Below are 72089 nucleotides of genomic sequence, written 5' to 3'. Positions count from 1 at the left end.
CTTGATGATAAAGAGGCCCTCCCAGGGTGAGGAAAGCTTGTGCTTCCCATCAGTCTTCAGCTTCTTGTGGAGCACTAAGTCTCCCACCATGAAAAATTGATCATTGACATTGCGGTTATAGTATCTTCTCATGCTGTCTAGGTACTTTGTCGTCTGAACACATGAAACCAGGCGCTCCTCTTCTAAGCTATCCACTTCAACAAGCCAAGCTTGGTCGGAGTTCTCATTGTAGTTCTCCACTCCAAGTGCTCAGAAGGCAATGTCAGCAAGTAGAACAGCCTTGGTGCTGAAAGCCATGAAGTACAGAGAGACACCGGTGTTGTGACTAGGCTGGGACCTTAGTCCCTAGACCACAGCTGGTAGTTCCTTGAGCCATTTGCCCAGGTGTTTCTGCTCCCTCTCGTAGAGCCTCTTTTCAAAGCGTTTAAGATCATGCCATTGGTGTGCTCAACCTGGCCATTAGTCCTGGGGTGTGCCACCGAGATGTACTTGACCAAGATGCACCGTTCATCATAGAAGTCCTAGAAATCGACACTAGTTAACATAGACCCCAGGTCAGTGATGATGTTGTTCGAAAGGCCAAACTGATGAATGATGTCATCGAGTAGCTCGACTGCCTTCTTCGCTGTAGCTTGGACCAGGGGTTTGTAGTCGATCCACTTGGAAAATTTGTCGATGCAGACATAGACCTAGCAAAATCCTCCTAGGGCAGGCTTAAAGGGCCTAATCATATCTAGTCTCTAGCATGCGAAGGGCCAAGATGCAAGAATCGTTTGAAGGGCCTGGGCAGGGACATGGATTTGCTTAGCAAAATACTAACAGTTCACACAACGACGAATGAGTGCCTCTGCATCAGCGACCACTAAAGGCTAATAGAAACCAGCTCGGGAAGCTTTATCGACTAGAGTTCTAGAGGCTGCGTGGTTGCCGCAAGTGCTAGCATGGATCTCCTTAAGGATCTTCTTGCCCTCTTCCATGGAAATGCACTTCTAGAGTAGCTCCTCCTTGGCATTCTTGTGATATGACTTTCCTTCAACTAGGACATAATGCTTGCTACAACGGGTGAGGCGTTCTCTCTTGGTGTTGTCAGCCAGGATGTCTATAGTGGTGAGGTACTATTGACAGAATATCATCGGCAGTCCTCCAAGGGGTATCCCACGAATGTAGATTGATCAGTAGAGGAGTGTGAGATCAAGAACAAGAAGGCAACAGAGACACACAAGTTAGACAGGTTTAGGCCATCAGTATGACATAATACCCTACTCCTGTGGTCTATTGGTTTGTATTAGCTATCATATGATATTGCGTGAGTTTGGAGGGGGTCCCTGCCCGCCTTATATAGTCTAGGGAGCAGGGTTACAAGTCAGTTAGATCTGAGAGATAACCAAAAAGTAATAACTGATTATAGAAATCTTGGGATCATATATATCCTAACAGATCTCGTAGTATCTTTAGGATATCAGATGTCCTACGAAAGGCGCCAACCAGAGTCATGCCCCGCAAGGCTTCATCTTGTGGGCTAGGCCACCCCTAAGGGCGTAGCCCATATGGTCTATCGTGGGTATCCAGGGTCATATCCCCCACAGCTAGTCCCTGAGCACCTTGTACCCATAGTGCAATGCTGTCTTGAGCTTGTCTGGGCAGGTGCGAACGAAGCCGAGCAGTCAAACTCATGGTTCGACCACCATTATGAGTTGTTGAGTAGTTATGAGCAGTTGCCAAGTAGCGTGTACTGTCACTGAGCAGCTTGAACTATAGCCGAGCAGCATAACCCAAGCACGGCTTGCCATAAGGGTGTAAGGAGCTCAAGTTCAGAACCGAAAAGTTCTTCATAGTGGAACAAGTGTGCCCACTTAGAGTCCGACCGCGAGAAAAGGAGATAGTCTACTTCAACTTCAAGAGGTGTGGAGTCTTTTGGAATAAAGCAAGCACATTCACCACAAGGTGAAGTGTGCCCACTTAGTCCCTAAGCCTAACAGTAGATGACATAGTCATGTGGTGCTAGGGTCTAAAGTAGAAGAATAGTAAAAGACCAGCAAAGCAGGCAGCCAGTCCTCGAGTGAAGCCCTAAAATGAGAGAGAGCACATTCACTGCAAGGTGAAGTGTGCCCACTTAGTCCCCGAGCCTGATAGTAGGTGACACAGTCACGTGGTGCTAAGGTCAGAAACATAAAAATAATAAAAAGACCAGCCAAGCAGGCAGCCAGTCCCCGAGCCATTTACGAAGATATCTAAAAATCCCAACCATAGAGAAAAAACTAGAGTAATGGCTATACAGTAACTATTACCGAGCCTCAATAAATGGCAGAGAAGTTAGCGATTATTTGGCTAGTGATAACTAACGGTAGCAATAAATGAGCGACGTGGACTGTGGTTGCGTGAAAGCCTAGGTTACGGCCCATTAAGCCGCGTCGAAGAATTCAGAGGGGTGTAAATTGTGGGAACGGTTCCCCAAAAACCCTCGAAAGCAAACGGGTGGGGAAAGTGCTTTATAATTGCGTCATCGCATCCTTCGCTCCCACCTTTGCCACTTTGCCATTCCGTTTAGATCCTCAATCCTTGCGTTTCTAGATTCACATCCACATTAGCTTCCGCCGCCAAACCCCAATCACATCTAAGAGATGGCGCCGAAGAAGGGAGCTGCCAAATCAAAGAAAACAAGCCCTAAGAAGGCGAGTGTCGGCGCCCGACATGATGAAGAGTGGGTGCCATCGTGAACGGGACAGGCGGAGCTTAACAGATTGGTGGAGGCTGATGTTCTTCCTAACCATGCTATAGCCGGATGGCAGCCAGCCCTCGGTGAGTCCTTCCCAACGCATCATACTAATGAAGTGGTGGTATTTGAGGATTATTTCTGGCACAGTTTGGGATTTCCTGTTCATCCATTCCTAAGGGATCTATTGGAGCTCTGGGAGGTTAGTCTATGCATCCTCCATCCCAATACCATTCTGCACATCTCAATCTTCATCCATTTCTATGAGGCATATCTCAGAATCCTCCCCCACTTCAACATCTTCTATCACCTATTCTAGCTGAAGAAGAGAGGTGGTGGTGGTTCCAAGGTGGTCGAAGGGGTGTACCTTTAGCTACGTGATGGGATGGTGGGCGAGTACCTTACTGTGCCACTAAACACATTATTGAAGGGGTGGAACGCCAGGTGGTTCTACATGAAACAGTGCCACCCAGCCATCTGCTGTGACGCCGACCACATCCCGCAGAGCCAAAGGAGCTGGTCAAAGATGCCGAACAACGCTGACATGGAGCAAGTGCGGGAGCTTCTTGCCTTAATAAAGGGCGTGAGGACCAACAGTGGATTGGTAGCGGTGAGCTTTATAGTACGCCGTGTGCAGCCCTATAAGGAGAGGGCGCACCTAGCCTTGGAGTTCAAGGGGGAGACCGACGGTACCCAAGAGAGGTCAAAGATGCTATCGAGGAACATTGTTGAAGAGTGGGCCGCAAAGCTATTCAACATGTCAGGGTATATGAAGCCCTTCAACTACAAAATTCTGCCTCCTCAGGTAAACATCTCAGTTGAGCATTCGCGATGCTTTTTATCCTTTATCATTGCCGAGCAGTGGACTGATTCACTTATGTGAAGATCCACTCATAGGATAGGGTGGTGTACTTTTCCTGTGTGCCAAAAGGTGATTGGCCGCCAGTGGTGGATGCACGACCATCGGCTCGACCTGAAGAAAGTTCCATCAGCGTTTCTTTGGAGTTTGGAGGTATGGATGCTGGTCGGACAAAGAGTCCTCCCCAGTGTTGGAGAAAGCTTGGGGGAAGAGGGTAGTGGTAGATAAGCCAGCCTAGAAGAAGAGGAAGACAACGGCTATTGCTCCCTTCAAACTAGGCGGCATCTCGCTTGGTGATGATCAGACCACTCGAACATGAAGGATTGTGGTGTTCGATTGGTCTGATGACGACAAAGTTCCAATGGCTCCTCCACCGAGCATGGAGCCTCCATGCAGCATGTGTGTGGAGGATCAATCAAGGGGAGGTGAAGAAGTCCCCGAGCAGCAAACGAGGGAAATCCTGCATAGTAGATGACGGGAGTCCCTGTGGGGCGAGCAATGGGAGTCCTCGAGCAACAGGCAGAGGTAAACCCGGCACGATAGGCGGAGAGGGTCCCAAAGTGGCAGGCAGAACAGAGGTCAACTATGGAGGAAGCAGGACCTCCCCCCAGAGCCTAGGAGTCAACCCCACGGCTATGCCTGGGGGCTTGGACAGGCACCGCTGGTTCAAGAAGTTGAACCGGCAGACCAAACCATAAGTACCCTTGTCTTGGAGTTACTTTGCTGTAGTTTGTTAATTTTTCTGATGACTGACAAGCCAATCTGATGCAGTGCAAAGCGTACGGAGGATCTAACCCCTCCTGTTTGGACTATCGAACAGCTAGGGGCTAAACCCGGGGTGGAAGCAACACCGGCGGAGAAGTCAACCGCCATTGCTGGCGGACTTGGCGGTGGCAAACAATTGATGCCAGTAGCAGACAAGTAGACCACGATACCCAAGGCAGCGGCTAGAACCATCGGGTCTTTAAGAGCAAAAGCTAGAGCTACCGACGATGCGCTGGAGTCTGGGGTGACGAAACCGGTGGCGGCCAAGGAGCAAACAGCGCCCCCTGAGGCATCGCCGGGGATTGTTAGACCCGCTGTCTGGCCATGGAGCCCCCTAATGGTGACTCGAGCTACGATGGAAGTGGACGAGGTGGAAGAGATCTAGCACGCTGAACCTTGACTCCAATCCATCCAAATCCTCCGCAAGCGCGGCGACGAGGTGGTGGTTATCGAGGATGAAGACACTACTAGGGAGATGAAGAGAATTTGTAGGGGATAACTCAGACTATCGAGCAGTGGCACCAACTGATAAAAAGGATGGAACCCCTCACTGAGGAAAATGAGAAACTCAGGGAGGCGATGAACCTCTTGGAGAGAAACATCCAGAGGGCCCGGCATGAGCGAGACCTTGCAAAGTCCAATGTGTGGGACCTAGAATATTAGAGGGGGGTCCTATCCGGGCAGCTGGCGGCTGTGTCTGAGCAGCTATGGAGCAAGTCCAAATAGCTGGCCACTATCTCTAAACAACTGAGGGATGCCTCTGAACAGTTGGAACAGAAATCCGAATAGCTCAAAAGTGTATCCAAGCAGAAAACAGGTAGGATATATCAGCGAATGTACTTTGTATTGCTGAACAACCATATTTTTGGTGATAACTATTGTGCTTGTAGAGCAAGACATGGAGCTCATCCAACTACGTCAAGCAGTCGAACAACTCCGATAGGAGAAGGCGAAGGAGTCAGACCGAGCAGACAAACTGGCCGAGGAGCTAAAAGGTGAATACCTCCTGGTCAGAGTTACTATTGAAGTAATTTCCTTGTATGATGGAACATTGTAACACTTGTAGGCTACCATCATAAAGCCAAGGCATAGTTTGATGTGCTGGTGCAAGAGGCCAGGACCCAAAGGGATAACTTCAACGCTGTAGTCATCGCAATTAAACCGGTGCTCGACTACGTCGACCTGGAACCGGCTCCTTCACCCATCGACAAGCGGCAACGTTCGGACACCATCATCTAGAGGTGCAAAGCAGTGTGGGAGAACTTCAAGATCTTCAACCATGATGCCATTGTGACCATTGCTACTCACACCCCTGCGGTGATTTGGTCCCACTACCTATCCATCAACCTTCAGGCAATAGGAGGTGGGTTCACCGAAGGGCTGAGCGAGGTGGAAACCTAGCAGCTAGAGGATGAGGTGGAGGACGCAGCAAAGAAGCTGGCCGGTGATATAGACTTCTTTGGCAAGACAGACGGTGATGGTGGAGCATAATGATCTGCTCAGAGGGTATTGTCTGTAATTTCTAGACAGTGTAGTTAGAACGCTCGAAAGCGCAAAAAACACTTATGTATATGATAAATGTTATAAGGTGCATGTGTATGCAGTTAGCTTGTATTAAAAATCTTTGTAGTTTTAACCATAACGCAATTATATGTAGTACAAGTAGCGTCCAAAAAATTGGTTTGCTACTGAACCCCATGGCCTTGGCTAGCCCATACTCCATAATGTCGAGCGTGGAGCCCATGCACATGTAGGAGGAATAGGCATGACCAAGGAACCACAGCTGACCACCCATAACGCAGAGCGAGGAGCCCATGGCACGTGTAGGGAGAGATCAAAGACTAGGTCTTATCCATAGAGAACAGAGTGGAACGTGTGTTGCTCGATGGTTATCGAAATAACTAGTATAAGTGACATCTGAGCAATTAGTTCTGTGCTGAGCTCTCGGCCTTGGCTAGCCCATAGTCCATAACGTCGAGTGCGGAGCCTGTGGACGTGTAGGAGGAATAGGTGTGACCAAGGAACCACAGCTGACCACCCATAACGCAGAGCACGGAGCCCGTGGCACGTGTAGGGAGAGATCGGGGACTCGGTCTTCTCCGAAGAGAACAGAAAAGAAAGTATGTTGCTCGCTGATCGGTGAAATATCTTGGAGATTTGGAGCAAAGTGTTTGGTGATTTGGAGAAAACGTGTGGCGAAATATGTTGGCGATTTGGAGAAGACGTGTTCGGCGATTTTGGAGAAAACTGTTTGGCGATTTGGAGAAAACTTATTCGGCGATTTTTGGAGAAGACGTGTTCGGCGATTTGGAGAAATCGTTTGGCGATTTTGGCGAAAACTTATTCGGCGATTTTTGGAGAAGACGTGTTCGGCGATTTGGAGAAATCGTTCGGCGATTTTGGCAAAAACGTGTTCGACGATAACGTTGGAGATTTGGAGAAACGTGGTCGGCGTAGTTGTGACAATTTCAAATTGGAGTTTGCTATGGAGTAGCATAGAGCTCGGTGACCGTAAGTGGGGGTTAGACCATAATGGAGAAAAAGTGGAGACAAGTTATGGAGACCAAAACTTTATTCAACATAAAGTGGAGAGTACATATCTAGAGCGTTTCAAGGATAGAAACATATAAGGTGCTCGATGTGCCATGAGTTGGGAACATCGATTCCGTCTAAGTCACATCGGGTGACCTCTTTGACGATGTAAGGCCCTTCCCAAGGGGAGGAGAGCTTGTGCATCCCTTCGGTTTTTTGTTTTCTGTGGAGAATGATGTCGCCGACAGCAAATGAACGACCTTTGACGTTGCAGTTGTAGTACCTCCACAAGCCTTCTAGATATTTGGCTGTGCGGACATAGGTGATTAGGCATTCTTCCTCGGCCCTGTCGACGTCCTCTGTCAGAACAGTTGTGGCCTGCTCTTCATCATAATTTTCTACCCTAGGTGCTCGGAAGGTAATATTCGCTAGTAGTATGGCTTCTGAGCCGTAGACCAAGAAGTATGGAGACACACTAGTGCTATGACTAGCTTGAGTACGTAGTCCCCAGACTAGAGTTGGTAGCTCCTTGAGCCATCTGCTTGGGTGCTTTTCTTCTTTCTGATATAGTCTCTTTTTAAGGGCATCAAGGATCATGTCGTTTGCCCGTTCGACCTGGCCGTTGGCTCTAGGATGAGCAACGGAGACGTATTTGATGGAGATGCAACGGTCTTCGTAGAAGTCCCAAAAATGATGGCCAGTAAATGTAGTTTCGAGGTCGGTGATGATGCTGTTTGGGAGACCGAATATGTGGATGATGTCTTCGAAGAGGTCGACTGCTTTCTTTGTAGTAGCTGAGATGAGCGATTTATACTCAATCCACTTGGAGAACTTATCAATGGCGATGTATACATACTGGAAGCCACCTGGCGCTGGCTTAAAAGGGCCAATCATGTCCAGTCCCCAGCATGCAAAGGGCCAGGAAGCTGGAATGGTCTGCAGTTCTTATGCCGGCACATGTATTTGCTTGGCAAAAAATTGGCATCCTTCACAATGTTGGATGAGGTCTTCTGCATCGGAGATGGCCGTGGGCCAGTAAAAACCAGCTCAGAAAGCTTTGTCGACCATTGTTCTCGAAGCCGCGTGGTTGCCGCAGGAACCAGAGTGAATTTTGAGAAGTAACTTCACTCCGTCTTCTTGGATGATGCATTTTTGTAGAATCCCTTCCGTGGAACTTTTCCTCATCAAGTTGCCATCCACCAGCACGTAATGTTTGCTTTGATGGATTAGGCATTCAGTTTCAGTCTTATCGGCGGGTACTTCGGTGCTGATAAGGTACTTGATGAATTGTTCCCTCCAATCGGCGACCGGTGAAGGTACCGCCAGTACTAGCTACTCGGCGGGGGAACTTTTTGAACTTCCTTATCTTCTTTAATGGATGGCGCCAGGAGATCTTGAATGAAGACCCCTAGTAGAATCGCAACACAAGAAGAGCCCAACTTGGATAAATGGTCGACAAGCTGATTCTAGTCGCGTACCACGTGGTGGTACTCGTTGCCATAGAATTTTCCTTCAAGCTTCCTGATTTTGGTGCAATATGCATCCATCTTCTCGCTAGATCAAGACCAGTCTTTGTTAAGCTAGTTGATGACCAGTGCGGAGTCCCCGTATACCATGAGGCATTTGACACTGAGCTCAATGGCTATACGGAGTCTGTGGAGACATGCTTCATATTTGGCGGTGTTGTTGGAGGCCGAAAAGTGTATCAAGAGAACGTATCAGAGCTTATCCTTGGTCGGCGTAATGAACAGAATGCCCGCACTAGCACCATTGATGTTAAGGGCGCCGTTGAAGTACATCACCTAGTGCTCGGGGCAGGTGGCGGTGATGGGCTCTTAGATCTTGGTCCACTTAGCGATGAAATCAGCAAGCGCCTGAGACTTGATCATAGGCTTACTTCTGAATTCAATGGAGTAAGTGCCGAGCTCGACAACCCACTTAACGATATGGCCGTTGGCCTCTTTGTTATGGAGGATGTCCCCTAGAGGGAACTTGGTGACCACGACGATCTTGTAATACTCAAAGTAGTGACGGAGCTTACGCGATGTGATTAGGACGGCATACAGCAGCTTCTAGACCTAAGGATAACAAGTCTTGGGCTCGTTAAGAACCTCACTGATGAAATATACTAGATGTTGCACCTTATAGGCGTGCCTAGCCTCCTCACATTCGACCACAATTGCTATGCTGATGACGCGAGAAGTAGCGGCGATATAGATTGGGAGAGTTTCGTCTAGCCGTGGCACCATCATGATCGGAGGCTTTGTTAGGAACAACTTAAGCTGCTTGAAAGCTATGTCTGCCTCTTCCGACTAGGAAAAGCGCTCGGAGGCCTTGAGGAGTTTGAAGAAAGGTATCCCTTTTTCATCGAGGCATGATATGAAGCGGCTTAAGGCAGTCATGCAGCCTATAAGCTTCTGTATATCCTTGACGCATGTTGGCCATTTCATGTTGGTGATGGCAGAGACCTTGTCAGGATTGCATTCGATGCCATGAGCACTAACGATGTAGCCCAGCAGTATACTAGATGGAACTCTAAAGATGCACTTTGAAGGGTTCAACTTCCATCGATACTTTTTTAGGTTGGCGAACATTTCTTCGAGGTCGGCAATAAGATTGTCAACAGTCCTAGACTTGATGACCACATCGTCGATGTAAGCTTCGACGTTGTGGCCGATCTGGTTGATCGTGGCACATCTAGATGGCCCTTTGATAGGTCACCCTAGCGTTCTTGAGTCCGAAGGACATGGTGGTGTAGCAGTATGCACCGAAGGGCGTGATGAATGATGTCTTGATCTGGTCTTCTTCCTTGAGGGAGATCTAGTGATAGCTAGAGTAACAGTCAAGGAAGGAGAGTAGTTTGCAGCCGGCGGTGGAGTCTACAACCTTGTCTATCTAAGGCAAACCAAAGGGGTCCTTAGGGTAGTGTTTGTTAAGATCAGTGTAATCAATGCACATTCTCCATTCTTTATTCTTTTTTCGAACAAGAATAGGGTTTGCTAACCACTTAGGATGATACACTTCTTTTATAAATCCGGCAGCTAAGAGCTATTTTATTTCTACCCTAATAGCCTCCTTGTCTGGCGTGAATTGGTAGAGTTTGTGCTTGATCGGTTTGGCTGTCGTCAAGACATTCAAGGAGTGCTCGATCTTCTCCCATGGTACCCTCGGCATGTCTGTAGGTTTCCAATCAAACACGTCGGTGTTGGCACATAGGGAGATGAGTGCACTTTTCTATTTGGGGTCAAGGTGAGCCCCAATCTTCATAGTCTTGGAGGGGTCGTCGAGGCCGACGCCGACCTCTCTTTATATCCTTGGACTTGGCGGAGGCACGGGGAGGCTCCAGCTCTAGGATCTCCAGGTCATTGGTGGGCAATGTCTTGGCTTCGGTGGCCACGCTGGCCATCTGGATGGAGAGGTCGGTGGCTTCGGCGACAGTGAGACTCTTTGTCTCGTAGGCGTAGGTGATGGAGAGGTTGGCTCGCAGGGCTAGAACTCCTGCAGGTGAAGGCATCTTCAGCACTAGATACGCATAGTGCGGTACAGGCATGAACTTGGCTAGAGCTGGGCGACCAAGTATGGCATGGTAGTAGGTGTTGAAGTCGGCGACGTAGAAGTTGATGTGTTCGAAGTGGTAGTTGCTTGCTGTGCTGAATTGTACTGGTAGGGTGATCTCTCCAAGCGGTTTGGAGGCCCTACCAGGTACCACACCCCAAAAGGAGGAGTCAGAGGGTGCGAGATCTGATAACCTGAGGCCTAGCTCCTTTAGGGCTCCAGCGAAGAGGAGATTTAGAGCGCTCCCACTGTCGATGAGCACCTTTCTAAAAAGCACCTCCTGGACGGTTGCATCGAGGACAAGGGGGAAATGCCCTATGTAGGGGATGTTCGCCCACTGGTCTGCCCTACTGAAGGTGATGGGGACCTCAGACCATGGGCGATAACTAGGGTTGGTGGTGGCATCTTCTATAGTGACGGAGAGCACCCACCGTGCAGCGAGCTTCCATTCTCTTCTACTTTCGGTGGAGGTGAGGCCCCCCGAAGATGATGGCAACCACCTTGTCATGGTCCTAGAAGGCATTGTTGTTGTCCCTAGGTGGTCGGTGGCCTCCGGCTCCATCGTTGGTGTCGTCTTCTAGCTTTTTGTCCTAAAACTCCTTAGCCAAGCCGAGGCAGTTCTTCATCTTGTGTTTGGCATTCTTGTGAAGAGGGCACGGGCTATCGAGGATCTTTTGGTACTGCTCGTCGTAGTTGGGCTTGGCGTGAGGTTGACTGATGGCGGTGACGATGTGGTTTGGTCGGTGGCGGTGATTTTGGCTAGACTTGGGTCCTTCTATTTTATCACGACCGCTGTCATGATGGTAACTGCGGTCATCGAAGCGGTGATCATTATGGCATCGGTCATTGGGGTGGCCGTCGTAGTGGTGAGGTGGGCGATGAGTGCCCGCATCCTCGTTGAAGTGCACCTCAGCTTCCTCGGCGTCGGCATACTAGTTGGCAGTAGTGGTCATCTCGCCAATGCCTATGGGCGGCTTGTAGTTGAACTTAGAGCGAAGCTCACGATGGTGGAGTTCTCGGGTGAAGGCGGTGATGACCTCAACTTCCGTGATGTTGGGAATAGAATTCCTCATCTCGGAAAGCATCAAATGTAGCTGTGAAGGAGCTCGAACAGCTTCTGCGGTTGAGATCATGCTTGGTGCCCGGCCGAGTACACGTAGCCATATAATTATCGGTGAAGACTTTTTTAGCTCTTCCTTGGATCCGATGGAGTCCAGGGCAAGGCTAGTAAACTAGCTCATGGTGGGTGGCGTGAGCATAACAGGAAGATAGTTCACCATGACACTAGTGTCTCCTCCCATGGCATAGACAGCGGTGGCGTAAGCCTGTAGCCACTGTGTTGGATTCATCCTTCCCTTGTAGGGCTCGACCCTAGTGATTTTGAAACCATGGGGCCACTGAAGTGTTCAGAGCACCCTCGTAAACGCTGGGGCCCTTTGGGCATCGGCCGCAGCATTACTGGCATCGATCAGCTCGAGAGCTGAGTCTGGATTTCTATACTCCTGCTCGTACTCCTGGTGGTGGCGTACTTTGTCTTCATGGCGACCGAAGTGATGTTGCTCGATACGTCATTGTGCGTCCTGAAGGTTGCTGAGGTGCACTCGAGCGTCCTGTTCGACCTCTTGGTTGTGTTGTGATGGTATTCGGCGTGGTGGCCCCTGGCTCCCCCCTAGAGAGGCAGTGACTGGTCAGTGAAATGGCTTTGACTAGGGCAGCGATTGGATCTTGGCGCAGCTGATCCATGAATCATGCTCGTAGAGCATGAAGGTCTCTGATCCTCGTGGATTTCATTAACTTGACAGTCTGCCACTTTAAGCATGGCGGCGACCTTGGTGAGCTCAGGCATCTATGGGAGGTGGGCGAGCACATTGGCAGCCACTGCCAGATTGGCGCTTGGAGTCTTGAAGACGTTGTGGCCGTCAACATGGAGAAACTATTCATCGAGGTCATGGTGGAGCGGGAGTGGCCTTCCTTGTGAGTTGAGCCAATTATTTCGAGCAGCCCTGGCCCTCGTAATGGCTGCCTCGTTTTCTCGGCGCTGAGCATGGTTGATGTTTTGGTTCTCACGAGCGACATGTTCCTCCTTGGTTTTGCCATTTTGAGGAGGGCTGCCAATGCTGATGTTGAAGATCGCGCCACCCTGGATGGTAGGAGAAGGAGTTGCTTGATGAAGTTTTCAGCGAGGGTCTTCGTAGAGCCCTAAGACTCAAAGCCCATATTTTCCTCTAGGATGGTTTGGAGGGATGCTCCAGGGCACTGGCCTATGTGTAGCATGTTGACGGCTAGCGGAGGCTGGACGGCGAGCTGGTCGGCGAGTGGATGGGCATCTCCTACCTGGTCAGCAAATTTTCCCCTCAGGGCATCTTGGTAAGTAGTGGCGACATTGGTGAGCCCAAAGGGCAGAGCCACAACTCCTAGAGTTTTCCGAGCAGCCTCTGATAGATTTGGATCGAAGGGTGGTCAGCACTAAACCAAAGTGTCCAGGGTCAATTCAGCGATGGAGAGGCAATCGGCAAGCTTCAGACCGACCCGATCAATGGACTCGATCAGATCGTCATTGTTGATCTACTTCCTCTAGTAGCGGGAAGCGGGCAGTAAGTTGCTGATGAAGGCGACCTCGGAGGTGGTTCTGATATCAGATCTGTAGTCATAGGTGTGGGGATGATCGGTGTAGAAATGATCTGAGCCGGCTCAAGGAGCTCTCCGACTCTATCAGCGTTGATGATCCAAGAGATCGATTCGACCATGAAGATCTGGCTAGGCTACGGGAGGGATGAAGAGCCTTCGGAAAAGACCATCTTGTTCGATAAGGAAACATCATGCAAGCCCCTACCTGGCGTGCTAACTATCGACAGAATATCATCGGCAGTCCTCTGAGGGGTATCCCACGAAGGTAGATTGATCGATAGAGGAGCATGAGATCAAGAACAAGAAGGCAATAGAGACACACGAGTTAGAAAGGTTTAGGCCGTCAGTATGACATAATACCTTACTCCTGTGGTCTATTGGTTTGTATTAGCTATCGTATGATATTGCGTGAGTTTGGAGGGGGTCCCTGCCTGCCTTATATATTCTAGGGAGTAGGGTTACAAGTCGGTTAGATCTGAGAGATAACCAGAAAGTAATAACTAATTACAGGAATCTTGGGATCATACATATCCTAACAGATCTTGTAGTATCTTCAGGATATCTTCCAGATGTCTTGCATAAGGCACCAACTAGAGTCATGCCCCACAAGGCTTCATCTTGTGGGCTAGGGCACAGCCTAGGGACCGCTACTACTAACTGCTCGGCAGGTGGCTTTTCTTCAATCCATTCTTGCCCTACTTGATAGATGGTGCCACAAGGTCCTGGATGAACACTCTGGCTAGAAATTTAGCCCGGGTCGACCCTAACTTTGATAGCTCATCGGCTGCTTGGTTGTCAGCCTAGACCACATGGTGGTACTTGATGCCATAGAACTTGTCTTCTAACTTTCTTATCATAGTGCAGTAAGCATCCATCTTTTCGTTGGTGTAATTCCAATCCTTATTGAGCTTATTGATAACGAGAGTTGAGTCGCCATACACCTAGAGGCATTTCACTTTGAGCTCAATAGCTATATAGAGACCATGAAGGGCCACCTCATATTCAGTGGTGTTATTGGATGCTCAGAAGTGTAGGTGGAGGACATAGCAAAGCTTGTCCCCTGATGAAGAGATGAAATATACACCTGCCCAAGCATCGTCGAGGTTGAGAGACCCATCAAAGTACATGGTCTAGTGCTCAGGGTGCTCAACCAGGACTGGAGTCTGCATATCCATCCACTCAGCGATGAAATCAGTGAGCACCTACGACTTGATCATGTGGCGAGGCCTAAAGTTGATGGTGTAGGTGTCGGAGCTTGATTGCCCATTTAATGATGTGGCTGCTGGCTTCCTTGTTACGTAGGATGTCACCGGGTGGGTACTCAGTAACCACTGCTATGTGATAGGCGTCAAAGTAGTGGCGAAGCTTCTAAGACATGATCAGGATGGCGTACAACATCTTCTGGACCTAGGGGTAGCGAGTCTTAGACTCATTTAGGACCTCGCTGATGAAGTAGACTAGGCGCTAGACTTTGTATGCATGTCTATCCTCTTCTCGTTCGACAACAATGGCGGTGCTGACTACCTGGTTGGTTACTATGATGTAAATTAGAAGGGTTTTATCCTTTTGGGGAGTGGTCATGATTGGTGGTGTGGTGAGGAACCGCTTGTGCTCGGCAAATGCCTTGTTAGTATGCTCAAACTAGATGAATTTCTCTTGAGCCTTAAGTAGCTTGAAGAAAGGGAGTCCCTTTTTGCCATGCATCTCATTAGCTTCTAGATGTCCTTGACCTTGGTCGGTGGCTTCATGTTGGTCACCGCTAATATCTTCTTAGGGTTGGCTTCGATGCTGCGGTGGCTAACAATGTTGCCTAACAGGATACCAAATGGAACACCAAAAATGCACTTAGTGGGATTCAGCTTCCATCGGTATACTTCTAGGGCTTTGAAAACTTTGGTGAGGTCGGCGATGAGGGTGTTGGCAGTCTTAGACTTAACGACCACATCATCGACGTAAGCCCCAATGTTCTTCCTAATTTGGTCCTTGAGGCAGTGATGCATGACTCTTTAATAAGTCACACCCGCATTCTTGAGCCCAAAGGACATGGTCATGTAGAAGTAGGCACCGAAGGGCGTGATGAAGGACGCTTGATTTGGTCTTCTTTGTTTAGAGTGATCTAGTGATAAGCAGAGTAGCAATCTAAAAAGCATAGGAGCTCATAGCCGACCATGGAATCTATGACCTCATCAATGCAAGGTAGGCCAAAGGGGTCTTTAGGGCAGTGTTTGTTGAGATCGGTGTAATCAACATACATTCTCCCTTCTTTATTCTTTTTTCTTACAAGAACCGGGTTGGCTAACCACTCCGGATGATACAACTCTTTTATAAAATTGGTAGCTAAGAGCTGGGTTATCTCTGCCCTAATGGCCTCCTTTTTGTCCTGTGCAAATCATCCAAGCTTTTGCTTGATCGGCTTGGCAGTCACCGAGACATTTAAAGAGTGCTCGATCAGCTCCCGAGGCACGCCGAGCATGTCCATAGGTTTCCACGCAAACACGTCCATATGCTTCGTTATGAAGCTGATGAGTGCATCTTCCTATTTGGGATCGAGGTCGGCCCCGATCTGAGTAGTCTTAGACTGGTCGCCGAGGACGAGGACAACTTACTTCACCTCCCTAGACTTGGTTGATGTTCGGGCAACCTCCATAGTTGGGATCTCTAGGTCTTCTGAGGAAATCTTCAGTGAAGTCATGAGGCAGTCCTACATGTGGATGGAGATGTCGGTAGCCTTAGTGAGTGTGAAGCTTTCCTTCTCGTAGGAGTGGGTGACGTTGAGGTTGGTGCGCAGGTAGAGGACCCCCTACTTCATTGGCATCTTTAGCACCAGGTATGTGTATTGCGGCACGGCCATAAACTTCACGAGAGCTAGTCAGCCAAGGATGGCATGGTACGCTGTGTTGAAATCAACAACCAGGAAGTTGACATAGTTGACGCAAAAGTGTTTGGTGGTGCTGAACTGTACCGGCAATGTAATCTATCCTAGAGGTAGGGACGTTTTTATAGGAACAATCCCCAAGAACAGAGAGTCCATGGGGGTGAGATCTTCCTTCTTGGGCCCCAGCTCCTTTAGGGACCCGGTGAATAGGATGTTGAGGGCACTCCCTCCATCGATGAGAACCTTCTGTAAGCACACATTCTTGATGATGGGATCTAGGACAAGCAGGAAGCACCATGGATATGGGATGTCCGACCACTAGTCGGCCCTAGAGAAGATGATCTGGTGCTTCGACCAGTCAAGGTACTTGGGATCAGCAATAGGGCTGTCATATGTAGCGATTGACAAGACACGTCAAGCTACAAGCTTCTGCTGGTAGGAAGGGCCCTGCTCTTGTCTCGATCTCTGCCTTGGCCATCTTCGGTCTTGTCGTTATTGCGCCATTGCCTTTTCACTAGTTCATTGTGGAATGCTTTATTTAGGCCTTTACACTCCCCCATGGTGTGCTTGGCGTCCTTGTGGATAGAACATGGACCGTCCATGACCTTGGCATAGTCGATGTCATAGGTGCGCTTAGCGTGGGCATTGACGACATTGATGGTGTTGTCAAGCCGGCAGCGATGGCCTTGTCTGCTTTTCAAGCTCTATGGGCGGTCATCACATTGGTGCTCGAGGTCATCTTGGCAGCATGCATGATCATCATGGTGATGGTCACGATCATCATGGGGGCGGTCACGATCGTCTTAGCGTATCTCCTCGTGGCGATCGTCGTCATGGCATGAGTGGCGATCAGGATGGGCAACCCATTCAGCTTCCTCGATGTCAGCGTAGCCGTTTGCAATTTGTATCGGTTCATCGATGGTCGTGGGCCTCTTGCAGTACAGCTTTCCACGGAGCTACTTGTGTTATTGTCCTTTAGTGAATGCAGCGATGGCCTCGGCATCACTGATGTTAGGCGTAGAGTTTCTCATCTCCAAGAAGTGCCGGATGAAGTTACACAGGGACTCCTTAGAGGTTTGGTGAAACTTCTCTAGATCATACTTGGTGCCAAGCTGCTCGCACGTAGCCATGTAGTTCTTGATGAAGACCCTTTTGAGGTCATCCCAAGATCAGATGGAGTTCTCCCACAGGCTGAGAAGCCAGTTGTTCATAGATTGGTTGAGCATGATAGGCAAGTAGTTTGCCATGACATCTTCACTTCTGCCCGCAGCTCTCACAGTGATCTTGTAGAGAGTTAGCCACTAGGCGGGGTTTGCCTTGCCGTCGTAGGTGTTCACCTCAATGATCCTAAAGCCCGTAGGCCATCAGATGGCTCGAAGCCTCGCTACAAAGGGTCAAAGTTCGGAGCTAGCGATGGGGGCGATGGGTGGTGCTCGGGGTGCAGCAGGTGCTCCGTGCACTCCATTGAACTACCACTGGCGTTGCATCTCTGCCTCATACCACACGGATCTACTGTTCTTAATGCGACCTCATGTGTCGAGATTGGTGTGATGGGCTCATGGGTGTCATGTAGGGGTTGATTGACCTCCTAATTGGCATGGTGGTTGCCGCCCTGGCCTCTCAGAGGGTGTGTAGGGCACCCATCTTGGCATGAATGTCCTTCGTAGTTGCCCCTAGATCCTCTATAGAGATAGGGGCCACCGCCTTAGTGTTGGGGGTGCTCGACGCCTTGATGTTGACTTCCTTCATCGTGGCAGGAGCGATGGCTGTGAGCCGACGTAGTCGAATAAGATGGGTCAGGGTTCTAGAACTTGTTGACCTAAATTTGAGTTGCTATGATATGCGCTTGGACCTTCTTGACCTCAGGAGTTTGAGGAAGTTTCTTGAGCTCGTTCAAAGCAACGACAAGATTGGTGCTTGGGGTCTGGTGGACCGGCTGGTCACCCACCATGTCAAACTCCTCTAGATTATGCCCCTAGCACAGTGGGCTATGTCCATCCACATTGCCCCCATGGGCTGCCTCTATGTCTCAGTGATGTTGGCAATCGGTGTTCTTTGCCAGCGAGTGTTGCGCTCATCGGAGGTTTCGTCGTCCCTGGTGGCGCTATCGTGGCTGACGTGGAAAATCATGCCCCTAAACCTCAGATGGAAAGAGGAAAGTAGGGTAGCTCAATGTAGTCTTGGTCGAGCCATTAGAGTAATCACCGGGATTGTCCTCCAGGACATCATGGAGGGAGTCATCCATAAGTTGGCGAATAGCGACCATATTGACCACGGGCGTGGGTTGATCAGACTTAGTCGGATCAATCAAGTTGTGGGGTGTATGACCCCGAATACCCATGGCAGACCACATGGGCTACGCTCCTTGTAACGTCTCGCCTCTATGAGGTCAGGCCTGCTTACATCTGGTAGCTTTTGTAGGACATAGACTGCCCTCACAGACCCACACAAGTCTTTTTTGTGCACTTTGTCCTCACTCGTGTGCACCCGGTAAAGATTTCCCGATCGGTCACCCATCTTGAAATTGCTCTAGGCCAAGCACGCTTAACCTCAGAGTTCTTTAGAGATGGGCTTCCGAAAAAGAAGTTGCAACTTGTTGGTATGAGTATTCTATTAATCTTGTTAAGCCCTGGGCCGGGATGTTACATCCTCACCCCCTTAAGAGACCGACGTCCTTGTCAGTCAATCCCAAGCTAGGAACGTCCCCTCTTAGCCACATTCGTGTGTCTAGTGCTAGCGCATGTGCCATGCTGTGTGACCACTCTAGGACCACTCCAACCATGCGCACCATGCCTACGTAACTACGACACACGCGCCTGTGAAACCATGAGAGTTGGCTCTAATATCATTCTGTAACGTCCTGCCTCTATGAGGCCGGGCCCGCTTACATCTAGCAGCTTTTCTAGGACATAGACTGCCTTCACAGACCCACATAAGTCTTTTCTACGCACTTTGTCCTCACTCGTGCACACCCAGGAAAGATTTCTTGATCGGTCACCCATCTTAAAATTGCTCTAGGCCAAGCACGCTTAACCTTAGAGTTCTTTAGAGATGGGCTTCTAGAAAAGAAGTTGCAACTTGTTGGTATGAGTATCCTATTAATCATGTTAAGCCCTAGGCCAGGATGTTATATCCTCACCCCCTTAAGAGACCGACGTCCTCGTCGGTCAATCCCAAGCCAGGAACATCCCCTCTTGGCCACATCCGGATGTCCAGTGCCAGCGCATGTGCCATGCTATGCGACCACTCTAGTACCACTCCAGCCATACGCACCATGCCTGCGCAACTATGACACACGCGCCTGTGAAACCACGAGAGTCAGCTCTGATACCATTCTGTAATGTCCCGCCTCTACGAGGCTAGGCCTGCTTACATCTGGCAGCTTTTTCTAGGATATAGACTGCCCTCACAGACCCACACAAGTCTTTTCTGCGCACTTTGTCCTTACTCATGCGCACCCGGGAAGGACTTCCCGGTCGGTCACCTATCCTGAAATTGCTCTAGACCAAGCACGCTTAACCTCAGAGTTCTTTAGAGATGGTCTTCCAGAAAAGAAGTTACAACTTGTTTGTATAAGTATCCTATTAATCCTATTATGCCCTGGGCTGAGATGTTACATCTTGTTGCAGATAACATTATGTATCATGGCTACTGCAAGAACTATCTTGCTCCTACTGTGGATGAGGACTAGGACCATGGGCAATGGTCATTCTATATGTCATCTCACCTTTGTGCTTTTGGTTGGAGATTGCTATGACACTGGCTTTGTATTAAACTATGTGTGATGTTGATGTTAAACTACTTTGCTTCTGCTACTTTCAAACTTGGTTTGTAATAATTATTCGAACTCTGATGTATGAGACATATTTGTGAACTATGATGTAACATGTGACTAGTTGTGTTGAATCTCTACGATCTTGGTTTGTATGTTGGTTGTTTGAGATCCTTCGAGATTTCATTGGACTACCGGGTTTATATGGGCTCAAGTATGACGGTTTGATCGCTTCGGTGATTGCTATTGTACTTATGCTCTTATAAATTGGACAGTTCTGTGACACCCCTAGGGGTGGCCTAGCCCATAAGAAGAAGCCTTGCGGGGCATGACTCTGCTCGGCGCCTTCCGCAAGACATCGGGAAGATATCCTAAAGATACTACGAGATCTATTAGGATATGTATGATCCCAAGATTTCTGTAATCAGTTATTACTTTCCGATTATCTCTCAGATCTAACCGACTTGTAACCTTGCCTCACGGACTATATAAGGCGGGCAGGGACCCCCTCTAAAATCACGACATATCATACGATAGCTAATACAAACCAACAGACCACAGGAGTAGGGTATTACGTCATACTGACGGCCTGAACCTGTCTAACTCGTGTGTCTCTGTTGCCTTCTTGTTCTTGATCTCACGCTCCTCTGTTAATCAATCTACTTTCGTGGGATACCCCTTGGAGGACTGCTGATGATATTTTGTCGACAGTTGGTGCGCTAGGTAGGGGTGTGCGTGTTGTTTCCTTGTTGAACAAGATGGCTTTTTCCACAGGCTCTTCGTCCCTTCCGTAGCTCGGCCAGATCTTCATGGTCAGATCCATCTCATGGGTCATCAACGCTGATGGAGTCAGAGAGCTCCTCGAGCTAGGGCAGATTAGTTCTGCGCTGACCACCCCCGCACCTGCAACTGCAGATCTAATCTCAAAACCAACTCCATGGTCTCTTTTAGCAACGACTCGCCGCCCGCTTCCTCATTACTAGAGGAGGTAGATCAACAATGACGATCTGATCAAGTCCATCGATTGGGTCAGACTGAAGCTCACCAACTGTCTCTCCATCACCAAATCGGCTCTGGACACTCTAGTTCAGCGCCGACCACCCTCCGATCCAGATCTATCGAAGGCTACCTGAGAAACTGCAAGGGTTACGGCCCTACCCTTCGGATTCACCAACGCCACCACCGCTTACCAACACGCCCTAAGGGGTAAACTCGCTGACCAGGTCGCCATCCAGCTTTCGCCAGCCGTTAACACACTACACTTAGGCCAAAGCCCCGTGGCACCCCTCTAGACCATCCTAGAAGAAGTTCTGGGCTTCGAGTCTTAGGGCTCTACGGAGACCCTCGCCGAAACCTTCTCTAAGTAATTTCTCCTTCCACCCTTCCGGGGGGCACGATCTTCAACATCAGCATCGACAGCCCTCCTTGGAATGGCGAAATTGAGGAGGAGCGCGTTGCTCAGGAGAACTAGAACATCAACTGCGTGCAGCGGTGAGAAAACGAGGCAGCCATCGCAAGGGCTGAAGCTGCTCTTAATAATCGGTTCGATTCTTAGGGAAGACCGCTCCTGCTCCACCGCTACCTCGACGAAGAATTTCTCCGCGTCGACGGCCATGACGTCTTCAAGACTCCAAGCACCAATTTGGTAGTAGCCACCAATGAGCTCACTCATTTCCCTCAAACACCCAAGCTCGCTAGGATCGCTGCCATGCTTAAAGCGGCTCATTGTCAGGTCAATGAGATTTGTGAGGATTAGAGACCTTCATGCTCTACGAGCACGATTTACCGATCAGCCACGCTGAGATCCAATCGCCGCCCCAGTCAAAGCCATTTCGCTGACTAGTCACTACCTCTCCAAGGGGGACCTGGCGGACATCATGCTGAACTCCATCGCCAACACAACTAGGAGGTCAAACAGGATGCTCGAGTGCATCTCAGCAACCTCCCGCGACGGCGTATCGAGCAATGTCGCTTCGATCACCATGAAGACAAAGTGCGTCGCTACCAGGAGTACGAAAAGGAGTACGGCAACCTGGACTTAGCCCTCAAGCCTATCCCTAACCACAACACCATAGACGATGGTGTTGACAACCCTGAGGGGCCTCTAGCTTTCACAAGGGCACTCCGAATGCTTCGGTGGCCTCGTGGTTTTAAGATCACCGGGGTCGAGCCCTACGAAGGAAGAATGAACCCGACTTAGTGGCTGTAAGCCTACGCCACTGCTATCTGCACTATCGGAGGAGACACCAGCATCATGGCAAATTATCTCCCCATCATGCTCATGCCACCCGCCATGAGCTAGTTTACCAGCCTTGTGCCAGACTCCATCGGATCATGGGAAGAGCTAAAGAAAGTCTTCACCGAAAACTATATGGCCACATGTACTTGACCCGGCACGAAGCATGATCTCAGCCGCATCAACCAGAAGCCATCTGAGCTCCTCCGTAGCTACATCTGGTGTTTCTTTGAGATGAGGAACTCCATTCCCAACATCACAGAAGCTGAAGTCATCATCGCCTTTATCTAGGGACTCCACCATCGCGAGCTTTGCTCCAAATTCAACCGGAAGCCATCCACCGGTATTGGTGAAATGATAACTACCACCAACCAGTACGCCGATGCCAAGGAAGCCGAGGTGTGCTTCAATGAGGATGTAGGCACCCAGCACCTGCCTCACCATTACGATGATCGCCCTTACGATCAACGTCACAGTGACCGCCGCCCCAACGACCGCAGCTACCATCGCGATAGCGGCCATGATCGAACAGGAGGACACAGGCCTAGCCAAAATCACCGCCGCCGGCTAGAACACATCATTGCCGCCGTCAGTCGACCTCGTGCCAAGCGCAACTATGACGAATAGCATCAAAAGATCCTCGATGGCCCGTGCCCTCTTCACAAAAATGCCAAACACAAGATGAAGGACTGCATTGGTCTAGCTAGGGAGTTCTAGGACAAGAGGCTCAATGACGACACCAACGATGGAGCTAGAGGTCATCGACCACCTAGGGGCAACAACAATGCCTTTCAGGACCATGATAAGGTGGTCGCCATGATCTTCGGGGGCCTCGCCTCCACTAAGAGTAGAAGGGAACGGAAGCTCGCCGCCCGATGAGTGCTCGCCGTCACTTCAGATGAAACCACCACCGACCCTAGCTATCACCCATGGTTCGAGGTCCCCATCACATTCAACAGGGCCGACTAGTGGGCAGACATACCCTACATAGGGCATTTCCTCCTCGTCCTCGATGCAACCGTCCAGAAGGTGCTCTTCAGAAAAGTCCTTGTTGATGGTGGCAGTGCTTTGAACCTACTCTTCGCCGGGGCCCTAAGGGAGTTGGGCCTCACAATATCAGATCTCACACCCTCGGACTCCTACTTCTGGGGTGTGGTACCTGGAAGGGCGTCCAAACCACTTGGAGAGATCACCCTACCAATACAGTTTGCCACAGCAAGCAACTACCGCGTCGAGCATATCAACTTCTACGTCACCGACTTCGACACCGCCTACCATGCCATACTTAGCTGGCTAGCTCTGGCCAAGTTCATGGCTATACCACACTACGCGTATCTGGTGTTGAAGATGCCTTTGCCTACAGGAGTCCTAGCTCTGTGGGCCAACCTCTCCGTTGCCTACGCCTGCGAGACAGACTCTCGCTCTTGCCGAAGCCACCGACCTCTCCATCCAGATGGCTAGCATGGTCACCGAAGCCAAGATAGCACCTGCCGATGACATAGAGATTCCAGAGTTAGAGCTTCCCTGTGCCTCTGCCAAGTCCAAGGAAATCAAGGATGTCGGCCTTGGCCTTGACGATGTCTCCAAGACCATGAAGATTGGGGCTCACCTTGACCCCAAATAGGAAAGTGCGCTCGTCTCCTTCCTATGTGCCAACACCACTGTGTTTGCTTGGAAACCTATAGACATATTAGGGGTACCATAGGAGAAGATCGAGCACTCCTTGAATGTCTTGCCGACCGCCAAACCGATCAAGCAGAAACTCCACCGATTCGTGCCAGACAAGAAGGAGGCTATTAGGGTAGAAATAAAACAGCTTTTAGCTACTGGGTTTATAAAAGAAGTGTATCATCCAGATTAGTTAGCAAACCCTGTTCTTGTTCGAAAAAAGAATAAAGAATAGAGAATATGCGTTGATTATACTGATCTTAACAAACACTGCCCTAAAGACCCCTTCGGCTTGCCTCGGATAGACGAGGTTGTAGACTCTACCGCCGGCTATGAACTACTCTCCTTCCTTGATAGTTACTCCAGCTATCATTAGATCTCCCTCAAGGAAGAAGACCAGATCAAGACATCGTTCATCACGCCTTTCGGTGCATACTGCTACAAAACTATGTCCTTCAGACTCAAGAACGTCGGGGCTACCTATCAAAGGGCCATCTAGATGTGCCTCGACCAACAGATCGGCTGCAACGTTGAAGCCTACATCGCTGACGTGGTCGTCAAGACTAAGACAACCAACAACCTTATCGTCGACCTCGAAGAAACCTTCACCAACCTGAACAAATACCGATGGAAGCTAAACCCTTCAAAGTGCGTCTTTGGAGTTCCATCCGATATACTGTTGGGCTACATTATCAATGCTCGAGGCATCGAGCCTAATCCTGACAAGGTCTCTGCCATCACCAATATGAAATGGCCAACATGCATCAAGGATATACAGAAGCTTATAGGTTGCATGGCTGCTTTAAGCCGCTTCATATCACACCTTGGTGAAAAAGGGCTACCTTTCTTCAAGCTCCTCAAGGCCTCCGAGCGCTTTTCCTGGTCAGAGGAGGTAGACTCAGCTTTTGAGCAGCTCAAAGTGTTCTTAATAAAGCCGCCGATCATGACAGCGCCAAGACCAAATGAGACTCTGCTAATATACATTGCCGCCACTTCTCACGTCGTGAGCATAGCTATTGTCGTCGAACGCGAAGAGGCCGGGCACGCTTATAAAGTACAACGTCCGGTTTACTTCATTAGCGAGGTACTTAATGAGCCCAAAACTCGTTATCCTCAGGTACAAAAGCTGTTATACGCCATTCTTATTACGTCACACAAACTCCGACACTACTTCGAATACTACAAGATTGCCATGGTCACTGAGTTCCCTCTAGGGGATATTCTCCACAACAAAGAGGCCAATGGCTGCATTATTAAATGGGCTATTGAGCTCGGCACCTATTCCATCGAATTTAGAAGAAGACCTACCATTAAGTCATAGGCGCTTGCTGACTTCATCGCTGAATGGACCGAGATCCAAGAGCCTATCACCGCTGCTTGCCCTGAACACTGGGTGATGTACTTCAACGGTGCCCTTAACATCAATGGTGCTGGTACGGGCATCCTGTTCATCACGCCGACCATGGATAAGCTACGTTATGTTCTCCGAATACACTTCTCGGCCTCCAATAATGCCACAGAATACGAAGCATGTCTCCATGGTCTTTGTATAGCCGTCGAGCTCGGCATCAAACGCCACATGGTGTATGGGGACTCTGCACTGGTTATCAACCAGCTCAATAAGGACTGGCCCTATTCTAGCGAGAAGATGGATGCTTACTGTGCTAAAATTAGAAAGATGGAAGGAAAATTCTACGGCATCAAGTATCACCACGTGGTACGTGAACAAAATCAACTCGCTGACCACTTATCCAAGCTAGGTTCTTCTCGTGCCATGATCCCGCCTGGGGTCTTCATTCAAGATCTCTCGGTGCCATCCATCAAAGAAGATAAGGAAGTCGAAGAGGTTCCCCCTACCGAGCAGTTGGTACTTGCGGTACCTTCGCCAGTCACCGATTAGAGGGAGCAATTCATCAAGTACCTCACTAGCACTGAGGTACTCGCAGATAAGGTTGAAACTGAACACCAAGTTCATCGAAGCAAGCTTTACATGCTGGTGGATGGCAGCTTGATGAGGAAAAGTGCCAAGGAAGGGATACTGCAAAAATGCATCACCCAAGAGGAGGGAGTCAAGCTACTTCTCGAAATTCACTCTGGCTCCTACGGCAACCACGCGGCCTCAAGAACACTGGTTGGCAAGGCTTTCTAAGCTGGTTTTTATTGGCCCACAGCCATCACTAATGCAGAAGACCTCGTCCGACATTATGAATGATGTCAATTCTTTGCTAAGCAAATACATGTGCCAGTGCAAGAGCTGCAAACCATTCCAGCTTCCTAGCCCTTCGCATGTTGGGGACTGGATATGATCGGGCCTTTCAAGCCAGCACCAGGTGGTTTTCGATACGTATATGTCACCATTGACAAGTTATCCAAGTGGATTGAATATAAATCGCTTGTCTTAGCTTCTGCAAAGAAGGCAGTTGAGCTCTTCGAAGATATCATCCACAGATTTGGTCTACCAAATAGCATCATCACCGATCTCAGAACTACGTTTACTAGCCATTACTTCTGGGACTTCTGCGAAGACCATTGCATCTCTGTCAAATATGTCTCCGTTGCCCATCCAAGAGCCAATGGCCAGGTCGAACGGGCAAATGGTATGATCCTTGATGCCCTCAAAAAGTGCCTGAATCAGAAAGAAGAAAAGCACCCGGGCAGATGGCTCAAGAAGCTTCCAGCTGTAGTCTAGGGACTACATACTCAAGCTAGTCATAGCAATGATGCGACTCCATACTTTTTGGTCTACGGCTCAGAAGCCATACTACCAGCGGACATTACATTCCGAGCACCTAGAGTGGAAAACTATAATGAAGAGCAGGCCAAGGCTGTTCGGTCTGAGGACGTCGATAGGGCCAAGGAAGAACGCCTAATCACCTACGTCCGTACAGCTAAATATCTGGAAGGCTTGTGGAGGTACTACAATTAAAACATCAAAGGTTGTTCATTTGCTGTCAGTGATCTCATTCTCCACAGAAAACAAAAGACTGAAGGGTTGCACAAGCTCTCTTCCCCTTGAGAAGGGCCTTATGTCGTCAAAGAGGTTATTCGACCAGGTTCTTATTGCCTAAGTGACTTAAAAGGAGTCAGTGTTCCCAACTCGTGGCACATCAAATATCTTATACGTTTCTATCCTTGAAACACTCCAGATATGTACTCTACATTTTTATATTCAGTAAAGTTTTGGTCTCCATAACTCGTCTCCGTTTTGTCTCTATTATGGTTTAACACCCACTTGTGGTCATCGAGCTCTATGCTACTTCATGACGAACTCCAATACGTAATCGCTGTAACTATGCCGTGCACGTTTCTTCAAATCTCCGAACACGATTTCTCCAAATCGCCGAACATGATTTCTCCAAAATCGCCGAACACAATTTCTCCAAATCGACGAACACAATTTCTCCAAAATCGCCGAATACAATTTCTCCAAATCGCCGAACACGATTTCTCCAAAATCGCCGAATACGACTTCTCTAAAATCGCCGAACACGATTTCTCCAAATCGCCGAACACGATTTCTCCAAATTGCCGAGCACGTTTTCTACAAATCGCTAAACTTTTATTTGATCGGAGAGCAACATCCTTTCTTTTCTGTTCTCTTCGGAGATGACCCAGTCTCTAATCTCTCCCTACACGTGCTATAGGCTCCGTGCTCTATGTTATGGGTGGTCGGCTGCGGTCCCTTGGTCACACCTGTTTGTCCTACATGTCTACGGGCTCCACGCCTGACCTTATGGACTATAGGTCAGCCAAGGCTGATAGTTCAATATAGAATACACTGCTCGGACGCCGCTTATGCTGCCTTTATCTCCAAGTTCATATAACAACTGCCGAGCAGCACACGTTCCGCGCTGTTTTTTATGGAAAAGACCCAGTCACCGATTTTTTCCTACACGTGCCATGGTGTGGCAGAAGCTCCTAAATTATAGGGCCCACATGCACCTGTCACTATCCAATGACCTCTGATGACTATGCATATGTTCCCGGTAACTTAAGAAGACTGTCGGGTGTCCTCAGAGAACCCCGAATCATCCACGATTTTTCGAGCAATGATGCACCCCCCACTTATATGACATGCCTCTCCTTCAAGATATCCAATGTAAAAGTTGATTGGCATGGCATACATCCTTGCTAAGGACATGTTTAGTGCATCTAGACATATTTCACATTTTGAATAGGCTCATTCATGAAAATCAAATGAATTTGATGCTTGTATGGTACCACTATTGCTTGTATGCTTGAAATGATCTAGTGGTAGCATATGCATGTGTTGTGGGCTTGTAAACCTAGTGTTTGATCTAGAAAATAAGCTATAAGTGTTTAACTCAACATGGTACAAGATAACCCTTATTTGGAGGTGTGAAGAAGCTTGTCCTTGGATCAAACCGAGCTAAATATCTTTTGCAAGTGATCTAGATTGAACCAAATTGGGAAAATAATCCTCACTTGACATGGTTTCACCCCAACCTATCTAAAATTTGAGCTCACCTTTTTGTGCAAATTATTGACCAAGGGGGAGAGAAATTCACAAAGATAGCACCAAGATAGTAAGATAGGGGAGAGCAAACAAATGAAATGCACATTGTAAGGGGATCAATCAAAATTACATACAAGTAGGGGGAGCAAGCTCATAAACTTGTATGTTGCATTCAAATGTGCATTTCATATATTTGCTTGCATGGAACAAGTTTTAAATTTTAATATCCATGCTTGTATGGTGTATGCTAATTGTATATTTGAATTATGAAATGAAAAACTAGCATGCGTAGGTTAAGTAACTAGACTCATGCTCACATTATGGAAACTAGACCCTTGCTAGTAATGTTGATCTCATAGGGTATTCTAGTCCTTGTGTATGTCTAGTTACTAATGGTGCTAAGGATGGTATATTGGTGCACTTCAATTGGTATCACGCTTCAAAGGTCCATCTCTTATACCTTAGCATCATTTGGTAAAAAATGTCTCCTATATCTCCTATCTAAGCATATGTGTAAGCTACAATCCAAACTCGTAGCACATATGTAGAGGGAGCAATTGCTACCAAATGGGATTCATGAAACTTATCCATATCTTTTTACACATGGTACATATGCTTGGGCAAGCAACGTGGATTCAATTAATTCTCAATTCATATCTTTGTATAAGGGTTGTCATCAATTACCAAAAAGGGGGAGATTGAAAGCTCTAGTTTGGTTTTGGTTAATTGATGAAACCCTAAGTGCTAACCTAGTTTATCAAAGTGATTATGAGATAGGTAGCACTACTCCAAGTGATGAAGCAATGGTGAAGATTATGATGATAGTGATGACATAGTGATGATCAGATGCTTGAACTTGGAAAAGAAGAAAGAGAAAAACAAAAGGCTCAAGGCAAAAGGTATAAATAGTAGGAGCCATTTTATTTTAGTGATCGAGACACTTAGTAAGTGTGATCACATTTAGGATCGATAGCTGTACTATTAAGAGGAGTGAAACTCATATTGAAATACGGTTATTAAAGTGCCACTAGATGCTCTAACTCATTGCATATGCATTTAGGATCTAGTAGAGTGCTAACACCCTTGAAAATGTTTGTGAAAATATGCTAACACATGTGCACAAGGTGGTACACTTGGTGGTTGGCACATTTGAGCAAGAGTTAGGAACTTCACCGATAGAGTATCCACCCGTAGAGTGTGGATAGTCCGATGGTACCACCGGCGCCCTATACAGAAAAGATGGAGGTCACTGTAAGTGACCAAACGCTGGCCTCGGTTGGACCAACGCGTCTGGTCAGTAGAAGCTACTAAGATGCTGGTGTCGGTCTCTGACCGGACGCTGGGTCACTTAGTGACCGAACACTGGAGGGTTGCGTCTGGTCCTACTGATATGGCAGCGCACTGGGGAGACACCAAGTGACTGGACGCTAGGTGAGTCCGGTCGAGCATGACTGGACGCGTCCGGTCATGATTTCTCGGTTCTGGATGCCTACTAGAAACGACTGGACGCTGAGGTCCAGCGTCCAGTCACTTCATAGTAGCGCGTCTGGTCATCACTTGACCATTGGGATTGGGTGCTTAGTATTGAAAGAGAGGGGACACATGGCGTGCATTGCACAACTGGACGCTAGGGTCCAATGTCCAGTCGTTTTGACTGGAGCGTCTGGTCACCCCATGTTGTGCCCAATGAAGGGGTACAACGACTCTATTTCGTGGGGGCTTCTATTTAAGCCCCATGGCTAGTTCAAGCTCACTCTCTTAGCCATTTTGCATTGACATAGCAACCTTGTGAGCTTAGCAAAAGCCCTCCCACTCATCTCCATCATTGATCCATCATCATTGGGAGATTGGGAGAGAATCCAAGTGCATTGCTTGAGTGATTACATCTAGAGGCACTTGGTATTTGTGTTTCGCTACGGGATTCACTTGTTTCTCTTAGTGGTTGCTACCACCTAGACGGCTTGGAGCAGCAGAGGAAGATTGGCATGAGTTGGTGATTGTTCGTGGCCATCTCCAGCGATTGTGAGGGGATTTGTACCTTCCCCGGTGAAGTGTCGAATGATAAGTCTAGTGGGTTACTTGTGTCATTGAGTTACCTCACTTATGGATAGGTTCTTACGGTATCCAATTGTGTGGACGAGGTTCGTGCAACACCTCTTAACCACCGAACCACCAAGTGTTGATCGACACAACGGGGACATAGCGTGTTGGCAAGCATGTGAACCTTGGGAGAAAATTGGTTGTCTCTTGCCCTTTGGTATTCTCTCGGTGATTGATAAAGTATTCATCTTGTGATTGGTTCACTCCTCTACGTGGCGGTATAATCACCTCACTCATTTACATTTGCACAAACTAGCTATAACAAGCTCTTTAGTGTAGCTAGAATTGAGAGCTTGCTTTGTGGATTAAGTTCATCTAGTGGAGCTCTTTAGTGTAGCAATTGTGAGAGCTCTTAGTGAGTAGTGACCTTGTAAATTATGTGCCTAGTGATTATAACAACTAGAATTGTTGGATAGGTGGCTTGCAACCCTTATAGAGCTAGAGCAAGTTTGCATTTCGCTATTTGTTATACTAATCAAATTGCTCTAGTCGATTTGTAGATTTTTAAATAGGCTATTCACCCCCTCTAGCCATATAGGACCTTTCACACCGCCGCATGACTTATGATCCATCCGTGATCAGATCCTTATTCTGTCGCATTGGAGTACGACCCACTTATGTCAAGGCAAACATCACCGTCACTTCAGCATATGATCCGTCTGGCCGTAGGGCATGGTCACCGTCGCGTTACAGTACAATCCACCAGTGATGATCCTTTAGTCGATGTTGGGTTACTAAACGATGCGGCAGTGATATACTATTGACCCCTGCCGCATTAGACGAATAGCGGCGGTGATGGTCATCTGCTTCACCAACGGCGAGTGGTACGGTGGTGATGACAAAACAACCAATGACCCTTACATCCGACAGTGATAGAATTGCATCCAGTTTTAACAATGTATTTACTAATTTAGGCCTTAATAACTTACTAAACACACACCATATAGATATAATCATTACACATCATTCATCATGTCCACAATGAAAAGTACTTGTTATAATAACAATGCTCAATACTAACATAACAACTGTATCAATTGATGAATGAACACAAGCGGTACATAGATAGCATAATAATGGTTCTGCTCCCTACAGACTTACGTAACTAAAACGAGGTAGATGTGCTCCGCTCCTTCAGATAGGCACTCCTTAATCAGCATGGCAGCCAATGCACCATGGAACCTCTCTTCTTCCTTCAATAGTCATTGTAGGAAAATCGTTCAAAAGCACTAACACTCCAAAACCTTCACAATACAAAGCTTTGCTGCTCTAAACAAAATTGGATTATATATAGACTCAAAACAACTCCCTACCTGAACAAAGACATGTCCTAACAATAAAATACAACATATGCACCTTTACTGCTCTACTAATGACTCCATGAACGAGAGAATATAAGGCAGATAGTGAGGTCCGTTCAAATAAATACTTCAGGTACTTCTAGGATAGCGGACGACCCGGGCAGGGAGGACATGAACTTTTCTGCGGCTCATGTCATATGCCATCAGTGTTCTGTCCTCCCCAACAAGGAAAATCAAATTTCATTGTAGGTGAACTGCAATCACTCTGTAGTCCGCATTAGCAGCCTCAGAACCGAGTCGAATATTGTTCAGTCCAAATAGTTGCAGCATGTTCACCGTATACTTCAATGTCCATTTAGTAGTACCATAGTCTTCAAGGATCCAGATTGAAATGTCTGACCTATTGAAAATATCAGCAATACATAGACACAACTGACCCTGATCTCCATGGATGGACATTACAGGACCTGGTGGCCTAAGAATTTTCCTCCATGTCTTTCCCTCCATATCAACAGCAACTATCTGGGACACCTCCAGCATGTGCATAAAACCATTAAAAAACACAGTTCCTGAAAATTTGCATACAAGAATATTCTCTCCTCATTTAGATTCTTTACACATCCACACTCCAGTTTTGGAATGAGTAGATGCTGACAACTAACACCCCAGGTGATCTTACCCATAGTTCTACCACATGGATGTGTGAGGAGATTGTGGGATCGAACCCCAAGCGAGCTGAACCATAACAAAGGTTGCTATGCGGTAGTACCACTGATTTGCTAGTCACTGGATTGCAGACAACATAGCGAAGCCCAACGCACGAGTAGAGGAAGAGGCCTCTGCAACAATCTGAGATGACTAAATCCTGAATGGGAAAGGGCAAGAAAGAAAAGGAGGGGTATTCACCGGTGAAGCTGGCGAATTGACATTTACCTTTCCAGTTGCCATACATAAATCTGGCGACAAACTGGGGTAGCTCCTGACGGTACTCAGATTCGGAGACGAGGCGGTAGCAGGAGCGACACACACTTGCAGCTGCACAAGGTACGAACGGTGAGGTGGCGGAGGATAAGGACTAAGACTTCGTCTGTGAGGATGTCTACTTTGTTCCTATTGTTGCTGGCCTCCTCTTCCATCTTGACTAGGATGTGGTAGAGCGGGGCCGACGATGGAAGCGGCGGCACTGTCGCCTGAATCAGAGTACGAGCACCTACGGGGATGTGCTCGTGAGTTCCTTAATGATTAGATGGAAGCTTGATTCATACTCACATGAGATAAGAGGAGAATAAAAAGGCAAGAAACATGGATAAGGGAAGTACAAGAAAACATTACCTTGCCTTTGGATCTTGCGACAGTGAGCTTGAGCGGCCACGACGGTGATGAGTACCAGCCTTGTCATCGGTGGATCTATGCGGGCGTGCCGGTGAGGTATACCGGCGTGGAGCACTAGCTTGTCGGTAGTGAGTGGCGGTTTGCACGTCAATGAGTAGGTGAGGAATAGCAGCACTTGAGGAGGAGACAGACATGGTGGCTGGGTGGGTAGCGGTCTTTGTAAGCTAACTACAAAGTAGGACTTGCGGGAATAGAAATGTCCGCTAAAATTTCTAGAAACGTATGGGAGTCTCGCGCTGGCTTGCAAATTTTAATGATATCGACGGTGAAGGCTACCGGTGGTGGTGACTGAGTCTTAAAAAAGATGGGGCCGTAGCACCTAGCGGCGGTGATACTTTATATCTGATGGTGATAGAATTGTACAATGTTAATACTAATTCAGCTGGACCTCGATAGCTTACTAAATACACAGCATAAATTTTACGATAACAGTGGACGCTAACCTGACAATTTATCAGCTGATGTTGCGTAATAAAGACACTGATCTCTAGTATAATGATTTTTTGCTACACATGGCCCCGTTCGCTTGTCTGAATTCTGGAGGAATCTGGATGGTTTGAAGGAATACTGGATGAATTTGTGAGAGAAAAACACTGTTTCAAATAAAAAAATAAGCGGATCAAGCCGGGTTTAAGGGCACGCAAACGGGGCCGGAATCCTTATCTAAAATCCAGATCCCACCGGGATTCAGACGGCACCTATAGCACAGTTCGCCCGTTCGGCTCTGCAACCGCAACTGAAGGTGGTTGGGAATTTGGGATGGCGCTGGCTAGGGTTTCACCGTCTTCCTTAGCCGGTCATCGCTCCCCCCTGCTCCAATCCTTCTTCCGCCCTTTCTCCTCGGACTTTCCCCTCCGCAGTTCCCACCGAAGAAGCTCTCCCATTGCCGCCTTCTCCCTGGCTTTACAATCTGCCCACGCTGCGAGGGAGGGGCAGGTCATGGAGGCGCCCAGGCCGAGCTCCAGGCGTCTCTCCCTGGCTTCACAATATGCCCACGCTGCGAGGGAGGGGCAGGTCATGGAGGCGCCCAGGCCGAGCTCCAGGCGTCCTTGGAAGCCCACGTGCTTGTACTACACCCAGGGCAAGTGCACAATGGTGAGATTGCATCCCTCTTTGCAATGGTGGTCGCTTTTGGCCGTGTTGAAAACGGAGTGGTTCCTATCATATATCTTGAATTATATTAGTTTAGTGCAGATATATTCTACTGTTGACATTTAGATGCCTAATGTTAGCAAATAGAGCTAAGATGGATAGACGTTGATGCTGGGAGGAGAGTTAATATTAGTCGGGGGATCCTTCTTCCAAAGAAGCATTTGGGTTTAGGTCCAAGTATTTTTAATTAACAATAGCACTAAATAACAGAATAGTGAGGAAATTCTGTTAAAAACAAATGAAGTGTAACTGTACCAGCATTGATGGAGTTACACCCCAATTTTGTTTAAGTTGGTAATCGTAATGTGTTGAGCAGCATGTACGAATGCTGGAATTAGGTGTTGCTCTAATTTCAATCAGAGGCGCATAGGATGCTAGCCAGGGAAGTATTCCTTGTCAATTTGAGTTGCTATTATAATGTGTTTTTGTATGATATAATAGTCACTAATAGAGTTATATGGAGTGCTGACAATGTCAAGTGCCTTTTTTATTTAAGAATGGTAGTAAATCACAATCCAACATTCAGATGAGTGAATTCTTGTATACACTGTAGGAATCTTATACCGTATGAATTCACAGAGAGAATAATTTGCTTGCTGTTTAAATGTCCACAAAAGTAAAAGTAAAAGTAAAAGTAAAAGCTTCTGTGACACTTTATATGAATTGCTAACGAGTCAGATAGATTTGTTACTCTTTGTTCTGCGAGCCCAACTTATCGATTAACATTTAGATTAAACTTTGGGCAATATTGAATGATCTTGGTGACAATAAGAATGTATAATCATGTATGGGGCTCAAGTCTTAACAGCAGGCAGATGAGGACAAAGATATGACGACGACGACGACGACAACAACAACAACAAAGCCTTTAAGTCCCAAACAAGTTGGGGTCCGCTAGAGTTGAAACCCATCAAAGCAATCAAGGTTCAGGCATGTGAATAGCTGTCTTCCAAGCACTCCTATCTAAGGCTAAGTCTTTGGGTATATTCCATCCTTTCAAGTCTCCTTTTATTGCCTCTATCCAAGTCAACTTCGGTCTTCTTCTGCCTCTCTTCACGTTACTATTCTGACTTAGGATTCCGCTACGCACCGGTGCATCTGGAGGTCTCCGTTGCACATGTCCAAACCATCTCAACCGGTGTTGGACAAGCTTTTCTTCAATTGGCGCTACCCCTAATCTCTCACGTATATCATCGTTCCGAACTCGATCCCTTCTTGTATGACCGCAAATCCAACGCAACATACGCATTTTCGCGACACTTAGCTGTTGAACATGTCGTCTTTTCGTAGGCCAACATTCTGCACCATACAACATAGCAGGTCTAATCGTCGTCCTATAAAACTTGCCTTTTAGCTTCTGTGGTACCCTTTTGTCACATAGGACACCAGACGCTTGCCGCCACTTCATCCATCATGCTTTGATTCTATGGCTAACATCTTCATCAATATCCCCGTCCCTCTGTAGCATTGATCCTAAATATCGAAAGGTATCCTACCTAGGCACTACTTGACCTTTCAAACTAACATCTTCCTCTTCCCGAGTAGTAGTGCCGAAGTCACATCTCATATACTTAGTTTTAGTTCTACTGAGTCTAAAACCTTTGGACTCCAAAGTCTCCCGCCATAACTCCAGTTTCTGGTTCACTCCTGTCCGGCTTTTATCAACTAGCACTACATCGTCCGCGAAAAGCATACACCAAAGGATGTCCCCTTTATGTCCCTTGTGACCTCATCCATCACTAAAGCAAACAAATAAGGGCTCAAAGCTGATCCTTGATGTAGTCCTATCCTAATCGGGAAGTCATCCGTGTCTCCTTCACTTGTTCGAACTCTAGTCACAACATTGTTGTACATGTCCTTAATGAGCCCGACGTACTTCGTTGGGACTTTATGTTTGTCCAAAGCCCACCACATAACATTCCTTGGTATTTTATCATAAGCCTTCTCCAAGTCAATAAAAACCATGTGTAGGTCCTTCTTCTTCTCCCTATACCGCTCCATAACTTGTCTTACTAAGAAAATGGCTTCCATGGTTGACCTTCCGGGCATGAAACCAAATTGGTTCATAGAGACCCGCGTTATTGCTCTCAAGTGATGCTCGATAACTCTCTCCCATTGCTTCATAGTATGGCTCATCAACTTAATTCCCCGGTAATTCGTACAACTTTGAATATCCCCTTTATTCTTGTAGATCGGTACCAATATACTTCTCCACTCGTCAGGCATCTTGTTCGATCGAAAAATATGGTTGAACAGCTTGGTTAGCCATACTATATCTATGTCACCGAGGCATCTCCACACCTCGATTGGGATACCATCCGGTCCCATCGCCTTACCTCCTTTCATCCTTTTCAACGCCTTTCTGACCTCAGATTCTTGGATTCTCCGCACAAAGCGCCTATTGGTGTCATCAAAAGAGTCATCCAACTGAAAGGTTGTGTTCATATTCTCACCATTGAACAATTTGTCAAAATACTCTTGCCATCGATGTCGGATCTCATCCTCCTTCACCAAGAGATGCTCCCTTTCATCCTTAATGCACTTAACTTGGTTGAAGTCCCGTGTCTCTCTCACGAACCCTAGCCATCCTATAAATGTCTTTCTCTCCTTCCTTCGTACTCAAATGTTGGTAAAGATCCTCGTACGCTCTACCATTTGCCACACTTACAGCTCGCTTTGCAGTCTTCTTTGCCACCTTGTACTTCTCTATGTTGTCCACACTCCTGTCATGGTACAAGCGTCTATAGCATTCTTTCTTCTCCTTAATAGTCCTTTGGACTTCCTCGTTCCACCACCAAGTATCTTTAACCTCGTGTCCCCTTCCTTTGGTTATTCCACACACCTCTGAGGCTACCTTCCGAATGTTGGTTGTCATCTTGTCCCACATATTGTTTATGTCGTCTTCTTCCTTCCAAGAGCCCTCTTTGATAGCCCTTTCCCTAAATACCTCTAACGTCTCCCCTTTCAGTTTCCACCACTTTGTTCTTTCAATCTTAGCTTGTTTATCCCTACGGGCACGCACCTGAAAACGAAAATCTGCCACCAAAAGCTTATGTTGAGAAACAACACACTCTCCTGGTATCACCTTGCAATCCAAGCATGCTCGTTTGTCCTTTCTTCTTGCGAGGACAAAGTCAATCTGGCTACAGTGTTGTCCGCTACTGAAGGTCACTAGATGGGATTCACTCTTTCTAAAGAAAGTGTTGGCTATCATCAGGTCAAAAGCTACCGCGAAGTCCAGAACTTCCTCCCCCCTCCTGATTCCTACTACCATACCCAAAACCTCCATGAACTGCCTCGAAACCTGCGTTTGTAGTATCTACATGCTCATTAAGATCTCCTCCTATAAAAAGCTTCTCACTACTAGGTATAGCTCTAACCAGGCCATCTAAGTCTTCCCAGAACTGTCTCTTAGCACTCTCGTCGAGGCCTACTTGGGGGGCATACGCACTAATTACGTTCAAGACCATATCACCAACGACAAGCTTGACTAAGATAATCCTATCTCCTTGCCTTCTCACTCCCACCACACCATTCTTGAGGCTCTTATCAATCAAAACTCCTACTCCATTTCTATTCGCGACTGTCCCTGTATACCAAAGCTTGAAACCTGTATTGTCCACCTCCTTCGCCTTCTGACCCTTCCATTTAGTCTCTTGAACGCATAATATATTTACACGCCTCCTAGTCGCGGTATCAACTAATTCTCTTAACTTACCTGTAAGTGACCCTATATTCCAACTACCTAAACGGATCCTACTTGGTTCGACTAGCTTCCTTGCCCTTCGCACCCGTCGACTCAGATGCGAAGACCCTTGCTCATTTTTCACTACACCCGGGCGCCGATGTAGCGCGCCACTAAGGAAGCGACGACCTGATCCTTGGTCACTTGACACCATGCCCAGATCACGACACGGCGCGTCACGGGGGTGACGACCCGGCCCTTGCCCATTTAACACTATACCCGGGTTCCGATATGGCGCGTCGCTAAGAGGGTTACGCCCCAACGATATGAGCCATCCAAAAATTACAGAGATGGAACCATCGAGAATTTTGCATGCTGACTTGGAAAAAGGTAGAATTCACCATGGTGAGGAACAGTGAGGTACCTTACTGCTTAACCGTATAAAAGAAAACACTACAGGGCTTAGCGTTTTTTATATAGACAAGAAGATGACTTGTGACCATGATCTTGGATATACAAGCAACTCCAGCAGGGTCCCTATGTAGGCTCCCATCCTACTTTTAGCACCGAGAGGGCAGAAACCTACTGCAGGTCTGCAGCATGACCTCAGCCCCCCCAAAAGTAGCAGGCCCTCAAAATCATCCCTCATTCCTGGCTCTGGAGGAGACCCCTACTTTTCAGTTTGTGGCCTTTCATCTCCCTCTCCTGTTCGCCGCTGCCGCTGCCGCCTCAGTCAGTCCCCGCCGGCTAGATTCGCCCCATTGGCCCCCGGCCGCCCTCTTGCATTGGTTCTTCAGTCCTCACGCACCCTCTTGCCCGAGCACCTCCCATTGCTGTGCATGCCCCTCCCTCCGGCTGCCTCCAATGTCCATGCAGGCTACCACCGTTTGTGTTAGCCACCGCTGCCCGTGCTTCCTCCCCTGATCGACCACACATTCTCCCCCGACTGCCTCCACTGCCCGCGGTTCCTCCTCGGCTGCCTCCACTGACCTCGACTGCATCCACTGACACAGAGCCCCTCCCCGTTGCCTAGGGCCCTTGCCTTGAGGTCCTCCCCCCACTGAGCCTGCTGAACGAGAACCTGAGCGGGGACATTGGCATGACACCACGCCATGGGGCTCCAGGCAGCATGTAGCAGGGATAGGAGTGTTGGCCAGGTAAGACAATCAAAGAGTGGGGAATTTTGTTCTGCCAGAGGGCAGCTTGGCCATAGGCCGCTTATTTCATTATATAGCAAAAGCATACTTGGTTTACATGAAAGAGTTCAACCACTACAACATATTCTAGTGCATAAAGTAGATGCTACCTGGATGCTAAGGCAGCAGCTGTAAACAGCATTAAGTGAATAGTAAATAGCTAAAAGTAGATGACTAGATACATAGAGAGCAGCACTAGGCTTAACCCTCATTTCCCCCCCTAAGCCTTGTGCTCAGCCTTGGAGGTGATCTGCCTTAGCCCAATCCTCTCCCTCATCTCTTGGAACTTGGCCTTGCCCAGCGACGTGGTGAGGATATCAGTAGCTGATTAGTGGTTGGAATGTGGATGGCCTTGATTCATCCATCTTCTAGGCAGCTCCGGATGAAGTGATACTTGATCCTGATTTGTTTGCTTCTCTCATGGAAGACTGGATTCTTGGCCAGAGCTAGAGCAGACTTGTTGTCCACCTTCAACTCAACCACCTCGACATGCCTGCCGAGAAGCTCTCCCAACAGCCGTGACAGCCACAGAGCTTGAGTTGCTGTAGTGGTGGTGGCGATGTACTCGGCTTCACAGCTTGATAGAGACACCACCTTCTACTTGAGGGATTGCCAGCTGACCAAGCAGTTGCCGAGGAAAAACATGGTTCCGCTCGTGCTCTTGCTTGTGTCGATGTCGCCGGCGAGGTCATTGTCGCAGTAGCCGACGAAGCACGCTGTGTCGGGCGCCCTGGTGTAGTGAAGACCCTAGTCGAGGGTGCCCGCCACATACCGAAGGATGCGCTTAACAACCTGCTGATGCTCCACCATGGGCCGCTCCATGAACCGGCTCACGAATCCGACGGTGAACGCCAAGTCCGACCGAGTGTGCACCAGGTAGCGCAAACTGCTGATGAGCTGCCGGTAGTGTGTGGGATTGGCCTCCTCCACCATGCTGTGCCGACTGAGCCTCAGCCGTTCCTCCATTGGAGTTTGGGCTGGATTGCAGCCAGCCATGCCGCTGAGCTCGAGGAATTTTGTTCTGCTGATGAGCTTTGATACCAATTGTTGCCCAGGTAAGACAATCAAAGAGTGGGGAATTTTGTTCTGCCAGAGGGCAGCTTGGCTATAGGCCGCTTATTGCATTATATAGCAAAAGCATACTTGGTTTACAAGAAAAAGTTCAACCACTACAGCATATTCTAGTGCATAAAGTAGATGCTACCTGGATGCTAAGGCATCAGCTGTAAACAGCATTACAGTGAATAGTAAATAGCTAAAAGTAGATAACTAGATACATAGAGAGCAGCACTAGGCTTAACCCTCAAGGAGCAGGGGAATAAGAGATGGGAGAAAAAAAATAAAAGAGTAAGAGCTGTGTGAGTGCGTCCTAGAAAAGTAGGGGTGCAGCAGGGACAGGAGCAGGGGAATAAGAGATGGGAGAAAAACATAAAAAAAGAATAAGAGCTATGTCACTGACAGTTGCGTCCCAGAAAAGTAGGTACCCTGATTTGTTGCTAGAGTTGAGACTAGAAAACTGGTCACCCAAAAGTAGAGGAAGCCTCCAAATCAAAAGTAGGGGCTATTGCTAGAGTTGCCCTTAACCACATAGGAAACCAAAAGTTTCTTGTCTAATGGGTTTTGAGTTTCAGCAGGACTGAAGACTTCTTTAAAAAAAATCAACATATTTATAGGCTTATCAATCTCTTGTTATTTTCAAACCATAGCTGCATTTATGATTATGCCATGAAAATTATTTCCTACCAGTATTTTTTATATTTCTTTTATGGAACTAAAAGGCTTGTTGTAGTGACAGAAATATCTAGTTTTATATTTTTGAAGCATACGTTTTGTTATAGATCCTGCTCTAGAATTATAATTCTCAACATTTGAGGGAAAGAAATTAAGCCAAAGAAATAAATCACCTGGCCTACAAAATGGTATTGACTGTGGCTTTAGTGCATGGCTATGTGTGTTTGATGTTTGGACATGTATATTGGGAGTTATTTGGAACGTTTTAAAATTTTGCCCATTTTACTCATTCCACTGACAAGACAAATAGTTTATAGTCAAGAGTGGAGTAAATGAAGATTTTGGACCTTCCACTTTACATTTTGATTCCTTTTTTGCCTCTATTGTAAAGAGGACATGTTAATCTCGTAGTTCCTCTTGATGGTTTGACATGATGGGAAGCTATGTGGCTACTTTATTATCATATAACCATAATGCATATGCATGGTTCGTTATGCATAGGTAATCATAAAACCTTACTGCTAATGTAAGTATGTGACTAAGTTGAATCCTGTTTTAAAACTCGACTCACAAGTATAATGCATATTGTTCTAGACCTTACAAATTGTTAGCAGCCATCCAATCATATCATGCATCAGCCATGAAAGAGGCACGTGAGGAAACATAAACAACTGCCACAACGTTGGTGAACTTTCAAACAGTGCTACTCTGCCCTTGGTGCTTTGAATGTCTTTTGCTGTCTAAGTGCTTTACCAATGGTTGGCTGTTGGTAGGTGGTAGCATGCCCATTTATCCTTCCAAACTTTTACCTATCCTAGCCTTTTTCCATGGTTCTTAATTCTTACTGCAAAAACGGTCTCAGCATCTTCAACCATTTACTTTGAGTCATTTCTTAAAACGCCCTTGATGCTTGCAAAATGCATTGGAAGGAAGATGGTGAGCATGTCTACATACAAACAAAGAGGCGAAGCTAAAAAAATATATTTGCTTTGCTAGAATCTAGATGTTTGGATTGGATGGGTATCAAAAACAGTTTTATCAAGTCGTCTGGTCGATCCTAGTTGCCATGGGACTGACTAGGAGACTAGTCGCGATTAGTCGTCAACCAGGGCGAGGTCAGTCCTAGTCATCCTATAAATGTCAGGACTAATATACCAAATATATGCTAATTGGGCTGAGAAACATGCAGCCCATGTCCTAACCTGCCCAGCAATTCCATTCTGTTCTGGTGGTCCAGCACCAGTCGTCCGACTAATCGTGATTAGTCAACATCTAATCGGATGACCAGAAAACTAATTAGCCTAATCGAGTCGTAGCCCTTAGTTGAGTCCAGGATATTGACTAGGACGACTAATTGTGATTAATCAGACGACTTGATAACAATGATTAAAAACAATAATCTTATTGTGTAGGAATTCTACAAGTTGGTTCAGGCATCCAAATATCAGTTCAGGCATCCAAATATTACTATCTGATTTGGAGCATATATGTGTGCCAGGACCCACCTCCACAATGTGAGGTGATAGATATCTCTCAACCTTATATACTACATAGATTTAGTGAACTTAGCCGTCTTAAACAAATTACTCAGCTTCTCATTGTTGTGAAACCATTAATGGAACTTTCTAAACAAAAAGATGCTTAAAGTGGAGGGACCAAAATGTTGTTTTACTTTTGCAAATATTAATTAATATGTTTCTCAATGTAAAACAATAGATAGAAACAATCAGTCTTTATTAATATGTTACACCATTCATTATGAAGATGTAGCACTCGTAATGTATTTGACAAGTACTGTTGGTGCATGGTCTCCTATAATTGATGTTAGCTGTTTGAGGAACCAGTGAGTAAAACATCACTGGTCGAATCTGTGGAGTAAATTCTGAGGTTAGGTAACTCATGCACCTCCTTCATGTCATTTTGCTAAGTAAAGCAGAGATAAAGCTAGGCAAGAATAGTTCTGGAAACCACTAAATTTGTAGAAGCCATGCTTCATTTTATGTTTGGATGTGACAAACAGAAATATGAAATATCACATAGGAAGAGAGATATGAGTTGATCTCTTAGAAACTCATAGGTATGTTTCCCTGAAAATTTAGATGGTTGATATTGTTAACTTTGAGCTTCATAGAACAATGAAACATATTTTAAATTAGTTTTGAACTTAGTGGCACTTGTAATTTCGTTGCTTTTAAGTAACGAAATTCAGGCATGGCCCGTGGTGGGGAGAATGTTTAATTTCTCAATTACTTTTGCATTCTTGATAATGTGATCTATGTGCCCCTTAAATAGTATATATTATTTTCTTAGATGCCCGATTAATCACGATTACTGTCCAAGGCTACACTTTACAACTGTTCTTACCTTGTATAACATGACTATCATTTGGACTCGTTCTTTTTTAGCACAAATAGAACAAGTATATTGAGATAATTTTGGCTTTGTTACATTTTTTCTTATATTATTTTTGTTGGTTTACAAAGACACTAACTCTTACCTGTTAACTGTTACGATAAAATGATTTTAGACACTTTGGTAACTTTCTATTTTCGGTCCTTTTGCAGTTAAATATTTTTATCCTCGTCTTATTGATTGAAGCATTGTTGTTTTGGTTGTTAAATGTTACATTAATGCTTTTGGGCACTTCGGTCACCTTTGTTTTTATGGTCTTCTGCAGTTAAAGATTTTAATACTTGTCTTAACTAGCAAAGCACTATTATAACTAAATATTTTAGTTCTTCAGATGAATGATGCTATGCATCTGGAGAAGTTCGGTCACAATTTGAAGATGGACCTTCCAGTGAATGCACCAGCCACAGATAAATTGAAGCCTCAGAAACTGGAGTATTTTTTGATTCTTGATTTGGAGGGTAGGGTTGAAATTCTTGAGTTCCCAGTCGTGATGATTGATGCTCAAAGCACATAATTTATTGATTCATTTCACAGGTATTACCTCATTTGTAATTACTGATAAGAGATTGCCACTGTTACTCGTGCTGTATATAACTTTTATATAAGTGATTATCACTATGCAGACCATATGCGAGGTTCGAAAGCTTGTAACATTATTCTCTCTATTGTTTTTGTATAAATGATTTGGTAGTATGATCTCAGTTTGTTCAAGAATGTAAGGTCCAAACTTAACGATTAATGCACATCCTCATATATATATTAGTCAGTCCACACCGTATTGTACACTTAAGTGGATTCTGATATTATTGCTGTACTTCTATTATTTTTCTGAATTGGCCTCTCTCCTCTCTTGTATGTTGATAATAGGTTTGTGCGTCCAACTGCAATGAGTGAGCAAAGAACAACAGAATACATAGAAGGGAAATATGGAAAATTTGGGGTTGACCGGTATGTTTAGCATCTGTCACTATTATGTTGCTCTGTTCAGTGTGATTTATATGATTCAGAACAATTTCAACAAGTGGTACATCGACTTATTCTGTTATTGGTCAAGGAATTTTGTTTAAATTAGTTAACTTGGTTCACTTAAGAATTACTCCATCCTAGAATGATCTTAGTATTTGGTTTTGAAAAAATAAAATTCAAGATTGATCTCTTCATAACATTTGGAATCATGAGCAGACATTGGCTTTCGGCTGTAGTGAATGGCAGTCACATGATCCAATTAGCCTCAACTATGTGCATACATCTCTTTTCTCTCCTACAGCATGACCAATCATTTACTATGCTGTAGTAAATGGCTAGGAGAGAAAAGAGAGGTTGATAGGATCGGTGACCCTACCGTGGCTTGCGTAGTGCGTAGGGGTAGGAGATGGGAGGCCGGGGTTGATACCCCCGGTGGCAGACGGGAGCCATGGTGGTGCTAGCGCAGGGCGGCGGCACGGCTAGGGCGAGAGAGAGAGAGAGGGGCGTGTAGGTAAGGCCCTTGAGGCCAGGCAAAGATAATTGCCTTGCTTAATTTACTCAAACCAGTTTAGAGGCATATATCCACTCCTAACAAATCAATCTACATCCTGATTTCTAGGAAATAAAAGGAAATATCTAAAAGGGAAATATCTCATCTCCTGGGCCGCCTGCCCCCTACTGCTGGCACGGCCCCTAGCCACTGGTGCGAACCAGGTGCTGGTAGGTCACGCCGGTCATAACAGAGGTATGCAAGGTTTGGTATGCAAGCCATCATTCTCCATTTACATACCTCTCTTTTCTCTCTAGCCCACACAACTAGTCCATTAAATGGAGAATGATGGCTTTTCACTTCGCCATGGTATCTGGGTGAAACCAAATATGATGATCTTTGCTGGATGGATGGAGTATTGTCAGTTTAGCCATTGATTGTTGGGCTTGAGTAATTTTGTTTCTACCGAATTGTGAGTTTTGAACTTCAGTTTGGTATTTTGTAAACTAAGATCTATTTTAATTGCAGGTTTTCTTTTCTATCTATAATAATATTAAAGAATCAAAATATCTCCCCCATTTTTTTTTCTCCAGGCCCACTCTCTGAGTCACGAATGCACGTACGCTCCCTAATCCCATGTTTGTTGCTGGTTCCATGCCCATGTCGAACACTTCGCCGCAACCTCCTTTCCCGTGTCATACAAATAACTTAAACAAAGATCAAATGCTCCACATTGAATTGAAATGAATACAACAATGCTACAAATCGAATTGAATGTGGAAAATCACAAATCCAAGGACAAAGATTGCATCTTGGATCAGGTCCTTCCCAGAGTCTCGCCAATCCCCGAGGCCATGTGGCAACCGCCGCACTCTAGCCTCCTGGAGAGGTTGCAGCCGCAAGGGGGGATGTGAGCCTGCACTCCTCATAGATCTGGGCCCATCCTCACTGATTTTAGGCTAGGACCTGCTGTGGTCGCCGCGTATAGAGAGGAAGGAGACATCGCTGCTCTCTCCCTACTGCCAGGTGCTGCTGCCATTACTGGTACAGGAAGAGAAGGGGGGCAGGCCAGCAACCATCACATTGATGATGAAGAGTCTTGCCCACAGATTGGAGCTGCCGGATTGGAGCTGCCCCCACAAATATTTGGTGTCAGCGAAGCCATGGATGACCTGCAAGATCGGAGTAGGGCGAAGGTGATAGAGATCAGGATTGAACTTGGTTGACCGGAGGTGAAAAAGAGGAAGAAGATTAGCCTTACTTGGGTCTTGACTTCGCATGGAGGAGTTTAGGGTCACAGTGGAGCTCACCACTGGCGAAGACGAATTGGGTCAGCTCAGTTGTTGTTTTTTGAAAATAAATACAGCAGGGGAGGCCCCCACTGTTAGCATTTTATTAAAAGCAAAACAAAACAACTGTACAGTTGTGCAAAGAGCACAAGAAGGGAAAACTAAACAGGCAAGAAAATGAGGCCAGAGAGCTAAAAAACAATAGCAGCCCGGGGGAAGACCCACCAACATCATCCCAGGGAGGCTAAAAAGACAAAAAGACCGAACATTTAGATCGCAAAATCTAACAGCTTGTATTTTAGCTTCATCTAAAAAAACTTTGCTTCCAGAAGTTGAAGGAAGAGCGGCCTCGATCAAAGATAAAGTTGTTCCTTTGCTTCCAAATTTGCCAAGCTCCTATGATGAAGATCTCCATGAAGGGACTTCGGAGATGCTGTTTAGCCTGAATTATCATCTGGAAGAAGTCAAATCCCATTGGATGCCAACAAGCTTGGCTGAAAGGGCATCCAAAGAAGAGGTGGAAGGCAGTTTCTTCCAAATTACAATTACAAAGGACACAATTGTAGTTGTTCCCTTCCAGCTTGTGCTTTTTCCTTTTGATGATGTTTCTTGTATTTAGCCTATCCATTAGAAATCTGCGGGCACCTAGGCACCGAGTGTGGGCATCGTGTGCGCGGCTTCTAGCCATGTTGTGCCGCGACGGTTGCCCCTCAGTCTTTGTTGCCGCACCTACGCAGCCTGTTCGTTTGGCTGTGGCTTGTCGTAAACGATCGTAAATTTCCAGCCGGAACAGTATTTTTCTCACACAAACCAGCCAGCAGTACTTCTTCACGAACCAGCAACGATACGAACCAGCCAACCGAACAGGCTGACGGTACTTGCGCCCGCACATGACATCTCTCCCTGCCTGTGCAGACAGCTCGTCCTCGAGCTGGAACTTGGGGTAGAGCTGCTGGAAATCAGACAGCGGCATCCATGACGTGCTTGAAGCTCCCTGTCCTTTCCACTGCACTAGGACCTGTTGAACTCCTCTTGCCAAACGACCTTTGAGCACTGACTCTGGCTTAGTGCACACACGGCCATGGCTGATTGCTGGCAGCTGCGGTTGTGTGGCCGGTGGTGTTCCCTTGAATGGCTTCGACAACCCGACATGGAAGACATTGTGTAGCTTTGCTCCAGCCGGTAGTTCAATGCGATAGGCGACCTCCCCAATCTTTTTGAGGACCATGAAAGGACCGTAGAAGCGAGGCCCAAGCTTGTTGTGCCCTTTGTTGTCCATGGAAGCCAAAGGACGGTGTAAACGGCGCAACCAAACTAAGTCCCCTACCTGAAAGTCCACTTCACGGTGCCTCTTTTCATACTGAGATTTGTGATGTTGGTCCAAAATAGATCTCAGATTTAGATTTGGGAACTACTAGAGGGCAGCTTGGCCCTTGGCCGCTTGTTGGAATTGGAAATGCAATGGCTTCAGTTCTTACAGTAGTACTGCCTCTGCTTTTATAGGCAAAGGGCCTCTCTACATGCTCCAGTATATTCTAACCACCAAAGTGGATACTGAGCATTTTTCTATTATAAGGCTTGGAAGCCAAGGAAAGTAAATTGCAGAAAAGTAAGAAACAAGTGCTTTGACACTAGGCTTATCTATCAATTCCACTGTTCGTCTAAACGGTCGTTTAGCCCGTTTAAACACCGTGTAAACGCTACACGGTGGTCCGCCGTTTCCGTTTAATCACCCGTTTACTCCGTTTAATTGGCCGTTTAGCCCGTTTAATGGGACGTTTTGCCCGAATAATGGCTAAACGGTAGGTGACCGACTGTTTACCGTTTAACGTTTAGGAAAACACTGATCAATTCTCCCCCTAAGCCTTGTGCCGAGCACTTGTGGTGATCTGCTGTAGCCCAATGCTCTCCCTCATCTCCTGGAATTTGGACTTTCCCAGCGACTTGGTGAGAATTTCAGCCAGCTGATCAGTAGTGGCAATGTCGCTGGCCTTGATGTTCCCATCCTCCAAGCAATCCCTGATGAAGTGATACTTGATGTGGATGTGCTTGCTTCTTTCATAGAAGATAAGGTTCTTGGCAAGAGCCAAGGCAGACTTGCTGTCCATCTTCAGCTTAACCACATCCACCTTCCAGCCAAGGAGCTCTGCCAGCATCCTTGACAGCCATAGCGCGTGAGTTGCTGCAATGGTGGTGGTGATGTACTCCGCTTCATAGCTTGAGAGGGGCCACCACCTTCTATTTGAGGGACTGCCAGCTGACCAAGCAATCACCGAGGAAGAACATGGTTCCGGTTGTGCTCTTGCTGGTGTCCACGTCGCCCGCGAAGTCGCTGTCGCAGTAGCCGACGAAGCGCGCTGTGTCGGGGGCCCTGCCGTAGTGAAGACCGTAGTCGAGGGTACCCACCAGGTAGCGTAGGATGCGCTTGACAGCCTGCAGACGCTCCATCGTCGACGACTCCGTGAACCGGCTCACATACCCTGACGGCGAACGCAAGGTCCGGCCGGGTATGGACCAGGTAGCGTAAGCTCCCGATCAGCCGCCGGTAGTGAGTTGGATCAACCTCCTCTGCCGTGCTGTCCCTGACTTAGCTTGAGCTTCTCCTCCATTGGGGTGTAGGCCAGATTGTAGCTCGTCATGCCACCCGAGTTCGAGGATGCGTTTGGCGTAGTGGGTTTGGCGGAGGGCAATCCTACTAGTGTCCTGGCGCACTTCGATGCCGAGGTAGAAGAAGAGGAGGCCGAGGTCACTCATGTCGAACGCCTTCTTCATCTGCGCCTTGAACGGCTCCACCTTCTGCTCTTCAGCGCCGGTGATGATGAGGTCGTCGACATGGACGCCAACCAGTAGGACATTGGGTCCGCTGCCCTGCCGGTACACCGCAGCCTCATGCGCGCTCTGCTTGAAGCCCATCTTCTTGAGCGTGGCTTCGAGCTTCGCGTTCCAAGCACACAGTGCTTGCCGCATGTCGTATTGGGCCTTGCAAAAGCGGTACACCTTGCCTTCTTCTCCGGCGACGTACACCTCCTCCTTGAGATCGCTGTTGAGAAAGGCGGACTTGACGTCCATGTGGTGGACTTGCCACCCCTCTTGAGCCGCCAGCGCGAGGACACAGACTGACTCCATGCGCACCACTTGAGTCCATCCCCTCTTGCTGGACGAAGCCGCGCGCCAGCAGCCGCTGCCTTGTGCCTGATCACCGCGCCCTGGTCATCCTTCTTGAGCTTGAACACCAATTTCAGGGTGATGGGGCGGTGGCCGTCGGGCAATGGCACCAACTCCTAGGTGCGGTTTTGCCCGACGGACTTGAGCTCCTGCTCCATCGCCGCCCGCCATGCCGGATCACCTTGTGCCTCGGCATAAGTGGTTGGCTCACCGGCGTGCGTCAGATGAAGCTGGCGAAGAGCCGCTCTGCCTGGTCTGGTGAAAGACTGGTCGCCGAGGATGTTCGCCACTTTGTGGTATTGGAGGGGCTCATCGTCGTAGTAGGCGTCCCGGTGGTCTTCATCGTCCTCCAGCGGCGGTGGCGCGTACTTGATCTCCGGCTGCCCTGCGTGTGCTGGTGTCGCACCGGGCAAAGTAGAAGATGCCGAAGTGGTCGGCTGGGGTGCTGAACTGGTCGGTTGAGGTGCCGGAGTGGTCGGTTGCGATGTTGGAGTGGTCGACTGCGATGTTGGAGCGGTCGGCTGCGGTGCTGGTGTGGTCCGCGTTGTCGTCGATGAGCTTTCGACCGCTGCCGATGAGTTTCCGAGCTCCCATGTATTTGGTGATGGCGAGCGTGGCGGAGCAGATGGAGTGGTCAGCGCTGGTGATGATGACCCAGACATCGATGAGAATGCACCTTGTGACCCGTCGTCCACTGCCTTGTCCCACGTCTAGCCGTGTCCTTCATCAAACACGACGTCGCGCGCCACGCGTACGCGCTATGTCATGGGGTCGAGCACGCGGTAGGCCTTAGCCCCCTTTGCGTAGCCGATGAAGACTCCAGGCGAGCTGTGATCGTCGAGCTTGTTGACGTGGTTCAACTCCTTGACGAAGGTGAGGCAGCCGAAGACACGCAGGTAGCTGACCGCTGACTTGTGCCCGTGCCAGGCCTCATACAATCTCTTGCCGTCGAGCGCCTTGGTCGGCGAGTGGTTGAGGTGCACAACGGTCATCACAGCCTTGCCCTAGCAGATCGTCGGCGTGCCGCGCTGCTTGAGGACGCGCGCTGCTGCCACCACCGTCTGATTGCGGCGCTTGACCACGCCGTTCTGCTGCGGTGAATATGGCGCGGAGTAGTGGCGTTGAACCCCCTCGTCAGCGCAGTATGCCAGCGAACGTCAGCCAGCCGTGAACTCACTGTTGTTGTCCGTGCGAAGCACCCGGAGCTTGCGGCCGAACTCCTTCGCAGCAACGCTTGATGGTGTCCGCAAGCTACCGCCTTGGTGTCGAGCAGCACGACCCACATATAGCGGGTGGCGTCGTCGACGAGCAGCAGGAATTAGCGGCATCCTCTAGGCGTGGACAGTGTCACAGGACCGTAGAGGTCACCGTGCACCAGCTTGAGCTTCTCGGTGGCGCGGTAGGAGGCTTGACGCGGGGCATCCCACGGACCATCTCCTTGCCGAGCTGCTTCAGTGCTTTGAAGTGAAGGTGCCCGAAGCGCTCGTGCCAGCGCCACACCTCATCGTCCCTAGCGCGCAGCAAGGCAAAGGGGATGCGCCACCTGCACATGAAGCACATAAAGGCGGTTGCTTTCCCAGTTCACCTTGGCGAGAAGACGGCAGGCTTCTATCTGAGATGCGCAGCACGCCGTCCTCGATCTCCACCCGCGATCCGTTCGCATCCAGCTGCCCGACGCTGATGATGGAGTTGCTCAAGGCCGGGATGTAGTACACTGTGGCAGAACCGTCTGAAATAACGCACTTACGGAGGCGCTTGTCTTCCACTGACACTAAGCGCCCCGAGAGCGAGCTACATCGGGCGTGTTCCGTCGAGCCCACCCCGAGGGAGAACCCGAATGATCCACAGTTTTCCTCAAGGATCCAATAATGAGAACGAGTTACAAATTTAGTCTATTTCATACATCTAGAGTTCTTAAAAATTGTATTATTACATTACCAAATTCAGAGTGCGAATATTAAGCAGTGGAATGAAAATAAACATCTATCGATAATAAGCAAGGATTCCGTCTGTGCCCACTAGAAGAATCTTTCATACAACGGCTACTCCTCAAGCAGTACCTGCAACAAGGGGTAAATAAACCATGAGTACACAATGTACTCACAAGACTTATCCGACTAGTGGGAATAATTTTTCAACTCCAAGGGGTTATGATAAGCTTTATGGTTTGCTGGTTTCCTTTTTATAGAAAGCAATACTAATAGTGAATCCTTATTTATGTTCTTATTAGCAGTCATGATTAATTCATTACCTAGCCATTCTATGTAAGCACCTGATTTGCTTTCAAGCAAGTGTTGAGCAAACAGTTTCATTTTACCACCTTTTCTCTTTCAGTTCTTACTACTGTGCTAGAGTGTAGACAAGTCGTATCGAACACGACTGGCGATTCGCGAATCAATGTGCCCAGCTGGGTACCCCGAAACATACGTCCCGCTTGTACCCTAGGCACAAACAGGACCAACCCACCACTCTCCTATCAAGGGGTTCAGGTTCCCAGTCCAAACTTGGACTCCAAGCCCCCGCTCCTGAGTCCCGTACTCAGTGCGATGCTTAGACCTCCACCATCCCCGCCTCTAATCAGTCGGTCCAGGAAAGAGCCAGGAATTCATGACAAGAGAGTAATAAGTCTTCCCTGCGTCCATATCCAAGTATGTGCTCAGAATAATAAATCTGTGACTTGCCTAGAGTCCATTGCAACGTCCGGTCCTTAACCGACACAGATAGGAAAAAAGTGTAACCAAGCTATGTCCCCGTTGACCGCAGGACACAACCTCTTACACTCACCAATACCCAAACCATATCCCTGTCCGGTCTCCATTTTCCTTGCCACCATTTTGTCATGAGTGATCTTAGTAATCACCTATTGTGAGTAACGGCAGGTTATTCACGCTACTAAAATTCCTGAGCATAGCAGCTACTTGACCTATACTAGTAGGACTCATAGGTAGATATATCTATGCATGTAGTTTCCATAAAATGCCTGTAACGTAAATGCACATCATATATATATATTCAGTGATTATTCAAAATAAGGGTTATGCACCGGGGCTTACCTTGGATAGGTGGGGTGTCAACAAAGTCAGCAACTGATGCTTCCGGGGCTCCCTCCTGAACGAGAATCCTCGTACTCTTCAATGATCTTCTCGAACTCCTGTTCGCTCGTAGGCACGAACTCTACCAGCTCGTTATCTACATGCATGAAATGATTATGCAACACTTAGTAATACGGCAACAACAACTCTTAAAATAAAATACATCTATCAAGTTACTAAGCTAGCTTTACCGACTAAGATGCTAAGTTGCCTATCATTTCCACTAAACAAGTATGAAACACTTCATGTATTAACTTAGTAACTAAAGGCATCCCTATTCTTAATATCAATTTACTCTATATATGATAAATCAAGTAGTACTAGCTACTCTATTTATCAACCTACGTTAGGGCTACAAAAATTACAGTGAGCACATAATAATCTAATGAACCTACTGTAAAAATTTCATGGCTAAAGCTATCACCAATTTGCCACAAAAATTCCTATAATTATTAAGCTAAATAATACTAATCTTTCCTAAATAAATTAATGAATTTATCATTATCACAGCTAACTGTAAACTAACTACACCAACAGATAGATAATATTTTTGTGAATCTAACAAATTTTGTTTCACTATTTTAGGATACCTACAACATTTATTATAATTTTCCAAAGATCAGCTCATAATTCAATTTAGAAAAGCATCTACTAATTCCCTAGAAAAAGAAAACTGAATTCAACCCGCAGCCCACTAACTCGCGGTGCGGCCCATGTTCGCGCAACCCACCGGCGCGGCCCACGCGGCTCGGCCCACGCGCAACAGTGGCCCACGGAAGGGAGACCCGCGCGTGCGCCGACGCTTATGCAAAAGAGCCCTCGGCTTTTAACTAAATGGACCCGCAGTCCTTTCTACTATTTTACTCTCTCTGACGCTCTCACTTAACCCCCCGACTTACTTCGAATTCCCATTTCAAAGTCCCTGGCCGGATCTAATTAGAGGCCGCGGCATCTCCGGCCAAACGCCGACGAGCACGGACCTCCTCGGCAGCAACCATCACCACCGTGACACTCTTCATCACAAGCGCAATCGATAGAGGTATAAGACACCGCGATTGGTGCCGCACAGAGGCGTGGCCATGCACCACGGCGGGGTTGGGCTGCAGTGACACTGACGCCGGCGAAAACGTCAAGCCCGGCGCTGTCATCACTACCTAGCCTCCATGCCTAGAGTACTGATAACATTCTAGAGGTCATAGATATACCACGGACACAACATCTACACCGCGTTTGCCGGTGGCGGCCACGCGCACCGGCGAGCCTAGGCCTTAACCGATTCACCCATCTACCCTAGGAGTGGGAGGGCCTCACCAGAGACGTGTAAGATGGCCTGGACGAAATTGTGAGGCTCGGCAAGGTGATTGGCCACGTGCGCGGGGTTGCTCTGGTTCACGGCAAGCGCGGTGACGGCGTTCTCGGCGACTCGCTGCACCCTTGGTGATACTATTTCACAGGAGGGGCAACCAAGTCAAGGAGACGCGAAAGCACCGCTCAATTGAGACAAAGGAGCAAGGAGCGACGCCCTGGCCGAGCACCCACCCCGACGGCCATGGCGGAGCACCGTGAGGGAAATGCTCCACAGTACCTCACTGGAGGATGAAAGCTCATTGGGTCGACTCCAATCACGAGCTAACCACCAGAGCTAGTTGGGTTCATGGTTAATTGGACGGAGGTGGACGGTGCGAGGCCAATTAGGTGGACATCGCCGTTCGGTCTTAGGGGGGGGGGGGGGGGGGTTGACGGCGGGGAACTTCAAATTGAAGCCCGACACCGTACAGCTGCAACAGCGGGCAGGCTTGGCGCGTAGCTAGGGTCCAATTCAAGCTTCTGGCGTGCGCAATTACATGGATTGGCCCAGGCTCTGCGGGCTGGCCTTGGCGTGGCTCGGCCGGCTGACGCGACGCCATTCAAGGCGACTGTGATTGAGGAGCACGACGTGGCGCTGCCACTAAGTAGAAGAGGACGACGGTACGACGGATGACGTCTCCACGTGCACGTACGAGGCCGGCACGACTCGTGCGACCGCAGCGCTTTGACTAGCAAGACGACGACGGCCAGGCCACGTGACGGTGTAGCGGGCGCGCGCAGCAGCGGCAGCGATGACGCGACACAAGCTGCAGAGACCCGGCTGAGGGGCGCCGTGCCGCCTCGGTGGGATGCAGCCGATGGCGGCCAGGCGCACATGGGGAGGTGACTCGGCCTCGGGCGGGCAGCACCTCGCCGAGACTACGGCAGCGACTGGGTGGGGCCGCGTCGTAAGAGGGAGAAGTAGACAGCAGCGCGGCGGCGGTCGAGGAGGGGGCAGCAGCCAGAGGCAGGCACAGCGGCTAGCCCAACTAGGCCGCAGCCCAGCTAGGGCGGCCTCGGCCGGCCAACGCGGGCAAGGCCGGCACGGCGACGCCGGGGTTGCGCGTGGTGACCGCGCACTGCCTGCGAATCCACCGAGAACATGCTAAGCGCGAATTTTAAAGTCTCTAATCCTACTACAAGGTTGTCTCTCGACCTAAACCCACTGCACGATGATCAAGAGGACACATGGGGCTACTAAACCAAGCTAAAACATCATACCACTGCTTAACCCAAATCCCCTACAAAAATTGCCAAACTCAGCTTTGTCAAACCATTTTTCAGTCTTAGAATTTTGACTAAGTCTCGATCGTATTCGCGTCACATTCGATTTCCACGCTACTAGGTACGCTAGTTAGTGAATTCATTTCTCGACCGTAGGTATTTCATCGTCACCTACACGGTGTTTACTGCTAACTTTACTAAAATTCCGTAGATACGTTCTATAGCATTTTCGTTCAATAAAAATTCGCGAACATCCGTACTTGAACATTGTATAGGTCACGAATGACCTGTCGTTAAGCATTTCCGTTGGTCGTTTTACGTTACGTACATTTATTCACATCCTATATCACATGCATTTACGCATAAATATGATGCTATGCAGTGTTTTAGCAAAAGATTGTATAGGGTAACACCGAGGGTGTTAGTACACGCCGGTCAAAATGCGGTGCTCCCCCGTCTTGGCCTTGAAGATGACCGAGCCAACCCCCTTGATCTCGACGGCGGAGGCATCGCCGAACTTGACGGAGCCCTTCACGTCGGAGTCCAAGTCGGAGAAGAACTTGCGCTAACCGGTCATGTGGTGGTAGCACCAGTGTCAAGGTACCAGCCGTCGATCTTGTCGTCGCCAGTACCATTGCCGAGGAAGGCGTGGGCGCGCGGCTCGTCGAGGTGGAGCAGGGCGGAGCTAGCCAACACGGGATGGGGAAAGTTTGGGCCTTTTCCCTCCTCCCCTGTTTCTTGCTGCAGCTTGACACACCCGTGCACCAAGAACAAAGCAACATCCTCCTCCTCTGCTTGCACGACGTGAGTCTGGCCACCGCGACGTGGAGGAAGGCGGCAGTCCTTGGCCCAATGGCAAGACTTGCCGCAATTGAGGCAGGTGTCATCCCGGGTTGCCTTGCGCTCGCCGGCGGCGCCGCCATCAGCAGCAGCCTACGCCCGGGGTCCTTTTTCCTCCTTGCCACCATGAGGACGCCGACGTCGTTGCTTGGAGGAGCCAGACGAGCCGGATCCTTCCTCCTTATCGAAGGCACGCCACTACTCCATGGTGTATAGCAGCTTGCCTCTGGCGGCGTCCGGCTCGGCGTGAGGCCCCTCCTCGCGATCCTGCACCGCCTAGAGCTTCCCGGTCACGTCCTCGACGAAGAGCTGCTCGAAATCGAGGAGCGTCTCTATCGCCATCACGATCTGGGAGTACTTCGCCATGCAGCGGAGGAATTTCTCCACCGCGCGCTCCTCTGTGAGGTCGGTGTCACTGTTGCGCGCCATCTGCTCCATCAGATTGGTCAGGCGGAGGGCAAAGTCCTCAGCTTGCTCACCGGGATGAAAGGCGAGGCCTTCCCACTCCTGCCGGAGCCGCTGTAGAGTCGCCCAGCGAACACGATCACCGCCGATGTGCCGCAGCGATCGACTCCTACGCCAGCTTCGCCGTAGCCTTGTTGGCGAGGGAGGCGCCAAGCTCGGTGGGGACGGCGGCGCATAACGCCTCTAGCGCTCGACGATCGTCGTCGTAGCTGACACCGTCGACGTGGACCGCCTCCCAGAGATGCCGAGCCTGCAGCTTTACCTTCATCCGAAGGCTCCACTCGTGGTAGTTCGACTTTGTGAGCATCGGCCATGGCATCCCCGCTCCCGAGTCGCGGTAGACGGTCTGCACCACCGGTTGCGCCACCGGCGAGTTGCTGCGGCGTCCACGGCGCTGTTCTGGCGACGGTGACTGAGGACGACGCCCTGCTGGGCTTCGCAATCCGCCGACCGGCTCCCGCTCCATCTTGATGTGTGGCGCTACGGCCGCGGTCGCCGCGGCTTGTGTCGCAGCCGCCGCCTGCCTGGTTGTCTCGACCGCCGCTGCAGCCATTGCCTCTGCGGCAGCAAGGCGCGCGGCGCGACCGTCGGCTCCTCCTGCTGCTGGACCGCCAGGGTTGATCACCGCACCGGCAGCAATAGTGGTGGCGCGCTGTCTCTCGATCTGGCCGGCGGTGGACATGGCTGCTCACTCAAGAACCCTGGCGGTGGACATGGCTGCTCACTCAAGAACCTTAAGGCTCTGATACCAATTGTTGGCCTAAAATAGATCTCAGATTCAAACTTGGGAACTAGCAGAGGGCAGCTTGGCCCTTGGCCGCTTGTTGGAATTGGAAATGCAATGGCTTCTGTTCTTACAATAGTATTGCCCCTGCTTTTATTGGCAAAGGGTCTCTCTACCTGCTCCGGTATATTCTAACCACTAAAGTGGATGTTGAGCATATTCCTATTACAAGGCTTGGAAGCCAAGTAAAGTAAATTGCAGAAAAGTAAGATACAAGTGCTTTGACACTAGGCTTATCTATCATGTGATAGTGCTGGGTTTGCTCTAGACGCTCTTTAATCTCCACTAGAAACTCATCTCGCTCCTTAAGATGCTGAGCGACGGCCGGTAAACGTGGTTCTCCCGGCTCATAAGCTCTCAGTGATGGTGGGTCACGCCCATAGACAACTCTGAATGGAGTGGTGCCCAGTGACGCTTGAAATGAAGAGTTGTAACAAAACTCAGCCCATGGAAGCCATTGCAACTAGTTTCGAGGACGATCACCCGTCAGGCAGCGAAGATGCATGGCTATGATCTTATTGGTAGCCTCCGATTGACCATCCGTTTCCGGGTGGAACGTAGAAGACATGTTGAGTTGCACCCCTGACAACCTGAACAGCTCCTGCCAGAAATTGCTTGTGAAAACAGATCCTGATCACTTAGCACTTACTATAGAGCTTGGGATGCCATGAAGTCATACGATGTCCGTGAATAAAACTCTTGCAACTGATGTATCAGTGTATGGATGACCCAACGCGATGAAGTGCGCTGATTTGGAGAACCGATCAACCACTGTAAGGATCACAGATTTGCCGTTCACCCTTGGCAATCTCTCAACAAAGTCCATTGCAATGTCTGCCCAAACTGAAGTTGGAACCTCCAGGCTCTGTAGCAACCCCGCTGGACGCAGCTGTTCTGTCTTGTTCTGTTGGCATGTACAGCAAGCACTGTCTCGTGGAATACAAAAATCAGCCCGAACTCTATGTAGCGTTATCTGGATACCTTCATGACCAACCTCATGTGCAGCAGCAATTACTGCTTGTGCCCAGGAAGACATCTCAGGCACAAACACCTTTCCGTCCTTGAGCATTAGGCCATCAGTCATACTCCAGCTGTCCAGACCTTCCTGAGCTTTGTTCCTGACCGTGTCCAGTGTGCTGTCCTCTTGGAGAGCAGCTCTGATTTCTTCAAACACCGTGAGCCGCCACGAGACCTCACGGCGAGAGGGCATCGGTCCGCCATGGTCCAAGCAGGGCAACCGTGAATTGCATTGCCGCTGCCTTTCTTCGATGCAGGCTGCTGGTGGCTCGTTTTCGCTGGCTGCAGTTGCGCCAAGTCCATGCCACGACGCATCAGTTCTGCCGGTAACTGACGCATCTCAATGGACAGCATCATCATCGACGGCGGTTGCGGTGTTTCTTACGGAGCTGGGCGTGTTGGATCCGTGCTCATGTTGGGTGTTGAGATGCCACATCGACAACTGCAAGGGGTTGGGCCTGTTGCTGGCCGGAATGGATGGAGTGGACAAACCGTGTTGGCCTCTTGCTGCCTGGCAGGCTATAACTCATATGAAGTCCATGCCCGTGGCATTTCAATGGGATCCAGGAGGCACCTGTCATGCATCTGCCTGCAGCCATGTAGCTTGTTTTCGTCTGGGGTGCTTCCCGTCAGTCCGTTCTGAAATGCTGCAGCGGACAACGCAATCTGCGGTGTGCAGCGCGTCTGTGCATACGGTTCCCAGTTCGTCCGTGAGGAGATGCTGCCTTAGGCGGTTTGATCTGCAAGCGCAACTTGTGTTCATGTGCTCAAAGGGCAACATGTGTGACAATGCAGTGCAGGAACGTGCCATGCATGCACATGTCCATCCATGGGATCCTGGATGAACACACGTCATGCATTTCCTGCTGGATTGATCTGCAGGTCGCTTCCTTGAGGATCACATAAAGATTCGGTCACTTTTTTTAGTCACAAATAAGGAAATGAGCTGAGATGTAAAAGGCTTGTTTTTTATATGTGATAGGTTTATGTCCAGTCAAGTCGAGTCATCGTATGTTATTATGTATTAGTTATGCTGCAGCTCGAAGACGAGCTGCTCAAAAAGGAAGGGCGGAGTAATGTCATGGGTAGTCGGCAAGGCCTATTGGACCGGGTTCAGCACTCAGCAGTGTGGCCCATTAGTATTGGAGTTAATTAGAGATAAGGTCTCTTGCTTACGGGAGTAAGCCTCTCTATATAAAGAGAGAGATGTATCCATCTAATAAAGCAAGAAGAACAGATCTATTATCCCAGTCCCTTCTCCTATCCCTGCCCTTATGTTCCGGCTGCCGCCTATCGGCTGGCTGATGTCGGGCTGCTTGGGTTAGGGCCATCCAGATCAGATCAACATCCATAATAACATGTAATGTCTTAGGAAATTCTTAAAGAGAAGGCCCAAATTGTTGACCCCCTTGTGGCTCTGGATGGTCAGTGCCATGCCCTCCACAACTCCACGAACTTTTTACATGAACGCTTGCACCAAAATAATCTGGAAGTGGAATGTATTCCTTAACTCTGGTTATTTTTTTTATCAATGCACACTAACAGCTTCGTTGTTACATAACAGTGTTTGGCATGACACTGCTATCCCTTTCAAGGAAGTGCTGCAAGAGTTTGAGGACTGGCTTAGAAATCACAACCTGTGGAAAAAGGAGCAAGGTGGATCACTCAACCATGGAGCATTTGTTACTTGGTAACTTAATACATCTGTAGCTACATTAAAGCAAATTACTCATGAACTTTTGTTAACCATCTCTTGAAATTCTACCCATCAAATCATTCAACAATATATATGTTTGAGTTGGCTAATTGTTTCAATGTTCCAGACTTTAGAGACTAAACCTCTCATGCTCGAAATATGACAGTGGAAACTGGGATTTGAAGACAAAGGTCCCTGAGCAGTGCAAGGTTTCAAAAATAAAATTACCTAGCTATTTTATGGAGTGGATTAACTTAAAGGATATCTACCTCAACTTCTATAGCAGAAGGGTAATTAAATACCATGTAGTGCTTTTACCTATGTTCACCAGAACTTGATAACTCATGCGCAGTTCATCTTTAAACTGAATCGTGAACCTTATAGATTATTGCTGACTTTCGTTTTTCCAGGCAACTGGAATGATGACAATGATGAGGGAACTTCAACTGCCAATTATTGGAAACCACCATCTCGGGATAGACGATTCAAAAAATATCGCAAGAGTGGTTCAGCGCATGCTTGCTGATGGTGCTGTGATTCAAATCACTGCTAAGAGGCAGTCAGCTACTGGCGATGTGAAATTTCTGTTCAAGGACCGAATTAGGTGATAAGTGTGAAATACCCCCAATTCATAATGGTGCTGATACTATAGTTGGCCAAAAGGCATTTCAAGATTTTGGAGCAAAGAGAGACCAAACTGAGAACGCTGAATCAACATACAAATCAAGAAATTTCAGTGCCCTAACCAAACAAGATCAAATTACTTTGTCCTCAAGCTCATCTTAGAGTTCCAACCAAATCACATAAATACTTCAAATTTGTGGACAAAATTAAGCGAGGGGGGATACCTTGTTCTTGCAGATCCCAACTCAAATTAAGGCTCACATCCTTTAGAGCATATCTACCAGATATCATATCACCTCTTCTATCCCAACTCAAATTAAGAGTGTCTCCTTGCGGTAGTGTGCTGTATTCGAACGTGACTCTGAGTGTGACAGTGCCCAGAGGCATCACCTCTCGGTCTGGGACAATTCCGTGGATGGGATCTTCAGCTCCTTGAAAGCGTCCTAGTAGAGGAGGGTGATGTTGCTTCCTTCCTCCATGAAGATCTTGGTCATCGTCCTAGTAGAGGAGGGTGATGTTGCTTCCTTCCTCCATGAAGATCTTGGTCATCTGCACGGTCTTGACCATCACGTTGACTACCAGAGGGAATCGACCTGCCTCGACGATGTGATCGAGGTGGTCGTTTTTGTCGAAGGTGATTAGCCTTTCGGACTATGGCAGCCGAGGGGCGCAGCAGGCACCGCGGCATCGTTCCTGTGCGTTAGCTCCTGACTCCGTCGATCTTGGTAAGCTTCAGGTCTGCTGAAGATGATCATGACGTGCCTGGTGTCATGATGTCACGATCTCGGTCGTCCTCTCTGTGTCGCTTGTCCTTGGTCGGGAGGTCGTTTCTTGCTACCTTCTCGATGAACATTCTTCTCTAGGCGATGCAATCTTTGGCAAGGTGGGCCACTCGAAAACCATGATTTTTGCATGGACCATTCATGATCTTGTCGAACTCATCCTTATTGCCTTGTTTCTTCTTTGTGGCGGATGTTTCAGCTCTTGTGCTTGCGGTTCTTTTTCCACAGCCGAGAGGGGGCAGCCCTTGTGAGGGGGGTCTTGGCGGCCTAGCGAAGCCGCAAGGCATGACTTGCCGCTGTGTTCCTGAGCTTGGTTGGGAAATCAGGCAGGACGTAGTCGGGTAGTGGTGGTGGATCCATGCCACGGGTCCAATGTGCAGATCTTTCCAGATCTTGAAGGCTATGTCAAGGAGGTACTCTTGACTAAACTTGGAGAAGGCTTCCTCGGCATAGCGGTTCATGTGGTGGTTTAGCTCGATTGGCCCCGCCTCCATGGCGCTTTCGAGTTCGACAAAGTATAGATGGACGGAAGGTGACTGCTCCTTCGCTTGTACGTATGGCTCGGGATCTTGTGGACGCAAGTTCCTGAACCGATTGGCGACGAAGGCCGTACTGTCGGGAGCGATGTTGCCATGCAGCCGCATCCGGTTGATGTTGTCGTCGAGCCTGTTGATGAGGCCCATTTGAAACACAACAAATTTATACGCAAAAGGCCCCTACCTGGTGAAAGGTCCTAAATGACTAGAGGGGGTGAATAGCCTAATTAAAATTCTACAAATTCACTAGAGAAAATTTGGTTAGACAACAATAAGGCCATAATGCAATTTTGCTCTAGCTCTACAAGTGAATAGGCAAGCCATCTACCAATTGCTAGAAGCTATGACCTCTATGTCAAATCACACAATCAAGGGCTATCACTACTTCTAAACTAGTGAGCTAGCAAAGATGAACAACTAGATACAACTACTCAACTAGCAAGAACTACCACTACACAAGTATATCAAGAATGTAATACAAGAGTGGTTGAGATGTACACCAAATCGGGCAAGAGATAAATCAAACACAAGAATACCAAGGATGACACAATGATTTATCCCGTGGTTCGTGAAAGGATCAAGATGCCCAAGAGGGGGGTGAATTGGGCTAATTCTAAATTTTTGCAATAATTAAGCCCTACACTTAGCTCATTTCACCCCTTGTGTCTAGAATGTGTTTCTATTGTTCTCCCGTACAAAAGTTTTGCACCCTAGGCTCCAATCCTACTCTAGCACGACAATTCTAGTAATGTAAAGACATGAAATGAATTGCTCAAATATAAATCCTCAATGTAAAGAGAGGGAAAAGAACACGACGATGTTTTCTCGAGGTATCGGAGAGTCGCCACTCCCCACTAGTCCTCGTTGGAGCACCCGCGCAAGGGTGTAGCTCCCCCTTGATCCACGCAAGGATCAAGTGCTCTCTATGGACTGATTCTTTGACACTTCATCGTGGTGAATCGCCCACAACCGCTCACAACTTGACTTGGGTCATCCACAAGCTCCGCCGAATGATCACCAAGCTCTCAATCACCACTGAGCCGTCTAGGTGATGGCAATCACCAAGAGTAACAAGCACAAACTCTCACTTGACCAAGACAAGTCTAATGAGAAAGGTGGATGCACACTTGCTACTCCATATGCACTAATGAGGTCCTTAATCTTGGATTATCAAATCTCAATCACCCCACTAGGCTTTTGCTCTCCCTTGCACTCCAAAGGTGTTTCTTAGCTGAACAAATGGGCAAGAGACCTCCCATGGATGAGTGGAGTAAGTATTTATACCCCCTCATTCAAAACATAACGTTTGGAGGCTGAGTCATCACTCTACGGGTTGATCGGACGCTCTGGTCAGGGTGACCAGACGCTCCGGTCAGTTGTACCAGCCACTGTGTCAGAGAGAGCCTTTAAGCTCTGACCGAACTCTGACCAGCGTCCAGTCAGCACTCACTAGACGCATCCGATCAAGAAAAAACCTCTCTAGAACCTCTCTGGAGTGGACCGGACGTAGGCACCCTAGCGTCCGGTACTCCACTCAGCGTCCGGTTAGTACAAAACGGCTATAGTTGATCAAATGAACTGACCGGACTCACCCTACAGCGTCCGATCAGTCATTTGACTCTCCATTCACTTCCAACTCGAAATCCTATGTGAATGAAGTTGAGTCCAATTGATCTTAGGGCTATTCCTGAGCTACCTAGTGCTAGGTTTGACAAGTGTGCACCACACCTAACCCACTAGACTCACCTAGGTCAAGCTATTAGTCCGTACCCCCCATAATAATACGGCCAAAGAAAAAATAAAGTCACAAATTACTCTAAGTGTCTCTCCAACACCAAACGACACTTAGAACTAGTCCGTCCTTTACCTTGTCGTCCATCCTTTTGAAAACCGAAACGATTTCCATCGACAGGGGGCATGACAACCATGATTGCCCAATCAATTTCCATTAACATGACCTAACTCAAATTGCCTCTAGAAAACACACATTAGTTATAGTAATCTCGTGTCGTCATTAATCACCGAAACCCAACTAGGGGCTTAGATGCTTTCAATCTCCCCCTTTTTGGTGATTGATGACAACATAACCTCAAGTATGTAAAAGAGATAAGTGAGGTTTTCAACATGTTTGGTTCATATAAGCTTTTGACAAAAAGAACAAAGGGGTTAGACATGCTTATATGACCCAAGCCAACATGGTGTACTCAAAAGATATGGATTAAGCATGAGTACATGAAGTAAAGCTCATTTGAATCGGAGTAAAAACACGGAAGCAAAGCAAATGAGCATAACCAAGTGACATGACATATATATATATAAATCAATGTAGAGAGCACACATATCATATAAGTCTCACCATCACATGTATATAATACAATGCATGAAAGTAAACGTGAATGCACGAAGTATCACACACAAAAGACCAAAAGAAATGAATCGAGACCATCTCACACACTCCCCCTAGATCTAACATACTCGCTCCCTCTCCCCCTTTGGTGTCAAGCACCAAAACCTAAGGGTTGGACGGCGGGACAGGAGCAGTCGAGTCGGGCGCTGAGGTGCTGTGAGAGATCTGAAACTGAGCTACATCATCCTTTGACCCTAAACTCTGAGTGGTCTGACCCTCTGTCTCTAAAAGTGAAGGTGAAGCGGCCTGGGTCTGCTCAATAACTAGCGCGACCTGTGACTCTGGAGGTGTCACTATAGGAAGTGGAGCCACATCTGCCTCTGTTGCTGTCGCTAAAGCCTCAAGTGGAGGAGTGACTATCTGCGGTGGCTTGGATGATGCAATAGACGACAAAATCGTCTCGGTAGTCCCAGTAACAGGAGCAGCTGAGGTAGGGACAGGGACTCGGAACACTAGAGGTGTAGGCTGCCCTTTTAGCTCACTGAAGGTAGCGCTGAGACTCCTGGAGACTGGGGTGTCCGTCACTAACTCCGAAGAAGTTTGAGTCAGAGTGAAGCCCGTAATAATAGGAGTAAAGTGCGAAGCCTGAGCTATCCCTGGTGAAGCAAACCACTGAGATACCTGCTCTGTAGGTAAGGCAAACTAAGGAGCTAGCTATCTCTGACTTGAAAACCCACTAGGTTGTACAGCTAGAGTCACTGGAGTGGTGGTTGTAGGCTGGCCTAACTGAAATGTAGACTACTGAGTATCAACCCCAATAGCATTGAATACATGCTGTATGAAGCCGAGTAACTGTTGCTGCATCATAAGTTGCTGCTGCTGCATGGCCTGCTACTGCCGCTGAAACTCATCCTATCGTGCCTGAACCTGAGCAAGTGCAGCTGCGATCTCTTGTGCCTGGCGTGCCTGGTCTTGCCTCATCCACTCAAGTACAGCTAGAAGCGCTGGGTCTATCTGTGGTGGTTGTAGTGGAGCTGAGCTAGAGCCAATGGCCTCTCTATCATGTGGTCGAGGAGCCATTTGCAGAATCAGCTGATAGTCATCATCTGAGCTGTCACTCGGGTCGCTCTCGACCTCATCCTCCTGCTGTGCATCAAGCTCCTCCTCCTTTGTCTCTGCTATGCCTCTAATGATCTCATCCTGTTGAGCTGTTGTCTCTGGTACCTCTAGGCGACGACTCGGCTAGTGAGGTGTTCTCGCACGAGTGTGACATAGCATCTAGCTCATGTCATACTGTGGAAACTTAGTAGTAGCACATGTCCACTCTGCCAATGTCTCTGGGGACTTGTGTGAAACTGCCTTTAGAGTAAGAAAGTGATTCAATGAGCATAAGGCAGCTGACAGTGACCTCTGAAGCCCTCTGCTAGTGTGTCCTCCATCTCTGAAAGCATCACATCCCAAATATCAAAGACAGTCTGAGATACCAGGTAATGCACTAGCCATAGCTGAATTCGAGTTAGGCTCTCGTGGTAGCCCATCCTCGGGAGCAGAGTCCTCCTCATAATAGCATCAAGGAGCCGAGCTATAGATATAAGGTCACGTGGTGTCCTGCTCGACCCCTCGCCAAATGGCTCTGTGAAGCACGGTCTAACAAGATCGGTAGGTGGCACAAGTCTGCCGTGAGGGCATCTCGGAGGCTCTGTCTGTCCATAGCATACCTCGTGAAGACGAATAGGTGACTCTAGAATCCTTAGTATCTCTCTGACCCTCGAGCTTCGGAGCCTATAGTCATGGTCTCTGAAAGCAAAGTGAATAAATATGTGCCTCGAGTCAATCCATAGAGAGGAGTAAAACTCACGAACCCATGATGGAATATAGTGACCAGTCCATCCAAGAAGATCTATCAAGCCTAGCAGATAAGAAGGTGAGGACAAATCTGCTTGCCTGTAGCTGCAACAAGAGACTCTAAGGAGCAGACCCGCTGAGATCTGAAAGCAACACCGCTGTTGAGATATGCACTATAGAAGTCCTCCTGCAACACAGTGTAGAATTGTTCTGAGGCACGCTCATCCCGCCTTGGCAGAAACCAATCCTCAAACTATACGAACTGTAGCTGCTGCACTTGTCTGGCTGTGGCTGCCCTCAGGTCAAGGTGAACTACCGGAGGTGGACCCTATGGTCTGGGAGGTGGACAAGAGCCCCTCCTCTATGTCTGAGGCCTTGGTGACACCTAAGTGCGTGTGCGATTGGAGCATCAAAGTTGTGGCTATGCTGCCTGCTCTGCCTCCTCAACCTGCCTCCCTGCTGAGTGTCCTCTATCTGCTCTACCGACTATGTCTGCTGCTCAGTCACCCCCTGAGTCTGACTCTCCTCTAAAGAGACACTTGTCCTCCAAGCATGATAGTCCTAGGTGGACTACCAAGACTAGTCTCAATCCTCTCGACGGTGGCCCTCTGAGCTGGTGACAATTGATCGCCTATACGAATGCCACTCCCAAATCCACCTCTCTCGGCCCGCTCTGCGGCGGCTGCCACTGCTGATGCCCTCTCTGCCTCAACATCAACGAACTTGCACTTTTTCTTTGTAGTCTTTTTCGCCTTTCCTTTTTGCTGAGCAGTCAGGCAAGGCGGAGGCCTTGGATCCTCATTGTCGGGACCACCCCCGACACTCTTGCAACGAGCCATCTCTGAAGCTGACAAGAATCACTGCCACTGATAAGGAACAACTGCCATTGACACTCGTGAGGCTTGGCCTCAATCCGTACTCGTAGGCTTAACTTCGAGTTTACTAACAACTGCCAAATCAACCATAAGAGCACTGACTCGCTGCACGATGGAATAGATAGGAAATATAAATAATCACTATATTCATCCAGAGCTGAGAAACCCTAAGAAGTAAGCAGTAGATGAGAAATTGAAATCGATAGCTTGCTACCTAATGAAATCTGATGATCTGACGACCGACAAGCAAAGGAGAGGATCAGGGGGCACCACTCGGGATCAGCAAGGTTACGCCTAGGGCTAGGGTTAGGTGGTGCGAAGCCGTACGGCGGCCGAGGAGGCACGGCGCTAGAGGATGGCAACACGGCGACACGGTGGTACGCGAGCACGTGGCGGCGTAGTTGAGCGCGAGCACGTGGTAGCGGGCATGACATGCGTGGTTGCGTAGTGGCACGATGTAGGCATGGGCGTGGGCGCGGTGAGACAGGCGTGGGTGGGGGCGTGGGAGAGGCAGGCGTGGGCGCGGACGCGGCGATGGAGGCGTAGGCACGGTGCAGGTGGCATGGGGGGCGCAGGCGCGGTGCAAGCGGCGCGGGAGACAAAGGAAAACTATTCATGGTGGCCCCCGCGTAACAGAGAAGAAAAGGAATTTTAGACCCACTCGGATTCAACTGACTGGACGCACCGGTGGCAATAACCGGATGCTACCACCCAGAGTCCGGTCGACAATAGATAGGTCCAAAACCCCTCAAGTCGCAACCAGACGCATTTGGTGCCTCATGATCGGACGCATAACAAAGTCCGGTCGATCCTAACATCTTCTTTGTTTGATCGGACACAGGGCCATCTTCATACCGGACACTGGAGGAACACTGTTCAGCGTCCGGTCACCATTTTTCAGCAAATCTTTAGAGTTCCTTCACGCTGCCTTTCCCAATCAAGTCTCAACTTCAATAAGACACAAACAAACACCAATTGGGACTGATGTGAGAGACCTCTCTCAAGCCCTCAAATTTTTTAAAGTATTTTGCCTTAGGCTATAATTCTTTTTAAGAAAATATGCAATAAAAGGGGTGAGGAGCACCATGTGACCACACAAGAGAGTTTTATGACCAATAGGAGCTTTAAATGCTCTCCCTATTTGTGGACAAACACAGCGGGTGCTCAAAAGATAACCGAAAAGAAACGACAAAGCAACACACATGCACATGCAATGCAATACTTGAAAGTAAGTCTAGTTGCTTGTCAAGTTTGATCCAAGGTTAAGCTTCTTCACACGCTTTTCGGCGGTTATCTTAACCATGTTAGACAAGCCCTAAGTGCATTACTAAAAATTAAACATGTTTTATATTACTAATGCAATGCAAGGGACAACACAAGCTAATTTTTAGTGAAGTTACTAAAGTCAGCACATTGAGCTCATTCCTCAACCGACAAAATGTAGCCTCATCTAGCGGTTTAGTGAAGATATCCGCCAATTGATCCTCAGTCCTTACACCTTCTAGTGATATATCATTTTTAGCAACATGATCTCTAAGAAAATGATGGCGGATATCTATGTGCTTGGTGCGAGAGTGTTGAACCGATTATTAGCAAGCTTTACCGCGCTCTCATTGTCACATAAAGAGAGGTACCTTTTCTAGAACTACACCATAGTCTAGCAAAGTTTGCTTCATGTAAAAAATTTGTGCACAACAAGCACCCATGGCAATGTATTCCGTCTCGGCGGTGGACAAAGCCACACTATTTTGCTTCTTGGAGGTCCAAGACACTAGAGATCTACCAAGCAAATGGCACCCTCCGGATATGCTTTTTATATCAATTTCACAGCCGGCATAATTCGAATTAGAATAGCCAACTAGTTGGAATCTAGCTCCTTTAGGATACCAAAGACCAATGCTTGGTGTATGCTTAAGGTACCTAAGGATTCTTTTAACAGCAACCATGTGAGCCTCCTTAGGATTAGCTTGAAATCTAGCACACATACACACACTAAACATGATGTCGGGCCTAGATGCGGTCAAATATAATAAACTACCAATCATAGAATGGTAGAGAGTTTGATCAACCGGTTTACCTCCCTTATCTAGGTTGAGATGTCCATTAGATGGCATTGGTGTCTTGATTGGCTTACATTCATCCATTTTGAACCTCTTGAGAAGGTCCTTGGTATATTTTTCTTGAGAGATGAAAATCCCCTCTCTCATTTGCTTGACTTGAAAACCTAAGAAAGAATGTAAGCTCTCCAATCATAGACATCTCAAACTCCTTTGACATCAATTCACCAAACTCTTTGCAATAGTCTTCATTTGATGAGCCAAATATGATATCATCAACATATACTTGACAAATGAAGATCTCTCCATCAAGCTTCTTGGTGAATAGTGTGGTATCGACCTTCCCAATGGTGAAGCCCTTCTCAATGAGGAAATCCCGAAGGCGCTCATACCAAGCTCTTGGGGCTTGCTTAAGCCCATATAGCGCCTTGGACAACCTATAGACATGATTAGGATATCTAGGGTCTTCAAACCCGGGAGGTTGATCAACATAGACTAGTTCATTTATGAAACCATTTAAAAATGCACTTTTAACATCCATTTGATATAATTTCATTTCATGATGCGATGCATATGCAAGGAGGATACGAATGGCTTCAAGTCTTGCAACCGAGTGCAAAGGTCTCTCCAAAATCCAACCCTTCAACTTGAGAGAACCCCTTTGCAACTAGTCTTGCCTTGTTCCTCACAACAATGCCTTGATCATCTTGCTTGTTGCGGAACACCCACTTTGTTCCAATGACTCTTAGCACCTTGTGGTCGCTCTTCAAGTGTCCAAACTTCATTACGGGTGAAGTTGTTCAACTCTTCATGCATGGCATTTATCCAATCCGGATCTTGAAGAGCTTCTTCTACATTCTTAGGTTCAATGCAAGAAACAAACGAGTGATGTTCAATAAATGAAGTAAGTTTTTGAGAGCGAGTCATTACACCCTTTGAAGGACTCCCTATGATGAGATCTTGTGGATGTGCTTGTAGTAGGGGTGAATTTCTTCTATCAACCACTTGAGAGGGAGGTTGTGGAGCATCAACATCTTGAGCTTGTGCCACCATTTGATCATGGGAGACATGAGTATCTTCATTTTCTACTCTCCCATCTTTATCATCATCTTGTGGCACATTTGATGAAGAGGGTGGATCAATCACTTGTACATCATCTTCATCATCTTTGGGCTTGATGTCTCCAACCAGAATGTTCTTCATGGCCTCCCTCAATGGTTCATCACCTACATCATCAAGATTCTCATGTGCTCCTTGGGAGCCGTTAGATTCATCAAATTCCACATCATATGTTTCTTCAACCAAGCCGAGTGGCATGATTAAATACTCGATATGCTTTGGACTTTGATGAGTAACCAACAAGAAAACCAATATCACAACGTCTTTGGAACTTCCCTAGGTGTTGCCTGCTTCTTGTAGATGTAGCATTTGCAACCAAACACCTAGAAGAATGATACGTCCGGCTTCTTCCCATTGAGCAACTCATAAGGGGTCTTGCCAAGAAACTTTTGAAGAAATAGGCGATTGGATGCATAACATGCAGTGTTGATAGCTTCCGCCCATAGAGCTTCGGGTGTATTGTACTCATCAAGCATTGTTCTTGCAAGGGTGATAAGTGTCCGGTTCTTTCTCTCTACTACACCATTTTGTTGAGGAGTGTATGTTGTCGGAGACCTCATGCTTGATCCCTACTTCATCACAATATGCTTCAATGTTTGTGTTGTCAAATTCTTTTCCATTGTCACTTCTTATCTTCTTGAGCTTCACTTCAAATTCATTTTGTGCTCTCTTGGCAAACTTCTTGAAACATGCGGCCACTTCGGTCTTGTCATGAAGGAAGAACACCCAAGTATATCTAGAGTAGTCATCAACTATCACAAGACAATAGAGATTTCCTCCCAAACTCTTGTAAGTTGTTGGTCCAAATAGATCCATGTGAAGAAGCTCTAGTACTCTTGTTGTTGACATGTAAGCTTTTGTTGGATGAGTGTTTGCAACTTGCTTGCTGGCTTGACATGCACTACAAGCTTGTCTTTCTCAAATTTCACATCCTTCAAACCTCTCACCAATTCATTCTTCATTAGCTTCTTGAGTGAGCTCATCCCAACATGTGCAAGTCTTCTATGCCATAGCCACCCAAGTGATGTTTTGGTGAATAAGCATGTCTTCAAGTTTGCATCTTTGGAGGTGAAATCCACTAGATATAGGTTGTTGTATCTAAAACCCTTGAATATAACTTGATCATCATCTTTCTTTGACACAACCACTTCCTTCTCGGTAAACAAACATTGAAAGCCAAGATCACACAATTGACCAACGGATAGCAAGTTGAAACTCAATGAAGCAACATATAGCACATTTGATATTGAATGATCATTTGATATTGCAACTTTGCCCAATCCTTGAACTTTGCCCTTTGAATTATCACCAAATGTAATCCTTTCTTGACCATCTACTTCTTCATCTAGTGAGGTGAACATACGAGGATCACCGGTCATATGTTGAGTGCAACCACTATCAATAACCCAATGACTTCCACCGGTCTTGTAGTTCACCTACACACAAGAGATCAAGCTTGTTGTTTAGGGACCCAAACTTGATGAGGGCCCTTGACTTTCTCAACTAGTGACTTTGCAACCCAAATTTGCTTAGGCCTATTCTTGTTGGGAGGACCTAAGAACATGACTTTCATTTTCCACTAGAATCCTTTCTAAGCATGTAGTGAGCATTGAAGGCAAAGGGTCTAGCATGCTTGGGCAAGGGTTGTGGTGGTGGAGTTTGACACTCATGAGCAAAGTGACCTTCTTGTCCACACTCAAAGCATCTCTTTGGCTTAGGCTTTGACTTGTATTGTTGTTGATGTTGAGCTTGAGCTTTCTTCTCTTGATTTGCCAAGTACCCAATACCACTTCTATCCATCTTCATCACGGTGTTCATGAGTAGCTCACTTTGGAGATATTGGCCTCTTGTGAACTTGCTCAAACCGGTCTTAAGATGCTCTTTCTCCAACTTGAGCTTCTTGTTTTCTTCTCTAAGTTCATCATGATTTTTCTCCATCTTGAGTCTCTTGTTCTCTTCTTTAAGCATCTCATTCTCAAGAGCTATATCATAATCATTGTCAAGATTCTCTATCACAATTGTGTTGGTGGTTGATAGCTTTTCAAGATCTTTCTTGAGCTTTTCATTCTCATTCTTGAGCTTGACATAATCATCATAGTTGTCGGACTCAACCACTTTCTTGCCTTTGCTACTAGAACCTTGCTCAATGCTCTCAACAATCAAGTCATCACATGATGTAGCTATATCAATCTTAACAACATTGTTAGTAGCATCATGTGGCTCATTGAATAATAACTCATGAGAAAGAACAAGATTGTCATGATTAATCTTGAGATTGGTGTACTCTTCTTTTAGCAAATTGTAACTAGTGGTGAGCTCATTATGTATCCCCTCAAGTTTATCATGTTTTTCTCTAAGCTCCTTTTTAGAGGATTTGAGCTCCTTGAGTTTGGATGACACAATTTTATTTTCTTCTCTAAGCTCAACACTAGCTTTTTCGGCTATGTCATACTTTGCTAAGAGTGAGTCCTTCTCAAGTT

General features: G+C 47.7%; 1 protein-coding gene and 1 pseudogene across 1 annotated transcript; both read left to right on the top strand.

Moving 5' to 3' along the window:
- Positions 1–24999: 24999 nt before the first annotated feature.
- Positions 25000–25503, top strand: LOC136526026 (uncharacterized). Its single transcript, XM_066518820.1, has one exon. The coding sequence runs from the start codon at positions 25000–25002 to the stop codon at positions 25501–25503; it is 504 nt and encodes a 167-aa protein (XP_066374917.1).
- An 8069-nt stretch (positions 25504–33572) lies between these two features.
- On the top strand, positions 33573–61413 carry LOC136528818 (uncharacterized exonuclease domain-containing protein At3g15140-like; annotated as a pseudogene).
- Positions 61414–72089: the final 10676 nt, after the last annotated feature.

Source organism: Miscanthus floridulus, chromosome 19, assembly GCF_019320115.1.
Source record: "Miscanthus floridulus cultivar M001 chromosome 19, ASM1932011v1, whole genome shotgun sequence".
Lineage (NCBI taxonomy): Eukaryota > Viridiplantae > Streptophyta > Magnoliopsida > Poales > Poaceae > Miscanthus > Miscanthus floridulus.
This window is presented reverse-complemented; position numbering and strand designations above follow the sequence as displayed.

Bases quoted from the DNA above. Each gene is read 5' to 3' on its own strand.
- LOC136526026 (XM_066518820.1), top strand. From the start codon at position 25,000: ATGTACTTCAACGGTGCCCTTAACATCAATGGTGCTGGTACGGGCATC.